Source organism: Trachemys scripta, chromosome 8 (genome assembly GCF_013100865.1).
Source record: "Trachemys scripta elegans isolate TJP31775 chromosome 8, CAS_Tse_1.0, whole genome shotgun sequence".
NCBI classification, from domain to species: domain Eukaryota; kingdom Metazoa; phylum Chordata; order Testudines; family Emydidae; genus Trachemys; species Trachemys scripta.
This window is the reverse complement of record NC_048305.1, coordinates 64,101,191-64,172,910: the sequence shown is the minus strand read 5'-3', so window position 1 is coordinate 64,172,910 and position 71,720 is coordinate 64,101,191. Positions and strand designations below refer to the sequence as shown.

At 46.3% G+C, this 71,720-nt stretch overlaps 1 protein-coding gene across 1 annotated transcript; it reads left to right on the top strand.

Annotated features, from left to right (window-relative positions):
• The first annotated feature begins 28,889 nt into the window (after positions 1–28,889).
• Positions 28,890–63,418, top strand: LOC117881258 (complement factor H-like). The gene is made up of 11 exons (XM_034778265.1): positions 28,890–29,060; positions 30,381–30,554; positions 33,386–33,568; positions 35,554–35,736; positions 38,587–38,766; positions 41,588–41,767; positions 42,561–42,768; positions 47,698–47,874; positions 49,372–49,548; positions 57,871–58,053; positions 61,588–63,418. Exons 7-11 carry the CDS (start codon positions 42,597–42,599, stop codon positions 61,794–61,796), a joined length of 918 nt encoding a protein of 305 aa, XP_034634156.1. The 5' UTR covers positions 28,890–29,060; positions 30,381–30,554; positions 33,386–33,568; positions 35,554–35,736; positions 38,587–38,766; positions 41,588–41,767; positions 42,561–42,596; the 3' UTR covers positions 61,797–63,418.
• The last annotated feature ends 8,302 nt before the right edge of the window (positions 63,419–71,720 follow it).

The following is a 71,720-nucleotide window of genomic DNA, read 5'->3' as shown; positions in this document are numbered from 1 at the left end:
TCCGTCCTTCCCTGGCCCTCCCCTGATGCTGCTTGCTGCTCTCCTTGTTGCTGCCGCTGCCGCTGCTGCTGCGTGAGTGAGTGAGTGAGTGCGGAGGGGGGGGCCTTGCCGGCCTGCCCCCCCCCTCGCCCTCGCCTCCGGAGGGAGAAGCATCGGCCCCCCAACGCCAACACCGATACCATCTGGGGGCCCACCTGCCTGCTTGCTTGCCTGCCTGGCCGGTTGCCCGGCCGGCTGACTGCCGCTCGCTGCTGCTGCTGTTCCTGTGTGGGAGCCACTGCCTCCGTCGCGGAGTGCGAAGAGACTGCGTCCCTGGTTCGGGAGATTGTGGAGGGGGTTGTTTGAGGACTGTGTTTTGAGTGACTTTGCCATCTTTGCTCCTGGGGTGGTGGTGCCCCCAGTCGCGTTAGGAGTGTGGACGGTACTGAGCCTCTCGTTTGTAATTCCTCGGACTGGAAGCCGTCGCTTGCCAGAAGCTCCGAGGTCGACTTGGGATCCTGCTGTCCCGTCCCCCGTAGCGGACTGTTGAAGGGGGTGCGGGGGGGGTGTGGTGCCCCCCCTTCGTCCATCTGCTCCCCCTCTACCACCACCCCCACCGCCGACAGCTACCGACAACCCCTCCACCGCCCCGCGTGCCATCTGGACCTGCTTTTCGCCCCTCGGCGGGGCTGTTTGCTCCCCCCGCCATTTCCATCGTCCGGGACTGTTTACTTGCAGCAGTGAACGGCAGAGCCTGCGCTTCGCGAGCGCTGTGGGTGCACCTTTTCCCCAGCCCTGGACTTCTCCTGCCCCCCAACTACGTTTCGCTGGTGGGGTCCCCTCCCTGTAGCCCCCCTTTGTATTAGTTGGCCCTACCCTACCCCCCTCCTTTTGAGCCCCTTCGGTTTATTTTTTTGGTGCCCATTTCCCCCCCCCCTTGGTTCCTAGCCTGCTGGCTGTGTTCCCGGCCCTGTCCTTGGGCTGCGGCTGGCTGGAGTTTTTTCCTCCTACCCCTCCTTGTCCTTGGGCTGCAGCTGGCTGGACATTCCATTCTGTTTCCGAGCCGCTGCTCCGGTGCACCCCTCCCCCCTTCGCCCCCCCGCGCGCGCTTGTGCCCCCGTTTTGTTGCCCCCCCCTTTTGCACTGTTCACCCCCCCTTTTACTGTTGTAGTCCCTCCCCCCCCGCCCCAGTGTAGCCGGGGGAGCCGGCTTTCTTTTTTGGCACCTGTGCCCCACCCCTCTCTTTTCGCTCCTGTGTGCCCTCTCCATTGGCACCCTCCTCCCCAGCCTGCAGCCTAGCGGGGGGGAGTGGTTGCCTTTCCCTCATTTTGTCTTTTGCCTAGAGGGGAGGAGTGGCTGCAGGTTGTGATGGCGGGGGACTCTGCCCCTGCCCCTGCCCCTGCTCCTGCCCCTGCCCCTGCCCTGTTGTCCCCGCCCACCCCAGTGGCCGGCCTCTCGGCTGGCCCTGTCCCGGATACCGCCGCTGCCACGGCTGCCCCCTCCACCGGCAGGAAGGGCCAAGGGAGGAAGAAGGGCAAGGGCCCCGCCCGTGGAGCTAGACCTCCTGCGGGCGGGGCTACGGTCCCCGCTGCGGCCCCGACACCGGCCGCGGCCCCTCCCTCTCCTGCCGTCCCTTCCACCAGCTCTGGTGGCGCTCCACCTCCGGCCCCCAGAGCATACGCCCAGGTGGCCGCCGCCTCTTTGCGTGCCGCCCCGTCGTCCGCCCCGACCGCCGCCTTTGGACCTGTCCCTGGTGACCACGGCCCCTTCCCCTCGCTGACTAGGAGGCATAGCGTCCGTTGCCATTTGGTGCCTGCCTCGCCCCACATTGAGACCTATGTGCGGGCGTTGGCGAGGGTGGTGGGGCCTACGGCCATCGTGGCGGCCTCCAAGATGTACGGGAAGGCCGTGTTCTTCCTGGCGTCGGTGGCCGCTGCGCAGGAGGCGGTGGAACGAGGCCTGGCGGTGGGAGGCGTGTTTGTGCCCTTGGAACCCCTGGAGGATCTGGGCGTACGGGTGCTCTTGACCTCCGTCCCGCCCTACCTCCCCAACGCCGCCCTGTTGCCGGCCCTCTCCACCCTGGGGAAGCCCATTTCCATTCTGAGCTCTCTCTCATTGGGCTGTAAGGACCCTGCCCTCCGGCACATCCTGTCTTTCCGCCGGCAGGTCCAGCTTCAGCTGCCACCGGCGGCGGGTGCCGGAGTGGCACTCGAGGGGTCCTTCCTGGTGCCCTACCGGGGGGTCCATTATCGGGTCCACTATTCGACGGGGGAGGCCCGGTGCTTCCTCTGCCGGGCGCCGGGGCATGTCCGGAGGGACTGTCCCCTAGCCCGGCCTGGAGGGGCGTCCGAGACCCCCGGGGCCCGGGAGGGTGCCAGCCCTGTCATCGCCGGCAACCCTGGCGGTTCGGACACTGCTGCTGCCGCCGCCCCTCCTCCTTCTGCCGCGGTTCCCGCTCTGGCCGCGGAGACGGGCGGGCGGGCGGGCCTTGCCGTCGCCGACCCTGGATCGGCGGGGCATGTGGAGGAGAGGGCGGGGCGGCTTCCGCCGGCTGCGGGGAAGGGCCCGCCCCAGGGGGAGGTTTCCCTCACCCCTGCTGTCCCTCCGACCCTGCCGCCCCGAGCCCCGAAGCCATCGCCCTTGCCCTCTGGCCCTGCCCCTGCTGACCGGCCCTCCACCTCCTCTTCCACCTCGGGGGGCTGGGTGACCGTCCGGGGGAAGCGCGGCGCCCGCAGGTCGCGGGCTCTCTCCCTCCCCTCTGATGAAGAGGGAGAGCAGGCCCCCCGAAAGATGCCGCGGGGGGCCGACGTTGTTAGTTCTGCTTCCGCGCCCCTGGACGGTGCCCAGCAGGAGGTGCCGGCCATGGAGACCGTGGATGTCGTGGCAGCGGCTGGGGACACTTCTGTCCCCTTTGTTGAGCCCACACCTGAGGAGGCTTCCGTAGCGGTTCTCCTGGCCCTTGCCCCGTCCGTGCTCCCCGCCGCCGCCGCCGATGCCGGGGCGGCCTTTGTCTCCGTGACTGGCGGGGAGGTCGCCGGGGCCGACGGGACCGCTTTCGCCTCCATTTTTGATGAGATCGAGGCCCTGGGTCTGACCCCGGTTACCCAGGGGGAGGACGACCCTTCGCCAGCGGGCCCCGATCCGGGTGCTGGCTTAGTCCCGCCCCCTTCTCCTGCTCCCGGTTCCTCGCCCCACTCTGCTGCCCCCGATTTAGTCCTGGGGGAACCCTTAGCCCTACCTGCCAGCCCGGCCGCGACTACCATCTCGTGCACGGCCGCCGAGCCCCTCGGGGCGACGGCCGTTGCTGAGCGGCCGGTTCCTGCCCCCGATCCTGCCCCTTCTGCCGTCCCTGCCCCTGTGGCTTCCCCTGTCCCTGCTATCCCCGTCCCCTCGGATGCAGACCCTGGCCGAGGGGAGCCGCGGTCTAGCGGCTTGGCAGCGGGAGATGGGGAACCCGTTCCCGTTTCCGTCCCTGATCCTGTCCCCTCTCCTGCCCAAGTCCCTGTTCCCGCCTCGAGCCCTGCCCCTACTCCCGCCCTTGCCCCAGATCCTGCCCCCGAGGTGTCTCCTTCTGCCACCTCTGGTGTTACTGCCACCCCCGGGGTTGTCGCATTTCCGTTGTCTGCAGACAACCCTCAGGGGGTGGTTTTCGTGTCTCCCCTTCCTGCCACTGTTGGGGCTGGGTTGTTCCCTCAGCCGCTCTCTCCTTTGCCGGGGATGGGGGCGGGCTGCCCAGCGCAGCAGCGCCGGAGCTCGGCCCCTTGTTTGTCCGTCACCGCGGGCCGCGAGGACCCTTCAGGGGCCCCGCCGGAGGATGGCGGCGGCTTGGCCGCTGCCTCCCCCTCCGCGCTGCGGGATGAGCTGCGCCTCTTTCTATCGGATTCCCGTGGTTCCCAGGGTAAGGTGCAGCTCGCCCTTCAGCGCTGGGGGGACTTCCATCTCGTCCTTCGGGCCGTGAAGGCGCTTTTGGGGGAGGGGCGGGGGTCCGGTCGGCGGGACATCGCGGCCTATCGGCGGGCCCGCAGATTCCGCGACTCCCTTTTGACCTTCGGAGTCGAAACCGGGATCTTGCGGGGCCCGCTGGGGGCCGATGGTCCCTCCGCCCGTGAGGATCTGCCCCAGCCCTCCGTATGACAGCTACCACCTTTGCGTCGTTGAACGCCCGGGGCTGTAGGGTGGGTTTCCGCAGGAGCCAGGTGCTCTCCTTCCTTCGGGAGGGGGGGTACTCTGTGATTTTCCTGCAGGAGATCCACACGGCTCCGGCCGTCGAGGCTAGCTGGCGGCTGGAGTGGGGAGACGGGGTTTATTTTAGCCACCTCAGCGCCCATTCGGCTGGAGTGGCCACCCTGTTCTCCCCGGGGCTGCGGCCTGAGGTGCTGGGGGTCGCCGAGGTCGTGCCAGGCCGCCTGCTGCACGTCCGAGCCCGTGTGGAGGGGCTGGTTCTGAACTTGGTCAACGTCTATGCCCCGACCGCGGGCTCGGAACGCGTGCCTTTCTATCAGCGGGCGGCGGCCTTCCTCTGCACTCTGGATTCTCGCGAGTGCCTGGTCTTGGGCGGGGACTTTAACACCACCCTCGAGGACCGGGACCGCTCCGGGCTTGAGTCTTCCCAGGCAGCCGCGGGCGTCCTCAGGGAGATCGTAGACCATCACTCCCTGGTGGATGTCTGGCGCGACCACCACCCGGACGACGACACCACCTTCACCTATGTCCGGGTGGAGGACGACCGGTCGCGCCACTCCCGGTTGGACCGCATTTATCTGTCCCGTTTTCATCTGGCGCGGGCCCATGCCTCCAGTGTCCGGCCGGCCCCGTTCTCAGATCACCATCTGGTGACCGTGACGGCCTCTCTCAGTTCCGAGCGGCCGGGGCCGGCCTATTGGCATTTTAATAATAGTTTGCTGGAGGACGTGGGCTTCGTGGCATCCTTCCGGGAGTTCTGGCTGGCCTGGCGGGGGCAGCGGCGCGCCTTTCCCTCGGCGCGGCGGTGGTGGGATGTGGGGAAGGTCCGCGCGCGGCTCTTCTGCCGGAACTACACCCGGGGCGCCAGTCGGCGGCTGGATGCATTGTTAGGGCAGTTGGAGCGGGAGGTTTTGGAGCTGGAGAGGCGTCTGGCCTCTGGCTCTGAGGATCCACCCCTCCGCGCGGCGTACCGGGAGAAGTGGGAGGAGCTCCGGGCCCTGGAAGACCACCGGGCCCGGGGCGCGTTTGTTCGATCCCGCATCCGTCTCCTTCGGGAGATGGATCGCGGCTCCCGCTTCTTCTACGCCCTGGAGAAACGGAGGGGGGCCAAACAGCATGTCACCTGCCTCCTGGCGGAGGACGGCGCCCCCCTCACGGATCCGGAGGAGATGCGTGGCAGGGCCAGGGCCTTCTACGCCGCTCTTTTCTCCCCAGATCCGACCGACGCCGAGGCCTGCAGGGTGCTCTGGACCGAGCTCCCGACGGTCAGCGCGGGCGGCCGAGACCGGCTGGAGCTGCCTCTTTCTCTGACTGAGTTCTCGGCGGCCCTCCGGCTCATGCCCACTAACAAATCTCCAGGCATGGACGGGCTGACCGTGGAGTTTTACCGCGTGTTCTGGGACGTCCTCGGCCCAGACCTCGTCACCGTCTGGGCCGAGTCCTTGCAGAGCGGGGTCCTCCCTCTCTCGTGCAGGCGAGCAGTGCTCGCCCTGTTGCCGAAGAAGGGGGACCTCCGCGATTTACGAAACTGGCGTCCCATCTCGCTCCTCAGCACAGACTATAAGGTCGTAGCGAAGGCCATCTCGCTGCGGCTGGGGTCCGTGCTGGCGGACGTGGTCCACCCCGACCAGACCTGCGCCGTCCCGGGCCGGAGCATCTTTAACAACCTGTACTTGGTCCGGGACCTATTAGAGCTGGGACGTAGGGATGGTCTGTCGTTCGCCCTCCTGTCTCTGGACCAGGAGAAGGCGTTTGACAGGATGGACCATGGGTACCTCCTGGGCACTCTGCGGGCATTCGGCTTCGGGCCCCAGTTTGTGGGCTTTCTCCAGGTGCTGTACGCTGAGGCGGAGTGTCTGGTCAGGCTCAACTGGACCCTGACCGAGCCGGTCAGCTTTGGGCGGGGAGTGCGGCAGGGGTGCCCCCTCTCGGGCCAGCTGTACGCTCTGGCGATCGAGCCCTTCCTCTGCCTCCTCCGCCGGAGGTTAGCGGGGTTGGTGCTCCGGGAGCCGGAGCTGCGGCTGGTCCTGTCGGCGTACGCCGACGACGTGCTCCTCGTGGTCCAGGACCCTGAGGATCTGGTGCGGGTGGAGGCCTGCCAGGCCGTTTATTCGACCGCCTCCTCCGCCCGGGTCAACTGGGCCAAGAGCTCTGGCCTGGTGGTCGGGGACGGTTGGCAGGTGGGCTCCCTCCCACCCGTGCTTCAAGCCATTCGGTGGAGCGCGGGTCCGCTGCTCTATCTAGGCGTTTATCTTTCCGCCACGCATCCTTCTCCGCCGGAGAACTGGCTGGATTTGGAGGCCAGGGTGCGTGAGCGGTTGCGGAGATGGACGGGACTGCTCCGGTGTCTCTCCCTGCGGGGGAGGGCGCTGGTGCTGAACCAGCTCGTCCTGTCCATGCTCTGGCACCGGCTCAACACCCTGAGCCCAACCCCGGGACTCCTGGCCAGGCTCCAGAGGATAGCCCTGGAGTTCTTCTGGCCTGGGCTGCACTGGGTCTCTGCAGGGGTTTTGAGTCTTCCCCTGGAGGAGGGGGGACAGGGCCTGGTCTGCCTTCGTAGCCAGGTCCATGTCTTCCGCCTCCAGGCCCTGCAGAGGCTCCTTTATGGTGCAGGTAGTCCGGCATGGAGCACGTTAGCGCACACCTTCCTCCGCCGCCTCCGAGGGCTCCGATACGACCGGCAGCTCCTTTTTCTTCATCCGAGAGGTCTTCCGCGAGACCTCTCGGAGCTGCCGGTCTTCTACCAGGACCTTCTCCGGACCTGGAAGCTTTTCTCGGCGACCAGGTCCATTGTGGCCACCGAGGGCGCGGATCTCCTCGCGGAGCCCCTGCTGCACAATCCCGATCTCCGTGTGCAGGTGGCGGAGTCACCCTCGGTGAGCCGGAGGTTGGTCCTGGCGGAAACCACCAGGGTTGGAGACCTCCTGGACTACACCAGAGGGGACTGGGTGGATCCCCGCGCGCTTGGTCGGCGCATGGGGGTCTCCACCCTTGCGACCTCTCTGCGTGTACTCCAGGAAGTGGGCGCTGCATTGTCACCTCCTGCTCTCGGCTTCCTGTGGCGGGCCCTGCGGGAGGGTGCTCCCCGCCCACCCCTCACCCCGGGCCCTCCGGACCTTTTTCTCGGGCCCCTGTTCCATGAGCCCCCCCGGCTCCCCCGCTCCCATAATCCGAGCCGGCTGCGCGCTTTGCAGCCGGTCCAGTTTCGAACCGCGCCTAGGGACTATCTGTACACGCTCGTGCTTCACACGTTGCATCACCTCACCCTCGTGTCCCGCCCCGACACCAAGTGGAGGGACTATCTGTTACCTGTGGAGGGTGAGGAGCCCCGGTGGGCCAGCCTTTATTCCACCTTAGTTCCAAGGCCCGCCGGGGACATTGGTTGGCGGCTCCTTCATGGGGCCGTGAGCACGGGCGTGTACTTGGCGCGGTTCACCCCTATTCCTGAGGCCTGCCCATTTTGTGGCATTCGGGAGACCCTGGCGCACGCTTACCTTGAGTGCGCCAGGCTGCAGCCCCTTTTTCGGCTTCTCCAGAACCTCTTGTTGAGGTTCTGGCTACACTTTTCCCCGCACTTGTTTATTTATGCACACCCTGTTCGTGGCCCCACTAAGTCGCGAGACCTCCTCGTCAACCTCTTCCTGGCCCTGGCTAAACTCACCATCTATAATACCAGGGAGAAGATGTTGGACGAGGGGGTGCTTTGCGACTGTGGGGCCTACTTTCATACCTCTTTGGTCTCACGTCTCCGTGCGGAGTTTCACTGGGCAGCGTCCGCTGGCTCCCTTGCCACCTTCGAGGAGCAGTGGGCGCTGTCCGGGGTTCTCTGCTCGGTGTCCCCATCTGGTTCCCTGATTTTGAACCTCTGACCGTCACCTTGTTCCCTGTTTTTTTATTAGTTGTCCCACGTAATCATTTGGTACTGGGTCCAGTGGTCCCTCCCGCTAGGCTGGGGGAGGGGCCTTTAGTAGTGGGCGGCTAAGCCCGCCCACTTCCCGGTTTGCCAATACGGGCTCCCTACATACCCCACCCCTCAAATCCAGCTCCTGAACCTCAGAGCTGGCGTCCTCAGCCTCCCCCAGACAGGAGAAAAAGTCCGCGTTGGTGTTGTCCCGTTCCGCCCGATGGCGGATCGTGAAGGCGTAGGTTTGTAGCGTAAGATACCATCGCTGAAGGCGGGCATTCGCGTCCTTCATCTTGTTGAGCCACTTCAGGGGTGCATGATCTGTAACCAGTATAAAGGGGGCCCCGAGGAGGTAGTAGCGGAGAGCATCAACCGCCCACTTAACAGCTAGGGCCTCCTTCTCCAGGACGGAGTAGTTCCGCTCCCGGGGGAACAGTTTCCAACTGATGTAAACAATAGGATGCTCCTCCCCGTCCACCTCCTGTGAGAGGACCGCCCCAAGCCCCACGCCGGAGGCATCGGTCTGGACAATGAAGTCCCAATCGAAGTCCGGGCTGAAGAGAACGGGCTCGCTAGACAGGCGGTCTTTGACAGTTTGAAAGGCCCTCTCGCAGTCGTCAGACCAGCACACTCTACGGGGGCTATCTTTGGTCAGGAGTTCTGTCAGAGGGGCCGTAATGGTTGCAAAGTGGGGTATGAACCGCCGGTAATAGCCGGCCAGGCCCAAGAATTGACGTACCTGCCTCTTCGTGGTTGGTGCCTGACATTCCTGGAGGGCTTGAACCTTCCCGATGAGGGGGCGTACCTGTCCCCGCCCCATGGTGTACCCCAGATAAGTGGTTTCTTCGCGCCCGATTCGGCATTTCTTAGGATTGGCTGTGAGGCCGGCGGCGCGGAGGTCCCGGAGGACAGCCGCCACTTGGTTGAGATGTTCCTTCCAGTTACTGCCATAGATGACCACATCATCCAGGTAGGCAGCAGCGTACTTGGTGTGAGGTTGCAAAATCCGATCCATCAAGCGCTGGAAGGTTGCTGGGGCCCCATGGAGGCCGAAGGGCATCCGAGTAAACTGGTACAAGCCTGACGGGGTGGCGAACGCAGTCTTCTCCTTGGATCGGGGTTCCAAGGGGATCTGCCAGTACCCCTTGGTGAGATCTAAGGTGGTGATGTAGCAGGCTTCTCCAAGCTGGTCAAGGAGCTCATCGACGCGGGGCATTGGATACGCATCAAACTTTGAAGTGGCATTGACTCTCCGAAAGTCAATACAAAACCGCCGGCTCCCATCTGGCTTCGGAACCAGGACGACAGGGCTCCGCCATTCGCTCTGGGAATGCTCGATAACACCCAGTCCCAACATGGCCTGGACTTCCTCCTCCACAGCCTCTCGCATTCGCCTAGGCAATGGCCGGGTCGTCTCTCGGACCACCACCCCGGGGTCGGTCTGGATTGCATGGTAGGCGAGCGTAGTCTGTCTGGGCTTCGTGGTGAAAGTCCTGGGGAATGCCTTCACTAGGCAGAGGGCCTGTTCCCGCTGCTCAGCAGTGAGCGTCTCGGCTAGCTGGGGTTCCCCATTATCAGACTCTTCGGGGGGTTGTGGCCCAAGGTCTGGTTCAGGTGGGTATGGGGCAATTAGTAGTCCTTCCCTTTCCCACCAGGGTTTTAAAAGATTCACGTGATAGATCTGCTTTCCCTTCCGGTGATCAGGCTGCCGGATTTCCTAATTGACAGGCCCCACTTGGCGGAGGACTTCATACGGGCCCTGCCAGCGGGCAAAAAGCTTTGATTCCTCCGAGGGGAGCAGGAGGAGGACTCGGTCCCCGGGGGCAAATAATCGGACCTGGGTGCCCCGATTATATTGCTGCTCCTGGCCCCTTTGGGCCGTGTTTAAGTTTTCCCTCATGAGTTCACCCGCCCGGGCCAACCGTTCCTGCAGCTGCAAGACGTTTTGTAAAAGGCCCTGTGTTGAGGATGGTGTATGTTCCCAAGTTTCTCTCAGGAGATCCATCACTCCGCGGGGCCGTCGCCCATAGAGGAGCTCAAATGGCGAGAACTCCGTGGAAGCCTGTGGAACTTCCCGAACCGCCAGTAGTAAAGGGGGCAGTAGTTGATCCCACTGACGGAGGTCCTGGGTGGGGAAGCGTCGCAACATTCCCTTCAGGGTTCAATTAAAACGTTCGACTAACCCATCCGTCTGGGGATGGTAAACTGAGGTCTGTAGCTTCTTAATCCCCAGCAGGGCACATACCTGACGGAACAACTTAGATGTGAAGTTGGTCCCTTGGTCAGTAAGTAACTCTCGAGGGAGGCCTACCCTGGCGAAGATCTTCACAAGCTCTGCCGCAATAGTGCGGGCAGTGATACTCCTTAAGGGGACAGCCTCAGGGAAGTGGGTGGCATAGTCCATCAAGACAAGGATGTATTGGTAGCCCGCCTGACTTTTCGGGAAGGGTCCGACCAGGTCCATCGCTACTCGTTCAAATGGAACTCCCACGGTTGGTAATGGAACTAGGGGGGCCTTCCGGATCCCGGCTGGGGCGGCGTGTTGGCAGTCCGGGCATGACCCACAGTAATCCTTCACTTCGCGGTGGATGCCGGGCCAGAAGAACTTGGCCAGGACCCTAGCCGCGGTTTTCTCCGGTCCTAAATGGCCTGCGGCTGGGATGTCATGGGCTAGCTTTAGGACCGCCCGTCGATGAATGCGGGGAACCACGAGTTGGGTCCGGACCTCTTGAGTTTGAGGGTCCCGCTCCACACGGTAGAGACGATCCTGATCAAGCTCAAATCTAGGCCATTGGGTAGCCCGCTGGGCCTCCACGACCTTCCCCTCTACCCGTGTCAGCTGTTCATAGGCAAACCGGAGCGTAGGGTCCTCCCTTTGGTCTCGGCTAAAGTCCCGAATGTCCACCGGGGGGCCCCCTGTCTCCTGGCCGTCCTGCCTGGGTGAAAGGGATGATTCACCGCCGGGGTCGGGGCTCCGCCTGGGGCCTGGGTCCGTCGCAGAGGAGGCTCCCTCGAATGCCTCTTCCGGAGATAGGGACCGGAGCACCTCGACGAATTCTGGCCAGTCCCGGCCCAGGATGATTGGGTAGGCAAGGGACGGGGCCACCGCCACATTCATTACCTGAGTCGCCCCGTCTACCGTGAGAGGGACCTGCACGGTGGGGTACGGTTTCACATCCCCATGTATGCACTGTATCCGTACCTCCCCGATGATCTGCTCGGTGTCCGGGAGGAGGGACTGGCGGACAAGAGTCTGCCCACAGCCCGAATCAATTAGACCCACCACAGGTGTCCCGGCGATGCTCATGGGGGCTGTCAATTTGGCCGCGGATGGCGGGTGGGCCCGGCTCTCCCCGGTGTACACCTGGCCAAAATCGCATTCCATCGTCGTACAGTCTCGTTGCAGGTGGCCGTACTCACCACACCGAAAGTGAGGTCCTACCTCTGTGCGCCCCGGCCGTGCCGGGTCACCTGGGTGGCCGCGGGGTTGGCCGGGGCCCGATGGACGGGCCAAACGTCCAGAGGGTGCGGGTTGTGGGGCCTCGGGCCGTCGGGGAAAAGTAGTGCCGCCGCCGTTTGGTCGTCGGGCTCGAGCGGGCACATTGACTTTGGGGGTGGACCCCCTTTCCGGCTTCTGAGTGCTGGGTCCAGAGCTTGGGGGTCGGGCTGTTGGTCCTATTGGGGCCTCGGCCTCTAGAAAGTTCTCCATAAGTGTGACTGCTGCACTTAGAGTTTGAGGTTGGTGCCGCAACACCCACACCCTCCCTGGAGTCGGAAGGATGTGCACGAATTGCTCGAGGATGATCTGTTCTGTCACCTCAGCCACAGTTCGATGCTCGGGTTGTAGCCATCGGCACGCTGCATCCTTTAATTCCTGTGCCACGGCTCGGGGCCGGGCCCCCGGGGGGTAAAGCTTTCCCCGAAACCGTCGCCGAAAAGTCTCCGGGGTGATGTCGAAGGCATCCAGGATAGCCGCTTTTACTCTGGCGTAAACACGGGCTTCATCGTCTGGTAGCCCCCGGTAAGCCTTCTGGGCCGGCCCCGTTAGATAGGGGGCAAGCAGGGTTGCCCATTGGTCCGGCGCCCAACCAGCTACTGCAGCAACCCGCTCGAAGGTCACCAGATAAGCCTCTGGGTCATCCTCAGGCCCCATCTTGGCCAGACGGATTGGTGGAGCAGGAGGGTTGGGGGTGGTCACCCCGCCCGGCTGGGCTCCACCGGGGCTCGGCCACAGGGTGGCAAGTTGCTGGAAACATTGAGTCTGTTGTTCGCGGTGCTGGGCCCCCAAGGTTTGAAGCAACTGCTGCTGGTGGGTACCCAGCTGCTGTATGAGTTGTTGCTGCTGCTGCTGCTGAGTCTCGGCCAGCACCTTGATAAGCCTTTCCATCTCCATCTTCCGTTTAGGGGCTGTCGCTGCCTCCTTGCTCTAATCCCTTCCTGCAGGGATAGGGGGCACTGCCCGCATTCTCCACCACTTGTGATCGGCGTCGGCCCACCTACCCGCTAGGGGGCGGTGGGGAGCTATGAGGTCACTACGTCAGCTACGAGGCCTGGGTCACGCCTCCGTCAGCGGGGAATTAGCGGCGGGGCGGCCGCCAGCCAGAGTCTGTAGCGCGCCCCTCAGGCAGGGGAGCGCCGGCAACGGTCAGTAGCGCGCCCCTCAGGCAGGGGAGCGCCGGCAAAGGTCACTAGCGTGCCCCTCAGGCAGGGGAGCGCCGGCAAAGGTCAGTAGCGCGCCCCTCAGGCAGGGGAGCGCCGGCAAAGGTCCCGGTGTGGCTCGGCCGGGTAGGGGAACGCAGGCCCACCCTACACCACTGCGCTCCAGCCCAGGGCCCTGACAGTGGCAGAACGAGGGTCCCACCACTGGGTCAGCGGGGTCGTCCCGCTACATAGACTCACCACTGTGCAGCTCTGTCCCTGGGCTACTTCCTACCCGATTGTTCGCCCGAATCCCTCTGGTCCCGTGAGTGCGTCGGGGTAGTCCGCTGTTGGCAGCTCCGGCTCCCCCTCAGGCTCAGGCTCCTCCAGCTCCTCTGGGTACTCGGCTGCTGGCAGCTCCCGCTCCCCCTCCGGCTCCTCCAGTTCCTCTGGGTACTCGGCAGCAGGCAGTCCTGGCAGCCCCAGTCCGTCCTCCAGGTGAGGTTTCCACGGGTCCAGGGCCTCCCCTGGTGTGGAAGCAGGCTCTGAAGGGAGCAGCCCGCGGTCTGTGTCTGCCTTCCTCCCTGGTGCTGCCCTAACTGAGCTAAGGGCCCCGCCCTTTATACTTCCTGTTCCACCCCTCCCCTTCCGGGGGGTGGAGCGAGCTTGGGCTGGCTCTGCCCACTCAGGCTGAGAGAAAGGCACTTTACCCTCAGGTTCGGAGGGAAGCCACCCTGGCTCCCTACAGGGAGCCACGATTGGCCGAACCTGTGGATGCGGTAGGTAAACAAACCGTCCTGGCCCTCCAGCATGCTTACCCTGGAGAGCTGCATGCCAAAGGTTGCCGATCCCTGGAGTAGAGCTTCCACCTGGAATGAGCCGTGGAGAGTTCTTCCTCCAGAATCCACATATTGTGGAGGGGTTCTTCTGATCATGAACACAAAGCCATTAGTAGCTCAGGACCCACCTACACTGGAACTCACATCTCCATTTATGATGTGCCAAGACTTGCACTCCTTTAGGACATGCCAATCACCAAGCCTAGGATAGGAGAGAGAGAGAGAGAGAAGGCATTTTTGGTGAAGGAGATCCAGATCCAGCTGTGGGATGAACTTCCAGATGACATAAAAATTATGTCTTTCCAGTTTTAGGTCTCACTGTAAGACTTGCCTTTTTGATAAAGCTTTCCCACTCTAATCAGAATGATACTTTTAACAACTACCTGCTCCCCACACAGTAAAATAAAATAAAATTACCCTAAGCAGTTCCTCCCCAGCAGCAGAGACAGGAGAAGAGCTACAGACTTCATTAAGTGCTCAGGAATCTCACTTTCACAGTTTGATGGAGAAAGTGCTCATATACTGCAATGTTGAGATATAATAAAAAAAGATGGATATAAAGAATCTTAACTGAAGGGGATTTATGGCCTTAAGTCCTGTTTCCAGTTCAACTTGTTTATCTATTTCTGTATAGAAATTACTTGTGATCCTCCAGCAGTGACTAATGGAACCTTCCAGCCCCAAAAGAGAGTGTTCAGAGAAGAAGATGTAATCAGAATAGACTGTAATCGTGGATTTCACTTTGACACAGACAACAGGGAAAATACAGCAGAATGTACAAAGAATGGCTGGTTACCTATTCCAAGATGTATCTGTAAGTTGCTTTTATGTTTTAACGTGTTTAGACACTATCAAAATCCAGATGATTATATAATGTGTGCAGTTGACAGTATAAAAATATTTAAATAAAAAGGAGCTGTGGCCTCACTTCTGCAGTAAACAGAAATGAAAGATTCATACCTGCAGGGCTTTTCCCTTTTGCAAAGTTTACTTTAAATATCTTGGAAAAAGTTTCTGTGAAAACAACGTGGTATGATATCAGATAGTATAGTCGTAAATAACTATATGAGCAACATATACACTATGACTGACTTGGCAAATGTGTTAGGATCAACCTCTTACAGGGAAGATTTATATCTCTGTATTTTACCTATCAAAATGGTAGCATGACAGGCACAATACCTGTATAGTATGAATGATAAGAAACTCTATGGGGCATATTTAGACTCTGAGTCACACATATACACCACAGACCTAGTTTTGTGCCCTCCGATTTGGTACCTTCATTTATTCTGAACTGTCAGTTTTTTCCAGGTGGTTCTTCCTGTGCTAAAGATTTTTCTCAAATGTTTACCTAATCTTTCCTCAGGTAAAATCCCAGTGGCTGCAGTGAGAGTTTTGCTGAGTAGAGACTAAGTAAAAACTGAGGAATTTGGCCCTTGATATTTAACAATAAATGAAAACTGTCTAAAACAGGAGGAGGGGAAGCCCACCAGTGTCATTATAAATTAACCCTTTGATAATGGGACTACAGATTTTGTGGAAAACACGGCGCTTGTTGCGTGTGGAGGGAAATCAGTCACCTCCAAGGTACCATCTTGCCCACTTGTGGATGGCCCTGTACCATGAGCAGATCCCTCACAGTATGTGGGTTCTGGGGGCAGGACCCCCTGCTCACCAGGTGAAAGCAGTAATGCATGCGCCAATTGAACAATTTGAGTGAACTGTGAGTGGAACCTTGCAGAGCTCTCCCCTCCTCCCACATCTTCCAATGAGTTTCCACAGAACAGGGCAATCTTTCCTGGAGTCTGTGAATAACAAGCTGTTATGCAATAATTTCTAAAGCTGTCCCATCCTTCTTGGTAGGAAAAGCTTATGGAGGTGAAAGGTAAAATAACCCAGATCATCATATTGTATATGTCCTGAACTCATGACTCCAGTTAATGTAACATTCAAACGCAAAGTACTAAAACTGAGGAGAGAACTGATGAGTGAATATAACAGTGAATTTTTCTTTCATGTACTTTCATGTACTATCTATATATTGTTCCAAACTTTCTTTTAAAGTGAAACTCTGTGACTACCCACATATAGAAAATGGCAGATTAACTGGCTATTACAAAAACCACAGAGAAAAAAATTTTCCAGTACGTTTAGGGGTGACAATTTTCTACAGATGTCTTGATGGTTATGTATCTAAGAGTGAGAGCACCTGGAATCTAATCAGATGTACTGCAGATGGCTGGGACCCGATGCCAAAATGTCTTAGTAAGTAAATGTAAATTTGCTTTTTCTTAAAAATACTATTGTAGCATGAAACACTAGTAAATATGTAGAGCATCAGCAGCAGCAGCATTTGAAGGAACCAGGTTGTGGGGAGACTGTATAACAATGCTTTGGTAGTCTGGCCCTTACATCTCCCAGTCAAGACTTGTAATCCAGGGACATGAAAAAATCTTTAGTAAGATTTTCCCCTTGTTAGTCATGGCTTACAAACAGAGAAGTTAGATAAACACACAAAATATCCTTTTGGGAAGGTTGCATAATAACATTACTTTATTTCTTAATGTCCAAAATTTTTACACACAAAACCAAAACCACACATCGAGAAAGCAGTTTGGTCCCCAAGGCAGGGAGGCACAATTCACCTCATCTTACTACAAGCTTCCTCTTTACAGCCTGACTGCTACTAGACCCAGATTGCATGCTTCCCTACAGAGCCCCCCCAGCCTGCAAACAGGATCAGGAAAATACTGATCAAGTCCACATGGATCTCACTTTCATAGCTTTATGCAGAGGGTGCTCGTATACTTTAATATAGTTTTCAAAACAGCACACTCCTGCCCTATGAATTCCTCAATTAAAACAAACACAGTAAAAATGTTCATAAATGTAACCATATGGGAGGTCTGTGATTTCACTGAAGCCGGTGGTATCTGCCAGGAAAAGTGAATGACACCTGACCTTTGTCCTGTTCCTTATGGATCATGCTCAGCAGGAGCATGCTCATTCTCCTTCTCTTTTGGCCATTATCTTCTAGCACAGGGACCTTTGGCTTGCAGCTCGCCAGGGTAAGCGCTCTGGTGGGCCGGGCCAGTTTGTTTACCTGCCGCCTCTGCGGGTTCGGCTGATCGTAGCTCCCACTGGCTGCAGTTCGCTGCTCCAGGTCAATGGGGGCTGCGGGAAGTGGCACAGGCCCGAGGGATGTGCTGGCTGCCACTTCCCACTGCCGCCATTGGCCTGGAGTGGTGAACCATGCCCAGTGGGAGTCACGATCGGCTGAACCTGTGGACGCGGCAGGTAAACAAACTGGCACGGTCTGCCAGGGTGCTTACCCTGGCGAGCCCAATGCAAAGGTTGCCAATCCCTGTCCTATATCCATCCTGAGCTTGTATCTGGTAACCGTTGATCAGTGTGCCTCTTCATTGTCTCACCTTTTACCTCTACCAAACATGTCACTGGTCCAATATCTGCTTCACCACACCTTTCCCCCACTTCATCCCTCCCCTGTGATTTTGTACCAACACTGCCTGTCCTATGCAGAAAAACCTGGAAGGTTTACGTTGTGGGTTTTTGACTGTTTGCTGTCTTTCATTGAGTATCCTCAGTAAGTCTGGTCTAAGTAAATCAAATGTAGTATCTAACTAACGTCTTAAAACTCAGCTGGCAGATTGTGGGCTAGACCTATATGAGAACAGGAAATTTGCAATGCAGCGTGTCCCCCCATTATTTTGGTGTAATGCTTGTTTCAATATCTGCACAAAATACTCAGCCAATCCATTTGTTGCTGGGTGATAGGTAGCCAACCTAATATGCTTCCACACATTTTGCCATAGAAATGTCTGAAAATCTTCAGAAATAAATTATGGACCATTATCTGAAAAGAGGTCTGTAGATAAACTGTACATGGCAAACAGAAGAGGTTGTTGTCATGTGAACCAACTCTGACCACCGAGAATAAGCATCAACCACAACCTAATAAATTTGTTTATTTTTCTGAAAAGTCAATGTGCAGCCATTGATAGGGCTTCATAGCCCCCTTCAATGGGTGACATAGTACCGTTTCTGGTATGTTTCAATGGCTGTTGCAGGAGTCATGCAGGCTACTTTCCATTTCTAGATCTTGAACTAAAGCCAGCCACCTAACACAACTTCTGGCCACTCCTTTCATTTTTACTACCCTTTGGTGCTACTCATGTAGATTCACTGGCCTCTTTTGATGTTCGTGTTTTGCTATTACTAGTCGTAGCCCCCATAGCAAACAACCATTCATGGGTAACTCCAGTTTCCTGAGTAGTAAGGACTAATTTTCTCTTTGGTTATGAGGTGTAGCCATCCCAGAAGAGTATAGTGAATCACCTTTGAACCCAGTAGTTTTACCAGTGGCTTATAATCAGTGATGAGGGCAGTGATTAAGTCACTTAGCTGGGATGTGGGAGAATGCAAATCAGGGACTTGACCTGGTTCTCTCACTTACCATGTAGGTGCCCTACCTCTTGGCTCTTGGATATTCTGGGGTGAGCATCTCTCTCTCTCTCTCTCTCATACTTTTTTATGAAAAAATTCAAAAGGTCTCAGGTTTTGTCTTAATGTGAAATAGGAAAACTGTTCCCTGTCCAGCTCTATACCTCAGCATATTCTGGGAACTGGTATGTGTAGGGAACACACTTAGTACCTGGAGAATTGGATCTGGGCTGGAAAGTAATTCAGAGGTTGGGCGCAGACCAGGGGAGTCTGAGAGACCTAAAAGCATCACAGCTGTTCCATAAAGTCTTTAACCAATATCTAAGATTTCCCAGGTTACTGCACAAAGCTTTTTACAAAGCCAGATCCATTTTAAGTGGAAAGCTTTGTGTTCCAGTTGGAGAAATCTGTAACCTACACCCAAGTTGTCTCCATCTGCTGTGAAGATTTTTTCATGGAGCATGTATAAATATCTTACTGTCTGGCCAGCCCTGCTCCCTGGCCTCTCAGAGTCTCCAGCTGTTTCCTCCATCACTCATCACAGCCAGGCTCCGCATCACCATCAGTTCTCGCTCTCCTTCTGCATCCTTGCACCTCAGCTGCAGACCCCAGCCTTCCCCAGTATAGGGCCTAATTCAAGACCTGAGTCCAGTGCCCAGTCAGCACCTCTCCATGGATACTTCCATGCCAAATCTACTCTTCCCCCTCCACCTCCTGTGAGGATGCTGAGTCTGCAGGAGGACAGGTCCTGCTTTCCTCTATGAGACCTTAGGAGGTCCACCAGACACCAAAATGTATCTCCACCCTGGAGCTGTGGGCTGCACTAAGTACACATCCTGAGATTAAAACCTCTCCCTCTTCCTAGCCTGCCAGACTCCCCTAGTTCAACGTCCCATCGCACTGCTCTCCACACTCTTAGCAGTTTGGAATGCTCTTCAGTGCAATAGTATTTAAAATGATAAATACTTGTAGATTAGCAATTACAACTTTATGTCTCCAGTGATTAAAAAATTAAACAGTGGGTGCTTAATCATTCACAGAGTGTCTTGGCTGATGGGGACACAGACAATCCTAACTTTTTAGTTTCAAAACTGAAATTCTAATCACTTATAGTAGGCGGGGGGAATGTACACTAATTGGCCCTGTATGGATTTTTAATGTACAGATTATTCTATTTTTACGTTAGAAGTGGCAGAAATATCATGAGATTTTACCCCTCCAGCTCCCAGTGTGTAAAGGGCTCATTTTTTGAAATCTTGATGTTTGAAAACTTTTATTCTACACTTTGAAAAACTAAAGGACAATCTCCATTAGATTAGTTATAAAATTGCAGATAGGAATAGCTTCCCATGAAAAGTTAGAAGAGAGAAGTGGGGGTCACCACAACCTCGTGGTGGTGTTCTGTGAATTAAATAGAGCTGTGGGCATGCCTGGGTCTTCACAAAACACAAACCAGGACAAGATCTGTTCCCCAAAGAGCTTAGAGTCAAATTCAGGCCAACACAATGCACAGGATAGCTGTTCCAGTACAAGCTCAGTAGGCTTAGAGACATTCATGGTCAGAATGATATAGGAAGTGAGAGTGAAAGAGGTGAGTTTTAATGAGGGATCCGAAGTGGAGTATACCTGGTGCACAGAGTGGGAGGCTGCACAGAGTGGGAGGCTTGACAGAAGGTGGAAAGGCAAAGGATCTCATTTTTTTTCTCCCAGTTTAAATGCCTGCTGTCCAGCTACTAACTGTACTAAACCTTTTTCCTTTAGAAAAGTGTTCTCCCATTTGGTTGGCAAATGGTAAATTCCTAATTCTATGGCAGAAATACTACAAAGAAGGTGATGAAATTTCGTATGTGTGTGATCATGAATATATCCCTGAAAATCAGCAAGCAAAAGTTACATGTACAAAGAATAACTGGACACCTACTCCAAGATGTATCTTTAGCAGTAAGCAGCATTTTTGTTCTTTCAGGCTCCTGGTTAAACAACTGCAAAAACACTACTATCATGTTCTGCTTAAGAGAAATACAAAAATAGTGTAATGATTGGTATAGATAGAACCTCCATCAATAGGTGGTGCTGTATCTTTATCTTAGTGCTAAGTTGTTGCTTTTTTGTTTTTAATATGTTATAACTGGTCAGGGCATTAGTAAGGAGTTTTAGCTCTGCTTGTTTGTGCTGGAGTTACTACTTGCAGTGTCCCAATACATCCTTTGATTTCTATAAGCTAGTGTTATAATACCAATTCTAGCAGAAGACTTATGAGAATGTGTATTCTTGACCTGAGTAACTGTAAGATCATGTTGTTGTGACCCTCAGCCTTCCTCATCCAGACCCTCTCTGCTGTTTGTCACCCCCCACTTGTTGTGTCATGTCTAATATTTAGATTGTAAAGTTCTTGGGACAGGTACCAAGTATTTCTTTATCTTCTGAGAACAGCCAAATATATTTGTGGGCATAATAAACATTATTATTAATAATAATGCTCTTCCTGCAATCCATACTTGTTATTCCTTATCCCCACGCCAGAGCCTCTCCTGGTTCTTCTTATATCCATCCTTACAGGTTGGCTCTGCCGCCCCATGCTCTTCACCCCATTGCATTTCAGTCCTATTTCCTCCTCCTTCTCCAGGCTGACTGGGCACCATCACTGTGGGGAATGAGAGTGCAGGAGAGACAGTTTCAGTGATCTCCGTTTTAATGCCCAGAACCATTGTGGTCCTCTAGAAGCTAGGAAGAGCAATTTCAGGGAAGTCCAGCTCAGCCCCTGCAACTCTAGAGTATGCGCAGTGTGGACAGGATCTTCAAATAATTTAGTTGTCAAACTGTAACAGATCTGTACTGGGCATTTGAAATCTGAGACTTACATAAACTTATAACTTGGCCAAATTTGAGTGAATATTCTGGAGGACAATAAAAGATACATTCTTGATACCAGGTGGACATCCCAGTCAAGTTGCAAGTCCTTTCCCCAAAACATCCAAGTGCCTGAGTTTCTTAACAAAACAGCTGTAAGATTATTTGAACATTATTTTTTTTCTCATCTCATTCTTATAAATGACTGAACTGTGTTAGCAGATACTTTCAAAAACACCCAGCATAGAAAATTTTATCTGCAACAGTTGAAGTTTGACAAAGTCGTAAGCAACCGAAAACAGGGTCTTATAATGGTCTCTTCATCTCCTGAGACACCTGGTCTCACTGAGGTGACTCCAATCTGTCTTGTGGATGACTTTTCGATAAGATCCATGAGAAGTCCTGCCAGTGAGGCAAAAATTAGCACAAACTGTCCATAATATCTGGCTGGGCCCAGGAAAGACATACCTGTTTTTTGATGCTTGGGACAGATACGTTGGCCAATGAACATAAACATGGCCATATTGCACTGGACTAATGGTCCATTTAGCCCCGTATCCTGTCTTCTGACAGTGGCCAGTGCCAGATAGTTCAAAGGGAATGAACAGAACAGGGCAATTACCAAGTGATCCATCTCCTGTTGTCCTGTGCCAGCTTCTGGCGGTCAGACGTGTAGGGACACCCAGAACATGGGATAGTTGGAACTAGGGATGCTGAAGGTGTGGCAGCACCCCTTGGCTTTAAGTGGTTTCCATCATGTACAGGGTTTACAGTTTTGTTGAATGGCTTTCAGCACCCAACTATAAAAATTGTTCCAACGCCAATGAGGTTGCATCCCTGACCATCTTGGGTAATAGTCATTGATGGACCTATCCTCCATGAACTTATCTAATTCTCTTTTAAACCCTGTTATACTTTTGGCCTTCACAACATCCTCCATCAACGAGTTCCATGGGTTGATTGTGCGTTGTGTGAAGAAGTACTTCCTTATGTTTGTTTTAAACTTACTACATATTAATTTAATTGGGTGACTACTAGTTTTTGTGTTATGGATGGGGTAAATAAAACTTATCTATTCACCTTCTCTATCCCATTCATGACTTTATAGTCCTCTATTATATTCCCCCCTCAGTCGCTCTTTTCCAAGCTGAACAGTCCCAGTCTTTTTAATCTTTCCTCATGTGGAAGCTGTTCCATACACCTAATTATTTTTGTTGCCCTTCTCTGTACCTTTTCCAATTCTAATGTATCTTTTTTGAGATGGGGCAACCAGAACTGCATTCAGTATTCAAGATGTGGGGGTATCATGGGTTTATACAGTGGCATTATGATATTTTCTATCTTATTATCTATCCCTTTCCTAATGGTTCCAATAATTCAGTTAGCTTTTTTGATTGCCACTGCACATTGAGCAGATATTTTCAGAGAACTATCTATGGTGACTCCAAGACCTCTTTCTTGAGTGGTAACAGCTAATTTAGAACCCATCATTTTCCATGAATAATTGGGATTATGTTTTCCAATGTGCTTTACTATGCACTTCTCAACCTTTCCTTTTATCCCATGACTGTTTACTTTGCTTAAGAGCCTTTGGTGTGGGACCTTGTCAAAGGCTTTCTGAAACTCTAAGTACACTATATCCACTGAATCACCCTGTCCACATGCTTGTTGATACCCTCAAAGAAATCTAATAAATTGGTAAGACATGATTTCCCTTTACAAAATCTGTGTTCAGTCTTCCCCAACATATGTTCATCTATATTTCTGATAAGCCAGTTCTTGACTATGGTTTCAACTAATGTGTCTGGTCCTGAAGTTAGGCTTGCCAGCCTGTAATTACCAGGATTCCCTCTAGGGCCTTTTTTAAAAATCAGTGTTACATTAGCTATCTTCCAGTCATCTGGTACAGAGGCTGATTTAAGTGATAGGTTACACACCACAGTTAGTAGTTCTGCAATTTCTGCAACTTCATATTCCCTAATTTATGCTCCTTTCTATTTTCCTCAGTAGGATTTGACGTTCAGTTTTAAAGTGTGATTTTTTTTTTTTTTTGCCTCCAGTTGCCTCTTTTACTCTGTTTAGCCTTGATGGCATTTTTTTGGATCTTGTTGTAGCTTTTTTTAAATTTGGTATATACCTTTAGTATGAACCTTTACATAGTGTTTTAAAATAGTTTCCATGCGGTTTGCAGGCTTTTCACTCTTCTCACTGTTACTTTTAATTTCTGCCTAACTAGCTTCCTCATGTTTGTGTAGTTCCCCTTTTTGAAGTTAATTGCTAGTATGGTGGGTGTCTTTGGTATTTCCCCCCTACAAGAATGTTAAATTTAATTACATTATTGTCGCTATTACAGAGTGCTTCAGCTAAATTCACCTCTTGTACTAGATCCTGTGCCCCACCTAGAACTCAACCAAGAATTGCCTCTCCCCTTGTGGGTTCTAAGGAGCCTTCATTAATAGTATCCACTTTATACTTCCACTTATTGACTAGGGGTTCTATTTAGTCCTTTGCCTTCCCATTTTGCAGTTTCTTGGGTTCACCATCAGATTGGCATCTCGCAGTGACTGCAGGACTATGGCCAAGTCCCAGAGATGGGTGGACATTGTCTAAATATGGAGCCACATGGTGATGGTGAAGGCATAATCCCTGGTGCATACCAAATGGTTAGTCTCTGACAGTCAGGACATAAGAGGCAGATTCCACTACCTATTTGTACAGCCTGGCTAAGAAACAAACCAACACCCCTGGACAGTTGGTCCTTGTGTTATGCCACCACAGTGTCAAAGATGTCACTCAGCACACTGTAATCTAGAGTTGAAGATTGTTCTGCTGGGCCCCTCTCCTGGTCATAAAGGGGTTTGTGTTGTTAGGAGGTCCACTCTCTAAGATCTGCCCCTATAGTCACCTTCAGACTCTGTGCAGTCACCTCTGTGACAGACCCAGACTTGCCTAACCTTCCCAGCCCTCCCTGTGGCTTTCAGGTCTTCTGAGGAATTTCACAAAGGTCTGACTGGGCAACAGGGCTAGATCCCAGGTGTCTGCTGAGTGCATTCCTCCTTGCCATTTCAGGGTTTCAGGGAAAGATGGGACGGACTCTCCTCCCAAGAGAGCCAGAAGATGTTTTCAGTCCTGTCCCAGGATCACTGACCAGGATAGATGATCCATCACTTCTACCTGGAGCTGGTCCATCTGGTTCACCACACGCAGGATCATTGTCTGTCAGGTATGTTTGCACATCACCATGGCTACATGACACCTGGATGAGATTTCCCTGATTTAAGGCCTAGAATTAAACTAGTAGTGTTGGAGCTGGTCTGCCCACAGTCTGAATCTACCAAACTCTCCACGGTGTTTGGCCCTATTTTTGTTTGTGTTACATAAGGTACTGGGATGGCCTATGGATTGGTTGTTCACTTCCCTAGACTAATCAAAGTAGCATCCCAGATAGTCACAGTTCATAAGGGAGCATTCATGCCAAGTGTATCCCAGGTCCCCATAGTGATAACATACCACCTATCCTCCCTAGACAAGAAGTGGTATGGTCCAGACAATTTCGGTTTGGGGGAGAGGATGGCTGGTCCTTTTTTTCTGTGCTGTTGTTGTGGGCATTTCTGTGCCATTTCTGCTGTTCCTGACCACGCCTGCCCATTGTGGGTGATTTGGCCTTCTGGAACCTCTGTCATTTCCTGGCCACTGCTAAACATATCAGACAGAAATGCTGGATCCAGCTTGTACCACAGCTGGATCATCTGATTCCAGAACAATACTGTTCATTAGTTCCCCCATAGTCTTGGTCTCTGAAATGAGCCAGTAGGCAACCATATCCTGGAGTCATTGGGCCACACCACATGGGTGCACTCTGGCAAAAAATGGTTCAGCCCCAAAACTCTGATACATTTCCAAGTAGATGCCAAGCCAGTCCATTATGCTCATCTTTCATGTGGTATATGACTATGCCCTAGCCTCACTCAGCGTATGATAGGCCACTTGTGTCTTGCTGGTGAGGTAGGAGCTAGTCGCACAGTTCAGTACTCCTTTCCCAGATCTACTCCAAAGTGATCAAATAGGCCTCTGGATCATCATCACCACTCAGCTTGGTCAGGGTGAGGTTCAGGAGATTTACTAGGCTGGTATCTTCCCCCTGCTGTTTGCTGGGTGAGCAGTCTGGCCATGTCTGTCTGAAGCTGGTAGTTCTGCTCCTGCTCTGCACATAGCACCTCCTGTTGTGGGGTGACTATTTGCATCTCTTCTTGAGGCTGTTGGGACACCAGCTGTGCTTTTTTGATATGGGCAATTCCTCTCATCCTCCACCAGCTGTGTGTCCTGTAAGTATGGCTGGGCTGCATGCTGCGTCTCCAGAAACCACCAGTTCCAGTCCCCCACTGTCTGTTATGTTGAAGGAATAATCAGAGTATTTCATCCATGACCTTTCTTGGGGGCAAGGGGGTTCACATGGAATCCTGATGACTACACAACCTGTACAGGATCCAAGAAGCGGGAGGCCAAAACCAAACTAACAAAAAAAAGTGTCCTCTTTAAGAAGGCCTCCAAACTGACCCTTGCTATCAGACTTCCTACTGCTTCTTGGTGTTCTAGGAGGCAGGCAGGCTTTCTCCTATTCCTTAGGTGTCATGTCAGGGGAGGAACCACTTCATCCAGTTCATAAGACCCTTGAGACTTCAGAGCCTTGAGTCAGGCACCAAATGCATAGTCCGATAAACAGAGTCTCCAGGGCTCTGGTCAGGATATAGTAGCCAGTGTAGTTTCTGGTCCCCTCTCTATTGTTTTTAGTTTCCTTCCCCTGATTATATAGCCCAGCTCCAGGGGCAGAGCAGGGTGCTTCTTGATTGAACCCAGGCTATCTCGGCTGTAAGCTCCAGATTGTCCCCCAGATGCCCTGCCACAGTGCAGTATATCATGTTAGGATGGTGCAGTGTGTTCCTCTGACTATGCCTGACTAACACTTCTGGGTGTTTCAAAGTGGGTTAAAGCAATGGCCCTACCTTCTCTTTCTGCCTCCCTGTCTTCTGTGGGGCAATTTGCACAATTTGTCTAGTACCCCATGGGCCTGGAAATCAATAAAGATATCACATATATCATTTCAAATACAGATTGTAATTCTAGTCAGTAATACCATAAGAAAATTTAGCCATACAAACTCATCATTCATTCTGCTTCAAAGCCTCATTTCCTCCATATCTCTATCTTTGTCAATTGCCTGAGAAAACAGATGAGCTGTGCAGTGTATCCCGAAGGTCAGAAAATTCAGGCAGAGAGTTAATTCCAAAGCTGAGTGAGTGCCCTTAAGGGGTAAAACCCTGCTAGAAGCACTGTTCCTTTGAATTGAATGGAATGTACAAGCCCCTTCTGATTTGTCAAGTACATTAACAATATGAAGTTTCCTCACAGAATTACTTGTCCACAAAGAAACAAAAGAATTGCCATAAAATAAGAGCCATTAGTGTCAAAACCAAAATGATCATTTCCTTCCAGCCAACTTTTAATTTGACTTCTGCAAGACACTATCAGAAATGATGAGATGACCTTTATCCTTCAATACTGACATCCCACCTGCTCTCCATAAAGTCAGAACAATATGAAGGAATGAAGTGAATTGTTCAAGGAGTTTTTAAATGGCATTACTCCATTTAATTTCATGTCATCCTCATGGTCACCTTACATTTATAAAACGTGTTAATTAACAGTATTTTTTCTTGAAGTAATGTCGTTTTCTCTCTGCTTTAGAAATGTGTGGAAGGACAGAGATACCTCAGGGTTATTTCTATGTAACAAAGAACAGGTTTGGTTTAAATGAAAAAGCAACATATAGGTGTCAGATTGGTTACATGACTCCAGAAGGAAATGATACAGGGGAGATACAATGTCTTGAAGGATGGAGTCCTTTTCCAAAATACATCAGTGAGTAGTTTAATGATTGAATATCTCTATTTTTGTCACATGGCTCCTTACTGGATTTTCCCTTAATTGTAACTGTTTTTCCTTATTTTAACTAATCTATTGTTTGGTAAGGTGTTACCATCATAAACAAAAGAACTTACTGCCATTGTCTGATCTGTATTTAAATCATAAGGAGATGTATTTTATGTAAAACACCAGAGTAGAAAGGTTTCAAAACTTTCTTCTGATTGTAGGTATCTTAAATGTCCCTTTTTTCCAGGCCAGGGGAAGTATGGTTTTAATAGCGGAAAACTAAATCTCCCACTTTCATGAAATAATGACTTACAGTATTAGCCCAACCCAAAGTGAGGTTTAGGGCATTCCTTTTATTCCAGGATACCTTATCTCCTGGTTATTCCATCTATTAGTATCATCTTTGTGACTGAAAGAACTCACTTATAATTAGTTTTCAAGATGAGGTCCATTCTGTTTCACAGAGCAAGAGTATAATTATAACATAATCAGCATAGCTACCAAGACTATGAGAATTCCCTCTATGTTGGCTGCCTCTGGAAATACATTAACTTGAAGTTGCTGACAGTTCTGGCTCTACAAAGTGGTGTCCCTTGTGACAGCACCTACCAGAGCATTATCAAACTGGGAAGCTTCAAAACAAAACAGGATACAAAATTCGTACAATAAAGGAATAGTGCCTCTTTTCAAGCATTTTCCCATATTTCCAGCCAAGAATAATCTCCCCATTTCTATAGGCGCTTTCTGCACCTTATGACTCATATGAAATTCAGTAGGGAAATGTTTCTGGCTTTTGTGATGGTCATGCATGTTGGAAATACAGACAGTGAGCATGACAGTGCCACAGCATGGATTAATTTGGTTAGTAAACAAGGACTAGACCTTCAAATGAGATAAAATGGGTCAATGTAAGAACCAATATTGTTAAATGCAGTTAGAAAATTGTATGTACGGCTGAACATGGCTTTCCATCCCTAACCCTTTTTATACATACAAAGCCCAATTTGCCTCTTGTTCCATCCACTTGGCATTGCTCTGGCTGAACAAAACAGCCAGAAATCGGTTTAACTAACTAGTGCGAGTTCCTCCCAGGCATGGAGGAGTTGGCTAGGGAAAAGGGACATTACTGGGGTGTCCTTGCACTGCAGGGATCACTGCTGCTGGAGTGAACCCCTGAGGCTATAGGTAGCCAGCACAAGGTAGCTTGAAAAGGGTGGATCAATCTGAAGATCTGGAAGGCAGAAGATTGGCTTAAAATCACCTTTGCTCCATCCCCTACTCTGGTTCCCTGTTGTGCCTAGCCAGTAAGATCAGAAAATCTGTGCCCTGGCTTCCCCACCCTGGAGAGTTTAGCTCTTAGTGTAACTCTTGCAGCCTGAAGCCTAGGGGGTGGGTAGGCTTGAGAGCCACACAAGCCCCAATACACTGGTATTTTTAGCACTCTAGCTCAAGCCCCGCTAGCGTGAGTGTGTCTAGCTGGGCTGGGAGGCTCACTCCGAGCTGCAATGCGGATATCCCCATCCGATGGCTGAGGGAAGCATGACTACAACTGGAACAGACACAGTAACAATATCCAGTACAGTGCCTGAAGGAAGGGAATTATTCACAGTGTCAGAGGGTAAGAAAAAAAAACAGTGGCCTGAATTTAAGTAAGGAGTTAAGATAGATGTTAGGGAGATATTCTTGATTGTAAGAATATTAGCGTTGATTCTCGAGGGGAACACCTGAGTCACTATCACAGTAGATTGTCAAGAACAAACAGGTCTGAGAAGACATTTGGGACTAGCATGGAGGGAAGCCTACAAAATTAGGGCTCAAATTAGATGCTCAAAATCATCTCTTCTGTACTGGCCTTTTGAGTCTAAGAATCCTCTTCTTTTACCTCCACATATTTCTAAAGACAAATGCAACCGATGTAATGTGCAACACTTTGTGTAGAATACTCTGTTTTTGGTGTGGCATTGAAGAATTTTACATTTAATTTTTTTAAATATGCAATTAATAAGGTTGACATGCACAAAGTACATATAATGAGGATACTTTAGGCTGTCAGTATCTAGTTAATAAAAATAACTAATCTTTCTCTAATTCTGTAGAGACATGTAGGATGCCTGCTTTTGAACATATTCATTTCTACACCAGTAAAATGGTGTTTTTGCCTGAAGACATACTGGAATATGAATGTGCGGATGGATACCAAACTGTAAATAAAATCTCAAGGCGTCACACAATATGTAGCATAAATGGATGGACTCCAGAGCCCCAATGTTTTGGTAAGCTTTTTTTTTTTTTTTTTATACTAATGAAACTTCTACACTGCAGAATGTATTTCTTTGAAAAGGTTTTGTAGTTGTTTCATTTAATAAATCATATCTATTTAAATTAGGTGCAGGTTACATTGTGGATAATGATTGGGTGGGAAAAACTGATGGCTTCCAAGGTAGTCAAGAATCATTAATCCCATTTAGTCAGCAATCCCAAGGAAACAGTGTTCTTCATAGACTAAGGTTAAAATATCAACCTCATTTCCCATTTCCTGGTTTGCTTTGAAAATTTAGAATAAACTGTGGGTGACATTATTCATGGGGCACAGTGTGACATATGTTTGTTGTATCCCTCCAACTTCATTTCATAATCTGTTTTTACAGATTATATAGCCAGTTTGGGAAGTGGTGATAGAGATGTACTAAGACCACAGCAAGAGAAAATTCTCATTGGGCTACTGGAAGCATTAAGTACTGTCTCTTGAACCCTAACGGTTGTGGTCAATCCCCACCTGGAATCATAAGGTGTTCCTGAGCAGGCTGCAGGAAGCCCATTCCTTTCTACGGAGCTGAAGTGTCTGTACAGGGACACCATGGCCTGGAGTGGGGGCCGAGGGAGTACGGCTGATTTAGACTGGGGGATGTGTCACGGTTTTACTTGCCATAGTCAGTGGATTTTTAGAGAATTAGTAACTTGTACGTTAGGTAGTTAGAGTGCTTGAATCAACTCATGCAAACAGAATTTTTACTAAAAGAAATAAAATAAAATCTTAATACGGATATTAAAATAAGTAACAGGGGTATCTAAAGGCCAGATGAAAAATAGTGCAGATGGAAAGGTCAACTTCACCAGCTCATTATGTACAGTTCACCAAATGTAATTTTGCTGAGTGAACCACAGGTCAGTGAAAATGTCCTGTTTTTTAAAGTTACTTGCAAAATTATTTATAATTAGAAGATAGAATGTGGGGGAAAGACTATGAAAATTCAAATCATTTGTTAAGGTTCATCATTTGCCTTCCAGCAAATATCATATGCCCTGCAGCTTGTTTTTATTCACTTTGTTTGGCCTCCTTGCCTTCTTTTCTTCCCCACCTGTGATGGGAATCTTACACTTTTAGAGATTCCCAGTCTATCCTCAATCAGGACTTTTCTTCTTGCTGATAATCAAAGCCCTCATCCACACAATGGGAGCCTTTCCATTGATTTCAAAAGGCTCTTAATCAGATCCTAAATTATTTTGTTCATATTAGCAAAATTATTGAAACCTTTTCCATACGTGTAGTTACAATGTAGTAACTTCTTTCCTTCCCTCACTGCCATCTTTAGCAATAGAATGTGAGATGCTGATGCTGCCCCATGGAGAGGTTTTCCCCAAGGAGGACAAATATCTTAATGGAGACGTTGTGACATTTTCCTGTGCAAAACGTTACACCAGAGTAGGACCTGACTCTGCTCAGTGCTATTACTTTGGATGGTCCCCAGCACCTCTGACATGTAAAGGTAAATGTTTACTCTAGGGTTATTGAAAAGGGAGAATAGTAATTCATCTGACTCTTGAATACTCTTAATCTTGTGTTGGGCTTCTTCTGGATTGTAACCTCTTCCCCAAGTCAAATCATTCGTCTGTCCCCCTGCCAATGCAGGGACTGTTGCCTTCAGCACATTTTCATTGTCTAGTTCTAAATGCCCTGACTGAGTTTTCACCTTTTACAGTGGGAAACTATTCCTGAACCTCATATTTCTCAGTTAGGATGTTTCTTCCCTTTCTTAATTGTATCTTAAAGAAGTATGGGCTGGATGAATGGACTACAAGGTGGATAGAAAGCTGGCTAGATCGTTGGGCTGAACGGGTAGTGATCAATGGCTCCATGTCTAGTTGGCAGCTGGTATCAAGCAGAGTGCCCCAAGGGTCGGTCCTGGGGCCGGTTTTGTTCAATATCTTCATTAATGATCTGGAGGATGGCGTGGACTGCACTGTCAGCAAGCTTGCAGATGACACTAAACTGGGAGGAGTCATAGATATGCTGGAAGGTAGGGATAGGATACAGAGGGACCTAAACAAATTAGAGGATTGGGCCAAAAGAAACCTGATGAGGTTCAACAAGGACAAGTGCAGAGTCCTGCACTTAGGACAGAAGAATCCCGTGCACTGCTACAGACTAGGGACTGAATGGCTAGGCAGCAGTTCTGCAGAAAAGGACCTAGGGATTACAGTGGACGAGAAGCTGGATATGAGTCGACAGTGCGCCCTTGTTGCCAAGAAGGCTAACGACATTTTGGGCTGTATAAGTAGGGGCATTGCCAGCAGATCGAGGGACGTGATCGTTCCCCTCTATTCGACATTGGTAAGGCCTCATCTGGAGTACTGTATCCAGTTTTGGGCCCCACACTACAAGAAGGATGTGGAAAAAATGGAAAGAGTCCAGCAGAGAGCAACAAAAGATTAGGGGGCTGGAACACATGACTTATGAGGAGAGGCTGAGGGAACTAAGATTGTTTAGTCTGCAGAAGAGAAGACTGAGGGGGGATTTGATAGCTGCTTTCAACTACCTGAAAGGGGGTTCCAAAGAGGATGGATCTAAACTGTTCTCAGTGGTACCACAAGGAGCAATGGTCTCAAGTTGCAGTGGGGGAGGTTTAGGTTGGATATTAGGAAAAACTTTTTCAATAGGAGGGTGGTGAAGCACTGGAATGGGTTACCTAGGGAGGTGGTGGAATCTCCTTCCTTAGACGTTTTTAAGGTCAGGCTTGACAAAGCCCTGGCTGGGATGATTTAGTTGGGGGTTGGTCCTGCTTTAAGCAGGGGGTTGGACTAGATGACCTCCTGAGGTCCCTTCCAACCCTGATATTCTATGATTCTATAATCCTATTATTCTTAGCTATGCATAGTGGAGAGGACTGTTGTCTGAAAATGGACAGGTAAAATTTACACATATAAAAGTCCACTAAGACTTTTCACAGCAATGGGTAAAAATTACAATATATCTGATCCAGAAAAGGATAGGCCATGCCTACCTAGTCCCTCTGTGCTGTAGGTGAGGGGCATAAGATAACCTTAACGAATACCACTATTTCCTTTCTAAATTATCCAGATCATGCCTCATTCTTTAAAGTAGGGTACTGTCAGGGTATACCCCCCCCAAAATCTGAACTCTAGGATACAGATGTGGGGACCCGCATGAAAGACCCCCTAAGCTTATCTTCTACCAACTTAGGTTAAAACTCTTCCAAGGCACAGTCTTCTGCCTTGGACAGATATTGCTGCCACCACCAAGTGATTTTCACATATATTCAGGGAAGAGTCACTTAGAATCCCTATCCACCAAAAATATCCCCCAAGCCTCTTCACCCCCTTTTCTGGGGAGGCTTGAGAATAAAATACCAACTAGTTGCCTTAGCAATGTGAGCACAGACCAATTCCTTGTCTAAGGACTTTGGAATCAAAGGATTCTTTAAAAAAGGTAAATTTTATTTAAATGAAACATCTGAAAACTCAGGCTTTAGGGATTAAACACCAAAAATAAGTTTCTTAGGGTTCAGCTTAAAGGTTACAAGCAAAACAAAAGCTCCTGGGGTTAGCACAGAGGAATCCACAAACCAAAACAACCAAAATGGTTCCTAATTGCATCTGTCTTAACTTTTCCTGTGCTATTTACATATCTGGGGTTCCAAATGAGGAGTTTCTAGGTATGATGCCAATGATTTCCCATATCTGGCTTAAAGCTTACAGCTTGTTGCTGCCTTCCCCTCTCTCCAGCCTGACAGACCCCCCCCCCCAAAAAAACCCAAACCCCCCCCCAGCAATTTTTACAATTTAAAAGGGTACAGCCCCCCCATTGGTACCCATGGTCAGGTGCCATCATGTTAAGCTTCTCTTAACCCTTTACAGTTAAGGCAATTAGGATACAGCTGCTAAGGAAGATTCTATAGCTACTGACTGGCAGGGTGTCCCCCAGCTGTCCCCCCTCATTTATCACAGGTACTAACAATGCAAGCTAATTATTCATAGTACAGGGAAGTGTTATATAAACTTCTATCACACATCTATATTGGTGTTCTTCTACCCAGTCCAAAAACCATCTTACTCCTTGCTGTTCCATCCTTGAGTAGAACCTTCCAATTGTGTGGCATGAGACTAGGATGAGCCCTGCAAAATCATTTCCACTTGTGACCTAAATGAGCATTTGAATCCAAATGTCCAGAGGTATAAAGTCATTCACTAAGACATTTGTCACATTTCCCCACTTGCAGGAGTGAATTTGTTTTCATCCATGTTGATTATAGCTGTGGCTAATATTATACAAAATATTCAGATAGTCTTTTTGTTCTAGTGGAAATCAAAGCTTGTGGGAGACCACCCAGCATTACGAATGGGAATATTATCAGTGAACTTCACAAGAAATATCAGCATGGTGACTCAGTGGAATATGACTGCAACCTCAGATTTAAAATGATCGGATCAGAGAGTATAGAATGTGTTGATGGAGAATGGTCATCTTCACCCTTTTGCATTGGTAAACTATAGATTTTTCACTTTTGAGATTAGTGTAGAATAATTTCTTGTTTGTTTATGCTTTCAGGGACTCTTAAAATCCAAACTACACACAATGAGGTGTAACATGCTGGCTGATGTGCATAATTTCCATACCATAGCCCTCTGTGGGATGGAATCAGACCTGTGCAAGTTTGTGACAGGTGCATTCTTCAGTGCCGCAGCACTGGGAAGACTCCAGCCTTAATTAAAGTCAATTAAGTAGTTTCTTTTAGGGATTACTTGGGTGTCAATTGTTGGGCTAATGAGGCAATTGACTCAGTAATTGGGAAGATATATTTGGGAGGAACTAGGAAGTGAAGGGAGGAGAGAAAGCTGTGTGGAAGACTTTTCCTGTTGTATACCTGGGGTCCGTCTGTTATGCTTTGAAACTGAAAACTAAAAGCACATGTAGTGAAAGAGAAACAGGCTGTGTGTTTGTAGCTAAGTAGCAGTATTCACGCTGTAAGTGAAGGGATGCCCTGTGACACTGTGTTTATTGCCTTGACACCTAATATGCTACCCAGGGACCAACTGTAATTTGCAGGATCTTGAAAGGAACATTGATTAAGAAAGTTGTAAGCTCCTTGGTTCTGTGTTTATACCATGCCTAGCAAAATGGGGTCCTGGTCCATAACTGGGGCTCCTTGATGCTACAATAATATTATTTATGAGTGCCAATTGGCTAATTTACTACTAGGACCCTGAGGGAGGCATTTGGTATGCATATTAACTCATATAATGTTAAGAATCAAAATAAATGCACAAAGCTATAGTATTTGCTTGCTCTTGCAGTTTATTTGGAAATCAAATAGAGTATTTTGTTTAGATTCAGCAGCAGTGAAGACCTGCAGCTTCAGGAAATAATTACAGATGTTTTCATAAAATAAAGAGCTACTATGAATGTTACCTATTTGTAGAGAATCTTAGGTGCATGTAAAAAACAGTTGAAAGGCAAAGGGATGTGGAAAAGGACATTTGTGCAGATCAGTAAAGGAATGTTTCCTGGAGAAGTGTGTTGTAAGGAGCAATTTAACAGAGGGAGGGGAGGTTGGATAGTGCATAATAAGTGGTAAGGAATCCTAGGTGTAGGAGTGGACATGAAATTAAGTACAAACTAAAAGTGAAATGAGGAGAGGGAAAAAAGCAACTAGCAAGGAGGTTTTATGATGAATGTAGGAAGGGGTGGGATAGGCAATCTGGGGCAAAAAACAGGTAGGAATGAGATTGTGCTGAGCCTTGGAAGTGAACATAAGGAACCTGAATGTTTTACAGACATAGAGAGCAAGCAAAGGAAATAATCCAGAGAGCAGTGATGTGGTCACAGCAGGAAGGGAGGGAAATTATTTTAGCCCTGGTTTTGCTGCAGATTGAAAGGTGGGAAGCTGAGCTTGAGGGAAGCCAGGGAATAAGGGGTTGCATGTCTCAAGGTGTTGTATTGCAGTGCAATTTTCATTTCTTGGATGTGTGCACTAAGAGTGACAGTGTTTTTAAAAAGAACATGAGTGAGTCAGTGCATCGTTGTATTGGTGTGACTGAGTATCATGATAGTAATGAGCTGATGTGTAGAGATGGTTCTCTTTGCTTATGATTTGTGTGCTTTGCAGTGTCTGTATTGTTGTGAGAAAATACATTTGAGCAACCTTAACTTTAGTTTCACACAAAAAAATCATTAGAGATTTTACAGGAATAAGTGACAATGTTTAGAGAGCCTAATGCAAGGAAAGAAGCCTAATAACAACCTAGGAGATGAGAGGGAGAAGAGACTTTTAGAGAAAACAGTATTGTTACAGACTTAGTATCCCTCTCCTACATTCATTTAAGTCAGTGGAAGTTTTTCCACTAGCTTTAATGGGAACAAGATCAGGTCCTAAATAGTGGTTTTAATATTTGCATTAAATGTCTTTTATGATGTATCTGTAAATGTGACAAAACTATAATATGGATCATTTGTTCATTACCCTACAGAAGAGGAAAAAACTTGTCTACCACCCTCCAATATTGCCAGAGGGAGTGCCTTCAGTGTAAACCAGAACTGATATTTTCATGGTGATGCTGTGGAGTATGGCTGTGAAGGAAACATTGAAATTGTTGGGACAAATATCATAAAATGTCTTAGTGGAGAATGGACATCTTTACCTTCATGTGCTGGTAAACTGTACTTGGATAACACTTTAAACATCAATGTAACTTAATTTTATTTAAAGATTTATAGAGTTTATTCATCTATATTCATGGAAATACAATTAATGTGGATATTGTATCCAAAACCAGATACATTAAAAGAATATCAAGGTTGCAAAGTCAAGTACTCAAAAGTTAGGAAACACAACTAAAGGTTGTCTATGCATCTTTAATTAGATGAATATACTATATTTTCCACAAAACCCCAGCCTCATTCTGTGAATGAAAAGTTACTCAATATTCCTTTTTATCCTCTACGTTCATTATGTGGCCTGGGCCTTATTTACTGCACACCATTCAAACCCTGCACTGAATAGAAAATTACTAATTTCCTCCATGATGTTTCTATGTTTCTCAGCATAGTATTTAAGTGCTTCACAAACATTAATAAGTGTGTTCTCACAACAATGCTGTGAGATAATGGGGAATTATTATTTCCATTTCACATATAGCAAACTGAAATACAGACATTAGGGCTAAAATTGTCAAAAGTGTCCTCTAATACCAGGTGAGACACCTAGGCCCTAATTTTCCACAGTACTTGTAGCAGTTTAATAGCACATCATATGTTGAAAGCATAGCTCCCATTGACTTCAGTTGCAGTCACGAGTGCTCAGCAGTTCTACAAATCTGGCCCCAGATGTCTTACATAAGGCTTTCAGAAAATGAAGAAAACACAATTTGTAGTCAACTGTGAACATTAAGTGACTTGGCTAGTGCCATATAATTCTTTTGCAGCATCAGGGATACAGTCCAATTGTCTCAGGCAGCATTCAACTTCTTGAACAATGAGACAATCCTTCCTCTTCAGGCAATTTCCTACCTCATTTTTTACCAGCCTTCCAGCTTCTGAAACGGTTCCTAAGACTACAGCCTTTTCACTACACAACCCTAATTCATCCTCAGAGCAGGACCATCCTTTGGACTGAAGTGGGATGAAAAAAGTATGTGATCATGTAATCAAAGACTGTAATTTAATGCATAATCACAAGGGAGCCAAATCAAGATTGCACAGGTGACCTTCATTCTGGCACATTCTAACATAGGGGTTTTTGGATGCCATTTCCAAATTAAATAACAATTGTAAAAACAGAAATTCCATTATGTGGAACCATGCTGATAATACAAATTGGAGGTCAGAAAGGTTTGGCTCTTTGAATCCACAGCACAGACTTCTGAGTTCAAGGAGTAACTGATAGCAATAGTAGGCTGTCATCCTTTATGTGGATCAGGCACTATAGAAGACACACTTTCCCAGTGATTTTCACAGATATGTACTGAAAGCAGAGAAATCTAGAAACTGAGGACTACTGGATTGAATTCCAGGTTCTGGACAGGAGTATATACTAGTGATTATAGACTAGTCCCCCCCCTTGCCAAATTTGAAATCCATGCCTCAAAGTATGGAGGAGCTAAAGCTCCTATAAATATTCTTACAACCAACTCATTAACATGGGCAAAACAATGTATTTTTCACTGACTTCATTCTTAGAAATGGCAGCGCCATTTTTACTAAAACTTTTCATACTAATAACTTCATAATGTCGTCATAATAGCAATCCAAATTCATAAGTGGTACAGAATCATCACACCTGGCGTAAGAAATTTCAGCCTGAATAGTTTAAGTTTAACAAAGTTATAGTGTGAAGAGTTGGACAACCTCAACTTAGGCAGCACTACCTGCACCGTTTCTAATTATTTGGAGAACCGTTCTCCACCTGGCATAGCTACCATATTGGTTTCATGCTGGGTTTTCTCTACGATGGCTCCTAACTTGCAAAGGCTTAGGCATTAGTTCAACTTGTCGCACCATGAATAGTCCTACTAAACTCAAAGGGGTCCTCAGTGTGTAAATGTAGCACATAAGTAAGTCTTCATAGCTGTGGGGTCTAAATTTGTTCTGGAGTTTTAAAACCGTTTGACTCCTTGTTTCAATGTATCTTTCCAATAACAGGCAACTTTGTAGCATCCCTGGGACTTATAGGATGTAAGGGGCTTATACAGTGGGTTTGTTTATTTGTTTGCTTTATGGAATTTTCCAATAACCTCAAACATTCTCAGGATGTGAGAGATTAATCCCTCCCTCTGACCTCCTGTACATCTGAAGCAGGTCTTTTCATACTGGAACTACTTTTGTGGCCTTTTCTTCTAATTCTTTCTTTCAGTTTCACAGGCTAATATAAGATAGTATATGGGCTATGAAAATCAGGTAACTGCAGTAAAATAAGATTTGCGTATTTACAAAACCAAGAAAGTAAGTAAGTCACTAAGGAGCTTTGGAAAATTGTATCCTGTATTCAACTCAGTGGTCAGTTTGCTTAGCTTGCACAGTTATCTGAGAAGCATTCATTATAACTCCCAGAAACCCCTAATTAAAGAGACAAGGCCTGGTTCAGCACATCAACTTTAAGACACATACTCCTTTCCTGGATACTGATTGTTTGAAATAATCTGCTGATGGTGGTACATTTCTCTACACAGTGGTGGTGTTTGAAAAATAGTGGACGAACAAATCAAATTATAATTTGGTTGTTCTTTCACACATTTAAAGGGACACTGTCAACTTAAAAAAATCACCTCTGTTAGAATATCTTGCCTGCTATTGTTAAAAGCACACAAACTATAAACACTGAGGAAAAAAATGTTTTTCTTTTGATCTCCTTCTGCTAATAATCTTGGACATTACTTGTAACAATAGTAGGTATAAAATTTTCAAATGGACACATCTTCAAGTTGATGGCATCTCTTTAAATGCATATTTACCTGACAGGTTCTTTGAGCTATAACATTTTAATTTTTGTGTTGGATTTTATTTAGATCCATCTGTGAAATGTGCACTTCCAAGGAATCTTGAGAATATCAGATTTTTATCAGTTTACAATTTTCAAAAGAGTTTCTATCACAAAGATGTTGTAAAATACAGATGTAATTCAGATGTCAAACTTAAACAAACAGTCTGTGAATATGGGAAATGGTCACCCAAGCCAGAATGCATTGGTAAGTATTTGCATTTATATCAAATTGTTGCTTTTTGTAATCCTGCTAAAGAATGCTAATTTTATTAAAGCTACTATTAATCTAAATGAAGTTCACTAGTTTGAAAAATAGGGCTGATTTTAATAATTAAACCATAAATTTGTTTATATGCTAATAGGAAGAAAACACTGATCAAATACTTTTTAAATGTCAGAAATAATTTGACATCCTAACCAAATGACTTTTGGCTAATTTACTATGAATTACTTTCGCAGAACAATTAAGAGTCTGAATAAAGTACATATTACAATGAGAGTTGGTTTAGCTTCTCTCTCTACATAGAGATGATGTATTCTTGATCTGCATTCACCTATGGCACTGCAGATTACATAGACCTGACTTTTTTTTTGTGCTGTGCTCAGAAAGAAACTTTAAACAAACTGTAGAATTTTTGGGTCAGTGGGAGACTGATAAAGAAAATGTCAGACCAGTGTGCTGAGTTTGTGCTAGTGAGTCTCTCCTTAATTAACTCAATCCTGTAGCAGAAGAGAAAGGGGACTCCAAAGGAAATGATTTTTGCCCTACATGTTTAACTCAATGGTTTACAAAATGTGTGTCCTCTGTGGAAGAAAAGATGGACTCAGTTCATAAGTGGTTTTATCCTCCAGTTACTAGGGTTTAACCGCATTTGAGGTACATGGAGACTGAGATTAAGGCCATAAATATCTGTGCAAATGAAACCTCAAAAAAGTGCAAAAATTTCTCAATAAGAGGAGGAGGGGGGAAGATTAGAAACTCTGGAAAACCAAGTGAGGGTGTGAGGGTTCACACCCCTCCTTACAGGGCAGCACGGCCTAGTGGCCAGAGTCCATATAAGCGCCCCGGGTTGCAGGGCAGCACGGCTTAGTGGCCAGAGTCCATATAAGCGCCCCGGGTTGCAGGGCCGTAGGACCTTACTACTGGCTCAGCGAGGGTGTCCTACCGAAACTTGCTGAGGCTTACCGAGGTCAAGGTACCAGTCCGTCACCCCCTCCCCCTGTGTCGCTCCCTACCGGCTGGGGAGTTGGGGTCTCCCACAGATCCCAGGGTTCTCCATGAGTCTCCGGATCCGTCGCCGCCTCCTGGTTCCTCCTGCAGTAGGGGTTCGTGCTGGCCCGTCGAAACCTCCGTCCCTGGAAGCCTCAAGAGTGTCAGCTGGTCCTCTGCAGGAGCTTCCCAGTTAGGTCCCTCCCCTGTGGCCACCAGCCCCGACTGAGCTGAGTTTCCTCCTTTTATACTCAATGAGCATCTGGAGCATGCCCAATACGAACCGGGAGGGACTTCCTCCGTCAGAGCTACTGGTCTGACGTCGCTGGGGCTAGTGCACGGCGGGGCTGCCCCGTCACAGAGGGCTAGATGTGTTTTGGATTCTGGGTTTGTAATATCACTTTGAGCATTTGTGTGATACAATCCCCAGGCATAAATCTGGAAAAATGGACAATCTAGGAAATGCTGCCAGTTTCTGTTGGACAAACAGTAGGTTCGCAGTGGCCAGTTGCTCAACCACTGGGGAGAAAGAGTATCAGGAAAAACATCTCTCAAGATGACTTCAGAGGACTGCTCCCAAGTACACTCTATTAGCTAATGTTTTATAACTAACTTCTACAAAACACACAGGTCATAATGACCTCTACAGGATCATCACTTTTCTAACTTTCAAGAAACTTTTAATATCAGAGGTGTCTAGATTCAATGTTGTTCAACCAGCAAGGTTTTCACACTCAGTTGTTTACTTGTCTGTCCCTTTCTCCAATTCTGATTAGCAGAAACTGTAGCTAGTTTTGACCAAATTAACCCTTCACTATGTGGTGTTCTATTTCATTACTTCAGGGTGGCAGAATGCACACAATATGGTTGCAATTAGCTTGATCACATTTTGGGGTATACACACCCCTCAAATCCAGGGAAACAAGCCAAGCACTAGAGCTATGTGGGAACTGGAATTTCTGTTCCATGGAAAATTTCACACAAAAAAAAAATCATCCCAAATCCAAACAAAAAATCCAAAATGCCAAATTTTCCACAATTTGAGAAGAATTGAAACAGAATGTTTGAAAAATTCTAGGAAGGGAGCTGATCAGCCAGCAGATCTTTGTGTTTCTAACCATTAGAGGAGTGAAGTTCTGGAACAGCTTTCCAAGTGGAGTAGTGGGGGCAAAAGACATATCTGGCTTCAAGATTAAACTTAATAATTTTATGGATGGGATGATATGATGGGATAAATTAATTAACAAAATTAGGCTATCTTTGATTATTAGCAGGTAATTAGGCCCAATGGTCTGTGATAGTATGTTAGATGGGGTGGGATCTGAGTTGCTACAGAGAATTCTTTCCTGAGTGCTGGCTGGTAAATCTTGCCCACGTGCTCAGGGTTTAACTGACAGCCATATTTGGGGTCAGGAAGGAATTTTCCTCCAGGGAAGATTGGCAGAGGCCCTGGAGGTTTTTCGCCTTCCTCTGCAGCATGGGGCATGGGTCACTTGCTGGAGGATTCTCTGCACCTTGAGGTCTTTAAACCACGATTTGAGGACTTCAATAACTCAGACATAGGTTAGGGGTTTTGTTACAGGAGTGGGTGGGTGAGATTCTGTAGCCTGCGTTGTGCAGGAGGTCAGACTAGATGATCATAGTGGTCCCTTCTGACCTTAAGTCTATGAGTCTATGGCAATTAAAAGAGGACAATGGTTACTAAAGATCTGTGGTATGCTGTTTTTCATCTAATAACTGTTCTGATTTGCAATGAACTGTCACATTTACCATATTTTAAGCCTTGAGATCTGACTGAAACTATCTTTTGTTGAAGAGAATAAAAGAAAATGCACACCTCCCCCTCAGCTACCAGGAGCCTCCAAGATAACAGAGAAAAGAAGTTATGAGACTGGTGAAAAAATAACTTTTACGTGTCTGGAAAATTTCAAGCTTCATGGAGTGAAAGAAATAATGTGTGAAGGTGGGAAGTGGCAGTCACCACCACACTGTGTTGGTCAGTAGGATGTTTTATTTATGTTTTAGTTTTTAATACAGATTTCCTGAAATTAGATGAATCAGACAAAAAGCACATTCAGTAATAACTGTCATTTTGTTGGAGATGCTACACACTGGGCCTAACTCTGCACCCATTGAAGTTAATGGTAAAATTCCCATTGACTTCAAAGAAAGGAGAGGTAAACCAGTACTGAGCTTTCTTAAAAATCCCTGACTTAATGCACCCCTCAGTGTGTAGGTGTATGTTCATTTCTTATTTGGGGCTAGAAACAAGCTGGAATAATCACATTTTAATGAAACTCTTCAGCATTATCCAGCTTTGGTATATGGAAATTCTTTTGAGCATACAGAGACGCAGGAATTCAGTCACTTCGTCACTGTTATCCTCATTAACTTGGGGTTAAAAGGAAAATTTTCAGTGGGCATATTATTGCATAATTTTCCTTCATGGCAGTTTTATGGCTTCTTTGGAATTATCTAGTTCTGGCCAAAGTCAGAGAGAAGCTACTGCACCAGATGGACCATTGGTCTCATTCAGCATGACAATCCCTGTGTTTCTGTTTGACTGTACTGTACTTAACTTACACTGTAACAGCTTCAAATGTTTATTATAGGGCTGGCCAGAGGGTTTGTTTGTAGCATTTCTTAATTTGAGCCCATACAAGGAGTCCTGCATTAAGAACAATGACTAGAACTTGCACTCACTCAGCTTTACCTTTTTTTCTTTCAGTTTTAGATTACATGTGCATTTGGCATGTACATTTTATTGTTAATTTTTCTCTTCCAAGCAGAAGAAAAATCATGTTTGCAACCATATCCCATAGAAAATGGTGAGATTAAGTCTAGAAAATCGAAGCTTAAGAATGGAGAAACCAGGACCAGTGACTTATCCGAATGGTGCGACATTAAAGTACAGCTGTAATGCGGGCTTCATGTTAAGAGGCCCATCAGAAATAACCTGTAATATGGAAAAATGGACTTCACCACCTGCCTGTATTGGTAATTATATTGTCTGCTGTGTTGCATTTCCATTAATATTTTTTCAGTAGAGCAATCAAAGAGCCAAATTCTATGCCAGTGTAATTCCAATGGGTTCAGCAAAGAATTTGGCCCAATGAGTTTTAAGTGGAGGCTAAATGATGGTGAACAGGAACTCTTACATTTGTTTAGCTTGCTGTGAAACAAACTTCTGATTGAAGTGAAGGATTTATTTAAAAAAAATTATTTGATTTTTAAAAACTGCCTTGTGGAACCTATCTTCTGTCCCAGTTATTGCTCCCTTTTTTTTACTTCTCTGAGAAAAGGAGACCTCTTCCAGCTCTCTGCCCTGTAGGGCCCATGAAGACCATAGGAACATCTGTCTCAGCAGGCTGATGTTTCTTGACAGCTTCCAAACAGTCACTGGTCCCAGCTTCTTCCACTGTCAGTTCTTCTCTACATCAGGTATTCTGCTATGCCCATAGAAAACAATAGACATCAGCCAGTGTTCAGGTGGTAGCAATCATCTGGGAATTTGCTTGTTCACAGAGCCAAAATAACTAACTAAAAAACTGTAAATTTTATTTTGCTTAAAAATATACTAAACAATGACTGAAGACATTTTATAATTGGATGCAATCAATCCATCAAAAAAAATTCTTTTTATAGCTTTTATAACTTAAGTTTTTATAATGACTCAGAAAATAGAGCATATATATTTGAATAATCTTGTTTTTAGGAGAGAGAGAGAGAGAGAGAATGTTACCTGATGGGTATTTTCCATCTTTCATTGCTACAATTCTACAATAGAGGACAGATTTTTCTAACTTTCTGATAATTAGTAAGGTCATTTCCGTCAGTCATTGTCCAATGTACATTCCTAAATGTACATTGGACAAAAGTTTAGTACATCCAGCATTTCTGCTTTGGGATGTAATTGGGATGCTGCAGTAAGTGCTGTACCTGTACTGCATCTAAAAATACCCGGATCGGCGGGTAGTAAGCGATCTAGATGCGATAAATCGATCCTTGAACACGCTCCCCATCGACTCCGGAACTCCACCAGAGCGAGAGGCAGTAGAGGAGTCAACAGGGGAGCCGCGGCCATCGATCCCGCGCCGTGAGGACCTGAGATAAATCAATCTAAGATACTTCGACTTCAGCTACGCTATTCACATAGCTGAAGTTGCATATCTTAGATCGATCCCGCTCCCCTAGTGTAGACCAGCCCAGAGATGCCTTGAACTAAGATGGCTCATGAATAAGGCTTGCATTTGAGCAAGGAAAAGTGCTTCTTTACACTTTTAGAAAATGTGTGGTGTTTTGTGAGATGCAATATAGCACAGAAACTAGCATTTCCAGCTGGAAAAGGCACATGCATTGATATCTTGTCAATACAGAACAATAAGGAGCCTATTGTTTATTCACAGGGGAAAAAGAACCCATCGTTTTGTACTTCTAGCACTCATCACTTGCATGTGGAGATAAGTCAGGTTAAGGATCACATTCTAACCAGTCCTGGCATAAGCTGACAACAAATTCCAGGATTCCTCTATATGTAATAAATAGACAATTTCCAGTCATACTTAATTTTCAAAAACATAGCTGCATGCTGAGAAATGAGTCAACCTCTTACGTATATGTTAAAACAGGAATTTTAATGTGACTATAGGGTCATTCCTGTTTTGACTTTGTTAGTAAATATGTTTTTATGTAAAAGCAATAGTGAATTTGGGGTTTCCTCTTGAACATTTCAATTTTTCTATAATGTGAACCTCCCCATGTGCTGCCCCTGGGTTGGGGAATACCAGTGCAGAAGTAACATTTCCCTCTATAAAAAGCAACAGAGGGTCCTGTGGCACCTTTAAGACTAACAGAAGTATTGGGAGCATAAGCTTTCGTGGGTAAGAACCTCACTTCTTCAGATGCAAGAAGAAGTGAGGTTCTTGCATCTGAAGAAGTGAGGTTCTTACCCACAAAAGCTTATGCTCCCAATACTCTGTTAGTCTTAAAGGTGCCACAGGATCCTCTGTTGCTTTTTACAGATTCAGACTAACACGGCTACCCCTCTGATACATTTCCCTCTATGAAATACAACTTTAATAGGTGTTACAACCAGGGCTTTACAAAAAAATGTATTAAGCCAGTCCACATAATAGTGAGTGCAAATTCCAGCAATAGCTGCCCAATGCACAGTCATGGTCTATAATAATCACACCGTCCTATAGGACTATTCAAATGAGTATGTGGTATAGCACTGGGCTGTCTAGTCCTGTGGCTAAGGCACTGGACTGGGACTTCAAATATCTGGCATCTGTTCCTGACTCTAAAACAAATGTCCTTGTGATCTTGGGCAAGTCACTTAATCCTCCAGGGCCTCAGTTTACCTTCTGCAAAGGGATAATACTTATTTACCACAGAGGACAGTGTGGAGATAAATTAATTAAAGCTTGTGAGATGGTCTGATGCTATTATGATGGATTCTATCTTTATATCTCTATAGCATTAATAAGGGCTTGTGTCCATGCAGCAGTTGCCCAAGTTTATCGTGAGTTGTGATTTTAAACAAATGTAGTTAAACTGGTGTATCAATCTGTGGACTTGCTTATGTCCCAAGTTCAGTTCCCTGCTCCACCACAGACTTCCTGTGTGACTGTGGGCGCATCACTTTTTTTCTCTCTGTGCCTCAAATTCTCACCTGTAAAGTGTGGATAATAGTACTTAGATATGTCACAGGTGTCAGGAGACTAAATACATTAAACATTGTCAGTCACTCAGATACTACGGTGATGGTGTCTAAAAAAGTTTTTCAGTTTAAACCAGATTCAGTTTAGTCACAACAAGTTTAAGTGGAACTGAAGTGAGATACTTAAACCAAAATAAAAGTGTCTACAGAGGAGTTTGCACGGGGTTAAAGTAACTCAGTTTAAAAAACTATTTAAGTTACAATGACATGACTGCTGTGTGTTGACAAGGCCTAGCACAGGACAGGCCATTGCATGAGAAATCTAGGAGACAAGAAACAACCAGAAATGCTAATCTTAGACTGAGGCAGAAACTAAACATCCACAAAAACTTAATTCTATTTAGCATTTGTTTATTTAATTAACCAAGTATTGAGCAATTTTATTTAACAGTGCACATTGTGTAAGTTTCATACCCATCCATGTCTCAGTGCATATTTCTGAGTGCTGCTTGAAGTCTTTATTTAAAGTTTCTCTCTTTTTGTATCTGAGCACCTTGTTAAACAGGCTTTAATGAATGAAGGTAATTTGTGAGAGGGTTTCACTCACTTTCAATTTGTGTGACTATTTTTTCAGAAATGCCATGTAGAGATGCACCTGATGTTCCCCATGCTCATGCTGAAGGTAGCATAAAGACTAATTATGAACCTGGTGAAGCAGTGCGTTATCAGTGCCACCCAGGTTTTATTGCTGTTGGATCACAGGAGGTAACATGTAAAAGAGGGCAATGGACCCCGCTACTGGAATGCCAAATTACAGTGTGTGGTTTGATTTAATTGTCAGGAACCTATTATAATATAGGCACTCAGATACTCAGGGGATGATGATTACTATTTATTTGAATTAGTGTATTTCCTAGGATCCTTAGTCATGGACCAGGGCCCCAGTGTGTTAGATGCTGTACAAACACAGAACAAAAAGCAGTCCCTGTACCAATGTGCTTACAATCTAAGTATAAGACAAGAGTCAATAGATGGGAGTACAAGGAAACAAGAAGACACTATTGGCTGGTATGACAGGTTGTAGTATCAGCACATCAATGGCCTGCATTGTCAAGTTTTTTTTGTAGGCATTGTGGAAAAGAAGAATTTAAAGGAGGGATTTGAAAGTGGATAATTAGGTTGCTTTGTGAATGTTTATGGGGAGTGCCTCCCATGTGTGAGGGGCAGCATGGGCCAAAGCATGAAGGTGCTAGTTTGAAAATGGAACACGTGGGCAGTGGAGGCTGGCATCATGGGCCGATTGGAGAGGAGCATCGAGAGCTTGATACTGAATGAGATATGATGGGATGCTTGATGCAACAGAGAAGGGGGGAGCCAGTGGAGGGATTGGGTGACATGTTCAAAGGGATGGGATCGGAAAATGATTTTTGCAGCAGCATTCTGAATGGATATGAGCAGATCAAGAGTACATTTGCCAAGGCCAGAGAGAAGGATATTTCAGTTATCGAGATGAGTCAGATATACAGCTGGAGTATATTATGGGATGGAACAAGGGAAATTGTGGAAATCTGGGGACCAAGTACTCATAATTTCCTGAGAGGTGTATGGGTATTCCTAAATATATAGTGATTGCTGCACAATACATAGTGACAATTTCCCACAAGGTGCACCTGAAGGCAGTGCAGAATACACTGGGATTGGCTACCCACAGTGCCACGTGCCTTATGTTGAATCAGATATAATGATAGACTTGATAAATACTTAAATACGTTAGGATACTTAACTTTCTGCTCCCTCTGTTGCCTCTGCAGCAGCAGAGGACAAAACAGTCAATACCAAACTCTGTTCCATGGCTGTGCTTCATTCACTGGGAAGGCTGATACACAAATCCTGATAATTTCAAATATGGAAGGAGCTGCGAGAGGATTTGTTGTTTGTCAAATGGAAAAGGACAAAATAGGAAAGCAATTTTTTTCCTACCAGCTTCTACAAAGAGAACTGAAATGTATTTTTAAAACTATCAAAGTCTGCAGGTTGTTTTTAACGTATTTTAAATTTACTTATTTGTCACAATATAGAGTCCAGTGCTGCAGCCTGTGCCATTTTTTGCCCTAATAAGGAATACAGAATAAATGCTCTCATCTCACTTTTACAGATTTGTTTCATTACCTTCGTTATGAGAGTGCCTGGAGTTTTCTTTTATGGGCCATAAAGTATAAGATACTCGACAAAAGTGTTTCACTTTGATAAATCTCCCCTTTCAGATGCAACATGTGGAGATCCACCTGCAGTTGCCAATGCTGAGATCATAGACCATAGAGACAGAAGATATTGGCCTGCTGAAAGAGTGCAGTGTCAGTGTCATGAAGGTTTTGAAAGTCATGGACCAAATGATGTCACCTGTATAAACAAGGAATGGTCACAACCTCCAACTTGCGAAGGTAGAGGTTTGAATTTTTATTAAAACAATTAATGCCAGATTGTACCTGCCTAGTATATGGGTGTCAAGTAAGGTGAGGAGGTTGCAGAATCCCTTCTGAAACATCCTTGGCAAGCAGAGTCTGAATGAATGTCGCTAGTACTCTCCTTGGTTGCAGCTCATTTCCCCCACTCCACAGCTTGTCAGCTTTATGGGCTAGTGTGTAGAAAGATGGAGCTGTGGACCTGCCTCCTTACCCCTTTTAGAACCATGTACCACTAGTAGAGAGAAAGCAGGCCTTACATGCATCTGAGCATAGGGATTGAAATTGTCCCTGGCCCCTATGTAAGCTATTCAAAAGTGGGGGAAGGCTCCTTGCACCCTTGCCACAAGTGAGCACCTGTATTAGGGCCAGGCAGAATCTGGCCGTTAAAATGGGTACAACATTCAGTACTCCACCAGCACCATATGGGGCCAGCTCAATGGACAGTTCAGAGAGAGGGGTGCTGCAGCCCTACCCCTAACCCCCTTATTATTAATTTTGCCAACTGTGGGTAAAATCAGTGTGTCCTTCACTCTTGTCATAGTCCATATGGACATCTGTAAGTGAGGGAGTCTGCAAATGGTGTCTCCTTAAAAATAGGAAAGGAAAATTTTTTAAAAAATGAAGTGTAGTAAAAGTTAAATTTGAAATGAGTAAAATCAAAGTGATGCAAATATTTGCAGCCAAACAAGCTGACTTTAAGAGGTTTCCATTTGGAGAAGTTAGGAAAAAGACTTGTATGCTGTTTCTTATGTTTTTATGTTTTCAACCCCTCAATAATTCAGAAGTCTCTCTTGTTCATCTTTTTTTTGAAGGATGTGGGGGGAAGTTCTGGTGTCCATTGAAATCCCACCCCATTCCTGTCAGCAATATTCTCTTTGATATTCTCTTTGTGAGCAGGGCTGCAGCCGACTCAAGCGCAGATAAAACTGGTCATTGATAAAAATGTTAAATAAAACAAGACCAAGGACCGATCCCTACAGGATCCTTGTAGGGACATGCTTGCTTGATGATGATTCCCAGTTACAGTTACATTTTGAGTCCTATCAGTTAGCCAGTTTTTAATCAATTTAATGTATGCCATGTTAATTTTGTATAGTTCTAGTTTTTGAATCAAAGTGTCATGTAGTACCAAGTCAAATGTTTTACAGAAGTCTAAGCCTGTTACATCATCACTTAACAAAACTTGTAATTTCATCAAAAATATATCTGTTTAGTTTGACAGGATCTATTTTCCATAGACCCAGGGTATTTCAGCTTAATTATATTAATCTCTGAAATTAAAAAGGTTTGTCAATTGGTTCTCTGCAATTAAAAAGGTTCTGATAAACTAAACAGGATAAGTTACGTGCCTTGGCTGGAGGATCTGAATAGAAAAGATACATAGCTAATGAAATGTCATTAAAGATTTGGTTCAACTGAAGTATTTCTTGGAAATGTGTCAGTGACTGTAAATATGTCCATATATCTTTTCAGATATGATGTGTGGACCTCCACCTGCACTTACTAATGGTCAGATTCTAGGGTATAGAAACCAAAAGTATTTGCCTGGTGAGAGAGTGCGCTATCGATGTCAACAAGGGCTGAGCCTCATTGGGTCACAGACAGTGACATGTCAGAAGAAAAAATGGTCAGAATCACCAGAGTGCAGAGGTATTTTATTTTATTATTTATACATATCCTAAAAATGAAGATACTGTTGGAATCAAAAGCTGCATTCATACTAAGAAGCTTTTACTTCTCTGTATCTTTCTCCTTATATTGTGTGACTTGGGGGTCACCTTGATGCCTATCCAGGAACGAAAGATAGAAGCAAGGAGAATTCAGCTCTGATTCCAATATGCAGGAAGCATTTCAGCAGCCCCGGTGCAGTCACCTCTGTCCCCTCCATCAGATGGAGAAAGGGGCAGGTGGAACTTGAAAAGCCAGCTCCAGTGGCAAGTAGTTCCCATTCCCATGCCTCCATTTTCAAAATGGCAACACCAGAAAGACAGTGCAGCAGATTGAAGATTGCACTGCCTCCACCTCATATAGGATCACAGAAAGGCAGCATTAGACACAACATGCACAGTGCCACTACCAGGTAGTGGGCTAAGGGGCATTTTTGCCCAGACCCCTTCCCACTCCTGCCACTTGTCAAAGGTCTCCTAGAGGTCTCCCACAATATTCCAGGCTCAAGCCTTCAGAGGAAATGCAGACCCAGGTAAACCCCATGTGTCAGAAAGGGGTAGAGTATAGGGACCTCCCATCTTGGGCAAGTCAATCCTAAGGCATCAGGCTGCTGGAGAGTTCATTCTTGAGCCCAAACCATTCCTTGGGAGAGCCACAGGCAAACCCCAGAGTGGGAGGGCAATCATTAAGCCAAACCTCTTTGTGGGGAGGAAGAACCCTACTTATTCAAAATATTTTTTGAACAATCCCTGAGCCCAATTTCTTGCCTCCCTCTGAAACAGGAGCATAGGACTTGTTACAGGGACCTCTCAATTGATGTGTCTAGGTTTAATAAAACAGAGTCACAAGTGCTCTCTTTCTATAATATAATCTTTTCATCCTTCCCAAAACTGTGAAAGAACATGCCCAAAGAATAAAAAAGAATTCAGGTTTCACACTTGATTTTCCCTTACACAATCTTCCCAGGTTCAGTCTCAGCACATGAACTTCAACGGTTTCAGCATCCAGATTCAGAATGCCTGTAGCTTTCAACCTTTAAATTAACAGCATCATAGTTGCAGTATACTGCCCTCAACTTCCCTATCCTGGCACTAGTTCTTAAACAGTTCCAGTTCACAGGCTCAACCCCACCAGCACACACAAGGCTCCCACTCTTTTGGAATCATCCACACCTAACAAACTGAGGAAACCTGTTTTTATTTGGCCCTTCCTCTGTCCTGATTGACCAGACTCTGTTTCCTCACCAAGCCTCACCTAGTGTTTCAGGATCAAATCCAGGCAATTAGTTCTTGCTTTTCCTGGCAACTGTTGTCATGACAACCCCAACTAATTTCCCATTGTCAGTGCTTGCTAAAGCTCTGGGACTCATTTAATTCCCAACAAAAGTGAAATAGGAAGTAGAACAACAAAATTTTGCAGCATAAACAGACATAAAGCAGAGTGGGACAAACACCAAAAAAGAATATGATCTCTCATACTCCATCTCCATTTGTATCTCATTCACTCACTCATGCCACCTGCAACAAAAGAGTTTTATCAACAGTAGAAACTTCTTAAAAGGAAAACATCTCCCCAGTGTATATCACACCACAAAGTCCCAGAACACTGTCACAGGGCCAAATACCTAAGACCAAAGGGTGAAAAGGGGGTGTCAAGAAACCTTCCTTTTCCAGGGAGGAAGGCCAGATGTCCGAATCTGTGTCAGAGGATTACAAACAAGTGCATGAGGAGGGATATATAGCTATAGTTTATCTGAGGCAACCTCAGACCTTCTGAGGAAGTTTTAAAGCATTCTGACTGAAATAATCTATCCTTTGTTTATTTTTAACAAACATTCCCATTTTACTATCCCACAGATAATTCCCCCCTTTTGTATAAGGATGACAGCTTTTTCAACTCCAGTCATTACCATTTGGTCTCGCAAGTCTTCAAAAGGTCCAATAATATTAATGTAACCCTTCTGCCCGTCTGAGTTAGCAGCAACAAGGGCCGGGTTCAGTATCTAGAGGTCCTGTTTCAATAACACAATGCAAAACCGTCTCGAGCCCCCACCCAGTAACCTGGGACAATTACATACCCCCCCCCCCGGTGCCTCTAAGAGGCAGTACTTCCCCTCTCGCAAGCAGAGTCTGAGTGTAATAAAGGAGGGAAACAATGTGGCATTGTGGTGTTTCCCCAACATAAACAGGATTCATAACACAAACCATGAACAAAAGAGCCACCCTCCACCCCCAAGTAAGTTTGGCAGTATCCTTTTCCCCTCAGGATTTTAAGTCCAACAACCCAAAAGTCCCTGGTCAGTGCAGCCCGAGAGTTCAAAAGTTTATCTGCAGAGTTTTACCTCCCAGCCTGGGGGGCGGGGGGTGGGCACAGTGGCGTTAAGGGGCACCTTACGTGGTCCGAGACCAACTGCCCCGCCTCTCCATGGGGTTCTGCTGCAGCCTTCACTGCGAGCCACTCCACCAGCCGCTCTGCTCCACCAGCCGTCCCGTGAGCCGCTTCAGCCATCCCACGAACTGCTCCGCTCGGCCAGCCGCTTCACCAGCTGTCCCGCAAGCTGCTCCAGTCATCCCACAAACTGCTTTGCTCTGCCCTGCCAGCAACATATCTTCAGGCACCTCCCGCCCCGGCACTCACTGATTTTAGCTCTTTAGTGATTTCAGCTTGTAGTAGGGGAGCCTCAGTGCTAGTGCATCATTGGCCCAAAGTGAATTCAGCTCAGTGGCCTGTAACTAGACTCCTAATGGAATTAAAATTAGCTTTGATAGTCCACAGTAGAGAGAGAAGGAGGAGCAATTGGTATTTCAGGCCCTTAAAGGGGGCCCATACTATCAGGTACAAATACCTCTCTCAATTCACAGGGTTTTGGAAGCCATGTCCCATGTCTAGCGAGTGCTACTTAGTTGATGGTGAGTCCCTCTGTCATAAAACAGTTTCATTGTTCTTGATTCACATAACCAGGGTAACAATTTATTCTTCCTGCCCCAATAACAGAGAAACTGGGGATCCCACAGCAGCCAAAGTGACCATTTGGGCTCATGCTAGTCGGGGTGGGTGTGCCTATGCAAACAAGATCAGCCCCTGAAATTCTTTTCCACAACTCGCCACCATTCACCACCAGATGTCAGGGTAGAGCTCATCCTGACTCTGCTTACATTAATAATGATTTTAAGGAAGAAGAAAACATACTCCTATCTCTTTCTGGACAATTCTACTGGTCAGCGCTCTGTATAGACTGTGAGACCAAGAGACTTATTTAGGGGGAGCTCCTCAGGCTTCTAGGTTGACTGGCCTATGCCTTCAAAGTTTCTGAACCCATGTTACTTATTGAAAGAAATGTGACTGTATTGATTTTATAAATGTTGCTAAAACTATTAAACCAAATTAAAATAAAACCAAGAAAACATATCACCAAAGCTAAGTTGCTATTTCATAAAATTAATGTAACACTTTACTTTTAGTTTAGTTTAATTTGTATTAGATTGCTGTAAGTTCAAGAAATCAACAAATTAGTCTCAATATTGGATTGAAATTAAATAATCAAATTAGTCAAAGCATCAAATTAATGCAAAAAAAATTCATATAAATTCTAAGAAGGAGTCTGAGGAGGTGGCTGTCCATTTTGTTGTAAATCCCAAGTAAGGAATTTTACCAAAGTCAATTAAATGTATAACTTTGCACTCGTTAAATAGATAATAATTTTGTTTCAGTATTAAGATAATATCTGAATTGCAATCCCAGAGCCAATTACAAAGCTTCCTCCATCTAGTGTAGTGGTTAATACTTTCCTCTCACATTGACAGAGATATTATAATTCAGAGTTTAACAGAACACTCTTGATAAGGAGTAGTTTGACAACTTATCAGAAGTTAAAAGACAAGTTATCATAAACGACAATATCAAATCTCTCAGGACTTTTAAACATAGAATGCAGAACATACTCTCAATTGAATAAGTTCTATGAGACATTATTTAGGGCTGTGTTAACCTAGGGAAATTTCCTTCTGGTGCTTTCCCCGTGAAGATTTTATGGGTAGTGTTCTACATAAGCATGCACACAACCACAATTTCACACCCTAAAACTAAATAATATTAAACAGCTGGGATGTCTCACAACTAATAAAAATAGAAAAAGGAAAAATAAGATCTCAAATAACAGAGTTTGCAAACTCTTTAGCTCTCACAGTCTTCTGGACTCTGAGTAGGAACTGGACGTGCAGTCAAGGTGGTGTTGCTGGCACAGCACTTCTCACTAGTGGACCTTCAGCTACAGAAAGACTAGCCAAAGGCAGGTGTAGCCTGTTCGTTGATGTTGTGAGTTCCTCTCCCCGAGGTGGCCTAGTTGTGAGAGTTCCAGAATGTCTGTCTTCCCTCTAGATTGTCTTGTTGATCCAAAAGGCAAGAGAGCTCAGCCTTACGCTTGATTCTTATTGTTTGAAAGTTGCTTATTCAGCCTTGATGTACTTCCCGCCTCATAGTGAGAGGCCTACCTTGGAGCCATGCAACTTGGTGCAATCAGCCAGCTTTGAATTAGGTCATCTTTAGTGAGTATCAACTTGGAAAAGCCCCCCTTAAATTAGCAATTTTAAAAATATTGGATGTTTTCCATAACACAGAGATCTATGTCTGTGACCCACTCCAAAAATATCAAAAATCCAGATACATGAGACCACTTTTGAGGAAGCTGGTATGGTTTTATCTGGGTGAAAATTCTTAAGATGATATTATGTCACCAATTTATGGAAATTTCAACATAAAAATACTATAGACATAGCTAATTGAGAGAGAACCCTAGCAACGGGCAGTTACTCAGCGTTCTTCCATCAGCAAAATTTAAAATAAGTTCAAACTTATTATCAGCCCAAGTAGCTGGGGAGCCAGGTAGCCCGCCCACCCCCAACTAGAGCCTCTGGGAAACCCAAAAGCTGTACATTCCATTGCTTTGTTTAGAAACAAAAAATCAGAAAAATAAGTGATATGGTTCTTCTTCCATTAGCTAGAAAGTTATTGTACTCTTAGTGTAAATGTTAACATCCTCTGCTCATTAAAATGATTATTTCTAATGTTGTGGCTATAATGTGTGTGTGTGTGCTTATGGGGTTGCCATTTACCTTTTATTTGCAGGAAAAAATACTATGAAAATGTAATTTGAAGCTGGAGGTGGTAATGCAGTTAAAGAAGTAGAATATATTCTCTCTGGTTTCAGATTGGTAGCCGTGTTAGTCTGTATCAGCAAAAACAATGAGGAGTCCTTGTGGCACCTTAGAGACTAACAAATTTATTTGGGTATAAGCTTTTGTGGGCTAAAACCCACTTCATGCCCACAAAGCTTACGCCCAAATAAATTTGTTTGTCTCTAAGGTGCCACAAGGACTCCTTGTTATAATCTCTGTGGCAAAAGTAATGTAGTCTTGAAAAGGAGTAAGACCTTCTTGTTCAGCTGCCACTGGTAGCATTACGATTGGAACAATTTATTTTTTAATAGCAATTTGTTTGTTTATATACATTAAAATCAAAATCATACTATAAATATGAACCATTTTAAGTAATTATGACTTTTATAAAAATAAATGAAAAGTTCAAAGGATGAAATATAAACAAAATTTAAATGTTTTTTTAAAAGTGTAAGTTAACTTCTAAATTCAGGAAAAAAATACAGTTTCTTTAAATTAAACATTGCCCCACCATTTAAAGTGCTATAGACTGCATTTGATTTTAGGAAACCATAGCTACCCAAACCTGCTTATTTGGGCAGGAAAATTCATAGAGTCCAAGGCCAGAAGGATATGATGTGATAAGCTAGTGTGACCAACTGTATAACACAGGCCATAGAACTTCCCCAAAATAGTAGTATTAGGGACCCATTGTGCTAGGCACTGTAGCCATACATATAATGCGACCGCCTCTGCCTCAAAGAGCTTATGAATCATCCTTTACTAATAACTAGAGCAGACAGAAACATTTCCAACTAATTTTGTTCAGCAGAAAGATCTTTTCTCTCAACACATACATTTTCCACAAATATAATATTTTAATTTTCCAGTTCTTTTGACAATAAAATAAAACCAGGGTATTTCTGTTAATATTTTTTGGGGGGGTGCAGGGGGAAACAATCATATATTGCAGTCCTTGCTCTCAGTACAGAGCCTGTTGCCCTTTCGTTCTTTCTGGAAAGAGGACAGAAAGGGGAGGGGCCTTGGCTCACACTGGCTAGAGGATCTGGCCAACCCCAAATGGGAGAACACTCTCCTTGTATTGCCAACCTCAAGCATTCAGTAATTATGAATCAGGCCTGCTAAATTTATCAGATTTCACTAAACAATGATAAAATATTTAAAAATAATAAATCTGGGGTCTTTGTGTTTGTCATCTGTGTTTTGAACCCTCTGGGCCATGTTTTCAAGTTCTCCTCCACAACCATGAGGTTTAGCATCTTTTTATTTTTTAATAACAGCTGAAATTCTCACATAACATGACCCCAGGAGCTGGAATTAAAAAAACACGTGAAATACCATGTAATTCATGACAAAATCATGAGAGTTGGCAACACTGCCCCCTTTTGTCTTAGGGGTGGTGCAGCATGCACAGACCCCCGTGCATCATTGAGCTCAGGAGGTGTTCTCTCCCTATGGCACAGTGGCTTCCAGAATACTCCTTAGCTTGGAAAGGCTACACATGGCTCCAAATGTGGGCCAGTGCCTTCAAGAGACGGGGCCAGTTCTTCAGCTGGGCCAAGTGTGAGTTAAGCACAGCTGAGGATGGGTGGGGGAAAAGTGACTTTGAGCCTGATTCTGAGGCCGATGATGGTTGAAAACGTGTAAGGGACAACTCCATAGCTCAGAATTGGCTAAGGCTACATGCTGCAGGTCATCTCTGCCCCAACACAATCCCTCCAGACACTGCCTTTTTCAGCTGATGACTTCCCCGTGCAGAAACAATCCTTTGCAGCCCTGTTAGCACTCTGGGCTATTTTACTAATCAAATAAATATCATTTGATATTTATTGAGAGTAACTATCAAATGATGAGTGGTTCTTCTCTTTCCTATATGTTTATAATCCATTATTAATCTGTCAGGCCCAAGGGCTTTTCCAGAGAGCGAAGCATTAACTTCATCCATGATTATATCACTTCTTATTGGTACCAATGGTTTTTCTCCTTGGCATCTTTTCTTTTCTTATTTTTCTCCTCTTTATCTCTTGTTTAATTTCTTAAATTCTCATTGCTCATTTTCTTATCTAGTCAGTGTTTCTTCCTTTTTTCATTTGGTGTTTTATGTTACACTTTTTAACCCATTTTCTCCATTTCTCTCCTTAGCTTGTATCCTCTTACCTAGTTTTTACCCTCCATCACTCATCTCCCTTTAGTCTCTTTCCTCCCCCTCCTCCCAATATTTAGTCACCACAGGAAGAACATGGTGTCTAATGCTCTAATGCACTCAACCACTGTCTGAAATACCTCAGTTGTTAACATGTGTTCATGGAGAAATGAGGCTCTGCACAGGACAGTGACTACTTAAGTAACAAGAAGTGGAAGAGGTTTCAGAGTAGCAGCCGTGTTAGTCTGTATCCGCAAAAAGAACAGGAGTACTTGTGGCACCTTAAAGACTAACAAATTTATTAGAGCATAAGCTTTTGTGGACTACAGCCCACTTCTTCGGATGCATATAGAATGGAACATATATGGAGGAGATATATATATACACACATACAGAGAGCATAAACAGGTGGGAGTTGTCTTACCACCTCTGAGAGGCCAATTAAGTAACAGAAAAAAAACTTTTGAAGTGATAATCAAGATAGCCCAGTACAGACAGTTTGATAAGAAGTGTGAGAATACTTACAAGGGGAGATAGATTCAATGTTTGTAATGGCTCAACCATTCCCAGTCCTTATTCAATCCTGAGTTGATTGTGTCTAGTTTGCATATCAATTCAAGCTCAGCAGTCTCTCCTTGGAGTCTGTTTTTGAAGTTTTTCTGTTGTAATATAGCCACCCGCAGGTCTGTCATTGAATGACCAGACAGGTTAAAGTGTTCTCCCACATCAGGAATCATAATACTCAAAAACCAGTGGGAGAACACTGCCATCAGTTTCATACAGTACTGCTGCAACTTCAATGTCAGTATGACTTAATATTTTGGTTTCAGTTCCAATATCAGTATAGCTATTTTTCACTTTTTCCTTTGATTTTTCCTGGTCTACAAATCAGAGTGAATTAATAGTGCTGTACTGACATATTACAGCATTTACAGTAACTAAATAGTGCCCAGTAGTTTTATTCTCTATTTCTATACTTCATTTCAGAGGCTGGTGGAAAGTGTGGGCCTCCACCAAGAATTGATAATGGAGACATTGTTTCATTCCCATTAAAACAATATGTACTAAATTCAACAGTGGATTACAAATGCAAAAGTTTGCATATATTGGAGGGACCTCAAAGTGTTAGATGTGACTCTGGACAATGGACAGACCCACCGGTTTGCTTAGGTATGTACAAAAATCAATTATACGAAACAGAACAGTGGTGTGTTATGAAGCGGTGTTATTTTTTAAAATGAACAACGCTGCCTGCTTACACGCAATACACATAGCCAGAGTATGAGACTAGTAGCAGAGGTGAAACCCATGGAGATGGTGGTGGAAAATAACCAGAAAGGATTCTGAGCACCAATAAGTACATGCCCCATAATGTAGTGAATGGGGAAAACCTGCCACCATTCACACACCGAGAATATGGAATTTGTTGCCTCCTTTCCTGGAGTCCCTTAGAATTCAATTAGTTAATAATTAGGGATGATAGAATGTGGAAAGAAGGAAAGAGAAAAAAATTTAGTAGACTCCATATTTGGGCTCTGGCGTTTGTAGGATTCAGGCTAGCATTAGTGCCTATCAACATATCAGAGCGATTCCTGCTTCTGTCTCTAAAGTCTGGGTCTTTTGTTACATTTCATTACACAAGAGTCATCTTCATCAGCATCTTTACATTCTTGAGAGAAAAGGTTCAAATGAGGGTGGGATAGGAGCGATTCCATATTTCCACATAATTATCAGCACCTGCATATTACGTTTGTGCATAGCTTCTTGTCTAATGCTCTGTCCGTGTGATGAGAATGCTGCTTCTGTTTCTGCTCCTGATGCTCACTGCAGAATTCTAGCCCTGAATTTCTGGGTCTTATTTATGTAAAGATTTCACAACAGTGAAATGGGATAAATTCCGGTCCCTGCTAGGGTCACTGTAAAATATTGGAAAAGCAAAACATTATTATTTATTATTTACTATTTATTTGTATTACCAGAGGAGAGTACTTTAAGGGGCAGCTGAGGATTCTCTCAGTTTTGGGAGAATCCTGGGATGGCACAAAGCTGGAACCATCTGGGGTGAGGAGGGGGCCCAAGGGGACAGGGACAGATTGAGGTGCACTGAACAAATTTCTGGCCAGCAGAACAGTCCCTACGGGGCCATTCTAGCTTTTGTAAGTTGGGGTAGTCCTGTGGCTGCTCTAAATTCTGCAGAGATATGGGGTCGGGATCAGTCCCCAGCTATCTCCAGGGTCAGGGGAGGCATAAAAGTGGTTTTTAGACAATCTTTGCCTCCTCCACAGATGGTGCTGAGCATGAGCATTGATGACTGAGCCTAATATATTTGTGTGATGCTTGTGTGAGTGATGTGACTCCTCCTTTTAGGGCTGGTTAAAATATTTCCATCTAAACATTTTTTGACTGAAAATTGGGTTTTTGACTGAAATAATTTTTATTCACAAAAAAATCTTTTTTCTGTGTAAATTTTTTATTTATTGTTGAAAAACCAAACACCTAAAAATCAAAGTTTTAAGTTTCTGACCAAAAATTTTTGTATTTGGATATGCTGTGGTGGTTCCTCGTGGTACTTGTAGTTCCAATGCTTCAACTGTGGCATCCTTCACTGTGGGCTGGACTCCCCAGCTGAAATACATCTCCCATGATGAACTATGGCCAGGTATTCCCATGATGCACAATTTATCCTCACCCAGTGGGGGATACCATGGTGTATCAAAGTAAATGCAGTCCAACCAGGGACCCTGAGGAGAATGGGATTATGAGACGGATGAACTATAACTCCCATAAGGTACCATATGGCATTGCCAATCAGTTTTTTAAATTAGTATTTTGCTAAAATGTTAGAAAACCTCATTTTCTGACTAGCTCTACTCTCTATGCATCATGTAACAGATTAATTATTAATTAATTAATATTTCTCTTCCTAAGGCTAAAAGGAATTCATTATATTCTGGCTACCCGAATATAGTCTGTGGCTTTCCTCCAGCCATCTTGCTTCATCCTTCAGGTCCTCAGGAGCTGTTTGCCCTCCACAAGCTCCTTCTCTTTCCCAGGGTGTGCCTCCACTCATGGAGAGAACCTGCCCAGCTGTGGCAGTTACTCTCACTGGTACCACCCACTGGTCAACTTCAGCAGCAAAGACCTTACCACCTGCAGCTTTTACAGCTGTTCCCACTCCAGTGTCTGTGGCACCCCACAGCACTATTACTGGCTCTGCTTGCCCTGTCCTGCCCTGCTTGCTGATGGTATAAAGGGCTGGCCCACTCAGCTGGAGGGACTGCAGCTGCAGCATCCGTCCTCTTGGCCCACTGTACTGCAATCTCCTCATCAAGGCAGTTCATGATATTGATCACACCAGTTTATTTATCTTTTAAATCCTTTGTTCACTCTCCCCCTCACCAGAACTCCTGTGTAATCCCAGTAGTGGCATGAACTTGTGACTTCACCCTACATTCAACTGAGCCAATGCTCGCCCCAATATTCCCTGTAAATAAGTAAGAATTGGTGTGGACATGGTCACATCACAAATGAATTAGAAGTTAAGACAATATTTATGGATATTTATTTACTCTCACTATTTTCCCAGCTCTATTGTAAAGAAATTTTCCCCATAGACATTTGATTGCATAATTCTCCAGCAGGAGATAAATTGGGACTATGACTGTACAATTTATGAAATCTGGTTGATATTGTGACATATTATGGAAAACTGCCAATATGTATATGGATCCACCATTGCTGACAAGTCCTGTAACAGATACATACCAGAGAGGGACAATGGGAAATATTTACGGTTAATGACACAAAGGTTATGCTGAAAAGCAGCTACATCCTGAAGGGAGAAAGGAAGGTTGGAGCCAAGGAGAGTGACGCTAAAGACAAAACAAAGGAAGCCGGGGGGATTTAAATAGCCAACCAAACAGGAACGAAGGCCAGACAGGAAGAAGATTGGGGCAGGAGAGAACAAGGTCACACAAGCTGGGTAAGGAACTCCATGAGGAAGAGAGACCAGCCAGCATGTGACAGGCTGAATGAGGCAGGGAACTGCCTGTTTTCCTGGACCCAAAAGGTTCCTCAAGGACACACAAGAGCAGGGTGAGCTAGTGTAGGACATTGCTGTCTCAGAGCTTTATTATTTTGTGTGGTCTATACTCTCTGGCATTTTATATCATTAAGTAAAAGAGCAAATGTGTTATATGCTGTGCAAAGTGTGTGTGTGTGTCTGAACTGCTTCCTAACTGCTGTGTGCCCCTGGGAGAATTAAACTGTAAACCAGGAGCTTCACACCTTTTGGGTGGAGTTCTGGGAGAGGGTGGGTTTAGGTGCAAGGGACTCTGAAGAGTCATCTTTGCATCCAGGCGCTAGGCAATTGGACAGCGGGTGCCAGATGAAAGGTCTGAGCCCTGAGAGTGTGCTTAGGGCCCTTAAAATTGTGACAATGGCTGGACTTAGCAAGTGTCCAGAAGGGGGCATTTGCTAGGATCTATGACAGAAGGGAAGAAGGTCTACACTCTTTACTGGAGCATCTGGCTCTGTAACATCAGAGGTAAAGAGAAAATAGCTCTGATCTTTTGATTTATTTGAAGTATTTGAGAAGATGTATTATACAAATAAAGTGCTGTTGAGTCAAATGTCCAGGTCAGACCCATGTGCAAATAACTGAAGTGCCATTTTTTTTTTTTTTTTTTTTTTTTTTTTTTGCAGAGCCTTGTACTATAACCCCAGAGGATATGGAGAGGAACAAAATACAGCTGAGACGGCCTTATGAAAAAAAATTCTATGTTTTATCAGGGGTCTTTGTTCAATTTGTGTGTAGATGGGGATATAAATTGGATCCAACATCTTCTGGACTTAGGGTACAATGTTTAGAGGGGAGTCTGGTATACCCTAAATGTAAACACAGGAATAAGTAATCTTTAGTTTAACCACAATATTGATGACTTGTCCACTAAGCCAATTATTTATTTATTTATTTTTATTGAGGATGTCTAAGGGTGTGTAAAATACAATCAATACATGACATGGTGACTGAACAGAATGAAATGTAATATTCTCTGAAATTCTAATGTATAAAGTGAGATTTCTGCCTTGTTCACAAGATAAAAGCTGCTGCTTAATATCACAGAGTGTTGAATATTCCAGTAGAAATATGCAAGTTGTTATTAAGAAATTAAAAACATGAGACCAGATCCCCAGCTGGGATAAATCAGTGTAACTCTGTTAATTTGGAGAGGTTATTTTGGTAATGGTGTTTTAAATGGAGAAGGAACAGGGAAACTTGGATACTTTAATCCAAAAATATGTTTTAAGTGTCCTCTAATGACATTAAGAGATTTTTCTTGGCACCCAACCCTGTGCCAAGAATTATTCACATGACAGTCTCCCGCCTCATGCTTCATACTGGCTCTTTGGCTCAAGCCCCAAGAGCATTTGTTTGTAAAGTTTGTATATAACAGACAAGACTATAGAGAATTCTACAATAAGGAAATTGACAGTTTGTGGTTGATAATACTATATCTGGTCCCCTTCTGTGGGACATTCTGGAATTTTGATTTTAAAAAAATCATTCTGTTTCAGAACAAAGAGTGAAAATTTTCCATGGAAGGGATGTTCCAAAAACATTTCATTGACAAAGAATTGAAGCATTTATTTTGAAAATTTCAAAAAGATATTCCATGGCAGAGAGCCCAAGTCTGAGGCTCCTGGTTCAGCCATGTCTCTTAGGGCTTCCGGATTCCTTGCCACAGAGCTAGCTCAGTCACTGAGAAGACCTGGGACTTTCTGTCATGGAGCCAGGAGCCTGGGAGCTCTCAGGGCTACCATTAGCTTCAAAAATGTATATTTACAAATAACTTTTTTACTTTCTATTATTTATATCTGATCTCTGATGGTTCCTGAGGATGAATGAAAATAAGCATCTAACTGTATCTTTAACCAGCATCTTATGTTCAATATCCATTAACCAGTTATTTGTAATATTCACAGATTATCTCCTGGGTTTTTTTTGGCATATTTGCCTGGATTGCAGTTTACATGTATTGGTTACACACTCATTTATTTATGTCTTTGATCAAAGGTACATTTCTACAACTAATTTCAAGTAAAGCAGGCAACTGGGTTTGGATAAAAGAAGATCTGAGCCAAATCTTCACCCCAAACTCAAACCAAAGCCAAACCTTTTTTTGATGCTTAAAACGAAATCACATATGCTTCTGCACTTCCTATTTTTGCTAATATGCTGGTAGAAGCAGCAGTATTTCCCACCTGGCCAAAAGGAGGAAGTATGGGAAATCTCACTAGCAACGTTGATCTTGTACCAGAATGTTGGTTTTGTTCAGGAAAACATTCAGACCTTTTTACCATCACTGTTAAAACAGACTTTTGGGAAAAGAAAATAATTTAGTAGATGCAACCACAATGTATTTTAACAGAATTATATAGAAACGATTGTTCCTTTTGGTTAAAGTTTAAACATGCACAATCTTAATTTTCTTTTTTTAAAATGAAAACAGTGTATAAAACATTTAGCAATTAAAATAACCTGAACATTCCTGCCTTGTAATTTTTGTCAGTTATTAACAGATCCATCCTGAAATGAACTGACTGGAAACTTTAGGGTATGATGAAAAATGCAAGCAAAGATGAATCAAGGTCTGCAGATAAAATGGGCAGTAGTGAGCTACGTGTGTTTCACAATATGTGAACAAACTAGTTCTTCTTCTGTATGCAGTAAATTGGAAAGTTGACCAGTCCTGTGACTGATTAATTTGTCAGAACCAGCTGGGAATGACAAACAAATCCAAAACTAGTGCACATTGATGGGATGCTATATCCAGTAAATTGGACAAATTCTGGAACTTAACCAAATAGCCCCAAAAGCAGGTAGAGAGGAAAGGTGGTCCAGTGGTTAGGGTACTAGCCTGGAACTCCAGAGACTTAGTCTCTGAGTACCTCAGCATCCCATTTGTAAATAGAGGATAATATAGTTCTCTACCTCCCAGGGTATGTCTACACTTCAAGCTCGGCGTGTGATTCCCAGCTCCAGGAGATATACTTGTGCTAGCTCTCATCAAGCTTCCGTACTAAAAACCGATAGTAGTCCCAGCAGCTTGAGTGGTGGAAATGGCTAGCTACTGAGGGTATGTGCCTGTCAGAGACACTACGGACGTACGTGGGGTGGCTAGCCTGTCCCATCAGTCACACTGCTGTGGCTACACTCTATCTTTAGCACACTATCTCAATCAAAGCTAATGTGGGTATGTCTCCTTGAGCTATGAATCACACCTCTAGCATTAAAGACTGTGAGGCTTTCAGATACTAAGTTATATGGCCCCTTTTCCAAGCTTAGATAGATATACATTCTGGGCCAGTCTATGAGATGTACTTCAGTCTGAGTAGTACCCTATGCTGTGAGCAGTCTGGGACAGGTCCCTGGGGTGCAACTTGGACTGTGGGACTGCTGAGCTCTTCCAAGCCCACCAACCTGCCAGGGCCACCCAGAGGATTCAGGGGGTCTGGGGCAAAGCAATTTCAGAGGCCTCTTCAATAAAAAAAATGCAATACTATAGTAACATGTATTTGGAAATGTAAAAAATAACCAGTGAAATACATTCAAAAATTATTTTTTAATAATTTGAAAATACACAAAATACTTTATTTAAAAACATTAAATGCTTTAATGGTATGTATACTTTTGCAATTACATAATGGGCTGTCACTGGGTGATGGTGATGGTTGGTGCCAATGGGCTGTCGCTGCCTGGGGAGGCACTACTGTTGCCCAGGGCTGGGTGGGGAACTGGGCTCTGGGTCGGGGGGTGCCCGGCTCAGAGGGGTTGGGCTCGCAGCTGGGGGTCAGGGCTGGGGGGGGGGGAGGGGGTGGGGAGGGTGTCTGTCACTGTTCCAATTTCTAATGACATCAATGGGTCTACTTGCAAAGTAAGGTCCTACTCAGCATGCCTGGGGGTATATCAATCTGGCCCTAAGAAAGCCCATTAAATGTACTTTATTATTCTGGCTACCATTGAAACCAGGTACAGCTGCCCCCTCCAATAGATTATTCCTTCTGGTTAACTACTGCCAGGGCACTAATACTTAGTGGTGGGGTGAATATAGATTTTTGTTGCATCTCTCAGCCCCAGTCAGGGAATGCCTCTCCTGAATGACTCCAGTGAAGTGACTTATCCATAGCTTTGAGTGGAGTTAGCATGGAGACAGCCTACTTCAATTCCATATCTCCTTGTTGAGGGTTATTTTCCAGCAGACACCTCTGTACTGTGCCTCTGAGAATTTGTCCCAATAACTGTCTCACTGGGCATGATTGAAAGTCCTTTGAAGTCGATGGGAGTTTTCCTCACAAATCTTTATGTGCTTTCAATGGGTTTTGGATTAGGCTTTCTGTGTGACTAGCTGGGGGTAGAACTTCAATTACGGGAAAAATCTAAATATTGTTGTATGCCCCTCCCCAAATTTGTATGTATTGAAATGAATGAATAAAATATATAAATAGATGCAGGAAATGAATGTAATGCAAGATTAAGGGTGAGATTTTTAATCACACAAGACTCAGGAAATGTAGAGTTAATGGCAGGGTTCTCCTGGTTCTTACCTGCTCTTTTCCACAAATGCGTTCAGAGGACAAGGTTGGCAGCGGCAGCAGTAACAGAAGGGTCAGCTTCTTCCCACTGGACTTCGAGCTTCTCTAAATACTACTCTGGGATGGAAATGGATTCTTACGGATAATGGTTTGGACCCACCGTACTTTTGTATGATCCCAAGTGTCACAGGGTAGATTGGGCCCTATTAGGAGGGAACTGATCTAGCCCACCTGAGCCCAGTGCTTAATCTGTAATGAAAGAGGTGCTGGGGCTCAAGCAATTTCTTTACATTCATAAGTGATGTGGCAAGCCCAGAGGTGCCACAGCTATGAACTGCCAAGCCTAGAGATTCTGGGTCTCAGCCCTGGCAAATCCCTGCAAAAATTAAGCACTGCCTATGCCTCACTAACAGCCTCTTGTTGGGGTCTGATGGAGGGCAGTTGGTCTCCACACAGAGCCAGAGGGGAATAGGGAACTGGGAGAGGAAGATGTGGCAGAGTGAATCTGCAGAGAGTTAGGAGGCTCCTGAACGCTGCACAGAGCAGAAGCCTCTGAAAGAGAGCCTCTGGCTTTAGGGACGGTGATGGGGTGTCCACCCCGCACAGAAGTCCAAGATAGTGGCCAGATGGGCCAATTAACCTAATATATGGAATGCTGAGGGGAGAGTCTAATTAGAGGAACAGGCTCACCTGTGCTGGAACAGGTGGGGTCTACACAAAGTCAGGTGGCTGGCTGCAAGCAGGGGGTTGCTGTGGCTGGGAAAGGCTTCAGGCAAACAGGCTGCAGCCACTTCCTGAATTGAGGGAGTTGGAGTCTGGCAAACTCAGAGACTGGGGGAAGCTACACAAGTAGGTGTTAGTTCAGGGAAGTAGCACCTAGGGGAGAACTGTACAGGGATTATGGCTGCTTAGTATGGGGTACCTGGGCTGGAAAACAATGTAAAGGGAGGGCTTGGGGTCTCCTACCTACCACTGGGAAGTGCAAAGGGCATAAGAGCTGCCAGATTGACAGAGGACAGTGATTTCTCCAGAAGAGGAGGACTTTAGTGACCTGGCTGGAGGGCCAAGCCATGTAACAGGAGACTGCAGATTTGGGTGTGAGTAGGGCACCTAAGTGAGAGAAGATGCAGACCAGAGGCAAAGCAAACCATGGATGAGGGCGTTGGCCTTGAGCTAATCCCCAGAGTGACCAGGAGGGTGCACCAGCCCAGCAGTGAGTAACGCACCCCATGACAGGGACCAAAAATCTCCAGCCAAGTAAGTCTGGTAGTGGCCTGCTAAAAGGTTATGAGAGCACAGTATGCCACAGTAATGCAGACAGCATTGATGGCACTGGCATCCAACTGGTCTGTAGATGTCTCCAACTGGACTTCAATTTGCAAAAGCACGTTCAGCAAGCTTGCTACAACTACTTAAACCACCTTTCCAGGGCCTCTTAATTCAGGACACAGTTTCATAAGCCAAGGCAAAGCGGGTATGTGGTGGGGATAGTAACTCCATTTATGACAATGTTATTTGGTGGAAGTAGTGTTCCAACTTGTCCAGGAATGGAGATTCCTGATGGGGGAAAATCCCTGGCATCATGAACTTTCCCAGTACAGCCAATGTTGATATTCTTAAATCAACCTCTGTGGTCAATGAGCGCCTTCATAACAATGGAGTAGCACCCTTTGCCATTTATGTACTCAAAAGGACTGGGAGGCCAGATTGAAGGTTCTTTTTATAGAGGCAGCGCTGGGACCTGCCTCTGAGCTGAGCCGGTTCGACTCGGCACTGAGTACCTCGGTGTCGGTAAGGAGTCCTCCTCCCACTGTGCAGGAGTCTTAGCACTTTTCCCCTTCCCCAGTGCCCAGGAAGAGGCACAAGAAGCAGTCGTCTGAGAGGTGTTGATCCTGGTGCCAAAGAAGGCCAGGTATGGGACCCAGGACAGAGTGAGACCTGTGTCAGGCCACTCCTTTACCTCAGCACTGCAGCAGTTGGTACCATTAACTCCGGCCCCGGCGGTGCTGTTGTCTTTGTAGAGGCAGCGCAGCACCAGTGCATTTACAGTGCCATCAACTCCTCTATTGCCATGTCTAGGGACCTGCTCTCGCTGCTGGTGCCCATATCTCCGGCAGCATAGGAGTCAGTGCTACTGGTAACTGGCAGGCAGGAGGGAAGCCGCTGCCCCAGCTTCTGTCCAGTACCAGGGCCAATGGTACCATCTAGGGGAAAACCATCTTTGCTGGCCTCGGCGCAGACTTCCCCACTTCAGCACTGGTCTCTGGCACTGATAGGAACTGTGGCTCCATGGTCACCTCATCGAGACTCATCATCCTCAGAGTCAGAGGTGGGGTCATACTCCTCTCACCCTAGGAGCCACCCATGCTACCCCTAGGTACTTCTACCCTGCCATGGCTCCAAGCACCAGGGTACCACCGTGTGCCTGGCCTTCTGGACCCTGGGGGCCAGTGACAATGCAATGGCCCTTGTGGAACCTGTGGGGGCTTCCCACAGCCCAGAGTCCTGTCTCAAGGTGCTCCTATTTGGTGGCCTCTGAGAGCAGAGCACAACCACTGCCTTGGTGAGAGGCTCCTGATCCAGGCTCAGTACCGGAGTCCGGTACTGAATTTCAAGAGTGGGCCCCTGTCAAAGTGGAAAGAGGAGAGGAGGGTCCTCAGCCTGTGTTGGCTTCCTCCTCCCCAGATGAGGCTATTGGCAATTGATTTGTCACCTCTTCAGGACGACTATAAGGCTCACTAAGACTTGTTTAAGTGGTTGGTCTCAAATTTGGGCACCCAGATGGAGGCAGTCAAGGAGACCTCCCACAGCCTGCTGGACATGGTAGTAGTAGTGGACCACTCAAAAGTGTCTCTGCCACTCAATGAGGCTATCATGCATGGCCAACAGGTATAATAAGCCTCCCCTGGTAGAGCTGCCGCTGCCCCACCACCAGACGTCTGGGCTGTGGAAGCCCCTACTGTGCTCTGCCTCTTCCCCTCCCTGCTCTGCCCCATCCTCAAGGCCCCCACTGCCCTCTGCTACCTGGTGAGTCCTTCCTTGCTCAGCTTCCCCACTCCACACCCCTCCAGAGATCACCGCTGCTCACCACATCCCTTCTCTTCTCTTCCCTCTTACCCAAAAGACCCACCCTGGCCATCGCATCCCTCCTAACCCACTCTCCCACAAGGGTGCCCATCACTCACTGCAGCTGTCCTCTGCCACCAATGAGAGGGAAAGAAAAGACCCTCTGGGGACAGTGCCTAAAGCAAAAGTTCTTCTTCGAGTGATTGCTCCTGTGTATTCACTATAGGTGTACGTGCTCGCCACGTGCACTGGTGGCAGAAGTTTTTCCCTTAGCAGCATCCCAAGTGGGGGAGCACCGCTGCAGCCCCTAGAGTGGAGCTGACATATTGCGCCATAAAGGAGGCTGTGCGCTCCCCCCACCCTCAGTTCCTTCTTGCCGCCAGTGAAGGTAGTCAGAACTTTGTGCTCCAGCCTTGGCTGCAGTGTTATAGCCTTAGTGGTATCCAGTTTCACTGAAAACTTTCCTTGCTGAACTTTCTTTCACGAGTGCCTAGGGTGACCAGATTACCCAAGTCAAATATCGGGACGTGGGGGGGCAGAGCAAAAAACAAAAACAAAACACCCTTCCTCCACAAGCGCTGGAGGGAGGCCTGGGAGACGCAGGGGAACCGTGGGGCCGGGGTGAGTGAGAGTCCGGCCTGGCCCCGAGCAGGCAGGACTCAGTCGGGCAGTAGGGAGAGTAGGGGGGCAGCCCGCGGGGCCAGGCAGCAGCTGTTCTCCCCCCCGGGCAGCGGGACTTGGGAGCAGCCGCTGCTGCAGCTCCCACTGCCGCGGGGGAGGAAGTGGCCGATGGCCAAGCTCGGCAGCTGTGGCTGCGGCTCTGGTGCCCGGGCCCGAACCCCCCGAGCCTGGGCCTGCTGCGGGGACCCAGCAGCATGCACGCTGCGTCCAGCCCCAGGCCAGTCGCGTCTGGGCTGCTGCCCAGCTGGTGTTATCCCGCGGCGGCCCCAGAGCGGGGGCAGCAGGCCCCAGCCCCCCCGTCCCGCTTGGGTCCCGCTTGGGTCCCGCAGGGGAACGAACGGGCCTGGGCTGCCGATGCCTCCACCCCGAGGCCGCCGTGGGATTGCACCAGCTGGGCAGCAGCCCAGATGCAACTGGCCAGGGGCTGGGCGCAGTATTAGGAGAAATTGGCAAATAATATTTATCCAGATACTCATTGCAGTGACCTCATAGGAGTTGATGGGCCCCATAAGGTTGTATCTTGGAGGGGGGCTTCTCCTCATTTATCATGGCCTGCTTCACTGATAAATGTCCTCATCTGAAAGCAGGGAAAAAAACACCAAGTGAGGGGGACATACTAACTGGATATGCTTAGATAAACCTGGGGATGTGCACTATATACATACTACCGCTATGGTGTGTAAAGAAGTGAGATATGCAACATACCTGCAAAGGTTCAGCCCACTATTTTTTATTTTTTACATATGCATTACTGTAATTGGCATGGAAGCAATTAATATTTACAAAATTCTATTAGAAAGTCCATGAATTCTATATTAGTTATTGTTATTAGAGATAGTCTTTGGGTTGATTTTCCTTTAATGTAGTTTAATAGACAAATGAGATGATACCCTAAGAAATGAGTGTCTACCTGATTACAGAACAAGGAGTAATGGTCTCAAGTTGCAGTGGAGGAGGTTTTGGTTGGATATTAGGAAAAAAAATTTCACTAGGAGGGTGGTGAAGCACTGGAATGAGTTACCTAGGGAGGTAACCCATGGAATCTTCTTCCTTAGAGGTTTTTAAGGTCAGGCTTGAAAAAGCCCTGGCTGGGATGATTTAGTGGGGAATTGGTCCTGCTTTGAGCAGGAGGTTGGACTAGATGACTTCCTGAGGTCCCTTCCAACCCTGATATTCTATGATTCTATGACTAAGGGGGGATATGATAAAGATCTATACAATCATGACTGGTGTGGAATAAAGAAGTGTTATTTACTCCTTCTCATAACACAAGAACTAGGGGTCACCAAATGAAATTAAGAGGCAGCAGGTTTAAAACAAACAAAAGGAAGTGTTTCTTCACACAACACACGGTTAACCTGTGGAACTCTTTGCCAGAGGATGTTGTGAAGGCCAAGACTATAACAGGGTTCAAAAAGAACTAGATAAATTAATGGAGGATAGGTCCATCAATGGCTAATAGCCAGGATGGGCAGGGATGGTGTCCCTAGCCTCTGTTTGTGAGAAGCTGGGAATGGGCAACAGGTGATGATTATCTGTTTTATTCATTCCCTCTGGGGCACCTGGCACTGGCCACTGTTGGAAGACAGGATACTGGGCTAGGTGGACCTTTGATCTGACCCAGTATGGCCGTTCTTATGTCGGTCATTGGTGGGTGGGATTGAACTGGGGACTTCTGGAGTTTAGTGCATAAGCCTCTACCACATGAGCTACTACCTGTTAACTAAGGCTGTAGAGCAAACTCATTAATCTCTCTCTCTCTCTCTCTTCCCCCCCCCTCCCTTCTTCTGCCACTAGAAGGGACAGAACACCACACCCAGGAGGTGTGTGGGTTACGTGTGCATGCCAAATAGATTGCAGGAGTGCCCTTCCATGCTGCAGTTAACTATTTTTGGGCAGCTCCATTTTTTAATACATTAATTTTAGGTGTTAACCTGCTCAGTTTTGGTTTTTCACTTTGAAATTGTTTTTTATTCACTTCCCTGTGATTGAGTCACAGCTCCTGTATCCTAATGTGCTCTGTGAACTGTTCCATTTTTTTTCTTCATCTGATTTACCAATTCAGTGAAAGTATTTTTCACTAGTTTTTCCTTCTGTGCACTTACTTGTCCCATTTTGACAGGCACCAGTTTAGGTCTTGGTTTAGGTTTTACCGGAATCTGGCTTTTATCATACAGTGGTGGTTGCAATGCAGTGGACGCTGTTTCATGTTTTAATTTTGCTAGGGCCACCTTTTTCCATTTCTGTCCCCATTCTTCAGGCACAGGGTAGCTACCTGAAGCCTGCTGTTGACCACAAATATTTATAACAGGGAACGGCACATCCCTTCTTTGTAGTTTTTTTATAGCTGTTTCCAATGTTTTATTTTGTTCCCCCGCTTGCTGTCTCTGGACTGCTTGCTGCCCCACAAAGGGAGTGGGAGCATTCCAGGTCTTAGTAGCTTCTTCTGATTCTTGTAACTCTTTCTTTGTTTCTGTTACTCAATTTTAAAAAGT

Bases quoted from the DNA above. Each gene is read 5' to 3' on its own strand.
- LOC117881258 (XM_034778265.1), top strand. From the start codon at position 42,597: ATGGTGAGATTAAGTCTAGAAAATCGAAGCTTAAGAATGGAGAAACCA. The intron at 47,875-49,371 runs GTAGAGGTTTGA...ATATCTTTTCAG, and splicing joins ACAACCTCCAACTTGCGAAG to ATATGATGTGTGGACCTCCA. The intron at 49,549-57,870 runs GTATTTTATTTT...ACTTCATTTCAG, and splicing joins AGAATCACCAGAGTGCAGAG to AGGCTGGTGGAAAGTGTGGG.